Consider the following 72,089-nt stretch of genomic DNA (forward strand, 5'->3'; position numbering starts at 1 on the left):
AACTTGAATTCCCTGTCTATCTTTTGTGGCTCTTGTTCTTTTTCTCCCTTCACTTTCTCTCCCTAACTCCAAAGCTACACTCACTGGCCCCCTTATTGTGTACCTCCTCTACCTAATAGAGTGGCCATTGAGTGTATGCTTGTGGGCTTCTGCTGCTGTAGTCCATGCAATTCGAGGTTTGATGCGCTGTACATTCAGAGATGCTCTTCTGCACATCGCTGATGGAAACATGTGGTTACTTAGATCACTGGCACCTTGAATCAGTCTGGCCATTCTCCTCTGACCTCTAATTAACAAGACATTTTTGCCCACAGAACTGCCACTCACTGGATTTTTTTTTTGTTTTTGCACCATTCTCTGTAAACTCTAGAGAGTGTTGAGAGTTTAAAAACCAAAAGAGATCAACAGTTTCTGAGACACTCAAGGCAACCCAACTGGCATCAACAATCATTCCACAACCAGTCACTTAGATCACATTTATTCCCCATTCTGATGTTTGGTCTGAACAACAACTGAACCTCTTGACTATGACTGCATGCTTTTATGTGTTGAATTGCTGCCACAGGATTGGCTGATTAGATATTTGCATAAATGAGATGTATTTAATGAAGTGGCCACAGTGTATATTCTGCACAGTTGTAGCTTTATAATCATGATGTAATTATGTCTGGATATGGTACAGTAATTAGACTATGGAGGAACACAAGCTACTAAGTGGTGGTCTCCATCCAATTCATTATGAGCATATGTGTCCCCAGAATCAGTCATAACTACAGCAGGCACTGCCTCAAGAAGGCAGCCTCCATCAAAGATTCCCCACCAGCGATGCCATCTTATTGCTATCATTGAGCAAGAGCAACAGAAGACTGAAGTCCCACACCGCCAGGTTCCAGAACAGCTACTTTCCTTCAAACCATTTGGTTCTTGAACCAACCTGCTCTGCCTTACTCCCTGCCTCAGAATACCACTAAGACCACTTTTACACCACTAAGGACTTTGTAATTGTGTCAACCATAGAACCATAGAAACTACAGCACCCGAAACAGGCTCTTTGGCCCTCCATGACTGTGCCGAACCATTTTCTGCCTAGTCCCACTGACCTGCACACGGACCATATCCCTCCATACACCTCCCATCCATGTATCTGTCCAATTTATTCTTAAATGTTAAAAAAGAACCCGCATTTACCACCTCATCTGGCAGCTCATTCCATACTCCCACCACTCTCTGTGTGAAGAAGCCCCCCCTAATGTTCCCTTTAAACTTTTCCCCCCTCACCCTTAACCCATGTCCTCTGGTTTTTTTTCTCCCCTTGCCTCAGTGGAAAAAGCCTGCTTGCATTCACTCTATCTATACCCATCATAATTTTATATACCTCTATCAAATCTCCCCTCATTCTTCTACGCTCCGGGGAATAAAGTCCTAATCTATTCAACCTTTCTCTGTAACTGAGTCTCTCAAGTCCCGGCAACATCCTTGTAAACCTTCTCTGCACTCTTTCAACCTTATTTATATCCTTCCTGTAATTTGGTGACCAAAACTGAACACAATACTCCAGATTCGGCCTCACCAATGCCTTATACAACCTCATCATAACATTCCAGCTCTTATACTCAATACTTCGATTAATAAAGGCCAATGTACCAAAGGCTCTCTTTACGACCCTATCTACCTGTGACGACACTTTTACGGAATTTTGTATCTGTATTCCCAGATCCCTCTGTTCCACTGCACTCCTCAGCGCCTTACCATTAACCCTGTATGTTCTACGTTGGTTTGTCCTTCCAACGTGCAATACCTCACACTTGTCTGTATTAAACACCATCTGCCATTTTTCAGCCCATTTTTCCAGCTGATCCAAGTCCCTCTGCAGGCTCTGAAACCTTCCTCACTGTCTACTACACCTCCAATCTTTGTATCATCAGCAAACTTGCTGATCCAATTTACCATATTATCATCCAGATCATTGATATAGATGACAAATAACAATGGACCCAGCACTGATCCCTGTGGCACACCACTAGTCACAGACCTCCACTCAGGGAAGCAATTCTCTACCACCACTCTCTGGCTTCTTCCATCGAGCCAATGTCTAATCCAATTTACCACCTCTCCATGTATACCTAGCGACTGAATTTTCCTAACTAACCTCCCATGTGGGACCTTGTCAAAGGCCTTACTGAAGTCCATGTGACAATATCCACTGCCTTCCCTTCATCCACTTTCCTGGTAACCTCCTCGAAAAACTCCAACAGATTGGTCAAACATGACCTACCATGCACAAAGCCACGTTGACTCTCCCTAATAAGCCCCTGCCTATCCAAATGTTTGTAGATTCTGTCTCTTAGTACTCCCTCCAATAACTTACCTACTACTGACGTTAAACTCACCGGCCTATAATTTCCCGGATAACTTTTCGATCCTTTTTTAAACAACGGAACAACATGAGCCACTCTCCAATCCTCCGGCACTTCACCTGTAGACAGCGACATTTTAAATATTTCTGCCAGGGCCCCTGCAATTTCAACACTAGTCTCCTTCAAGGTCCGAGGGAACACTCTGTCAGGTCCCGGGGATTTATCCACTTTAATTTTCCTCAAGACAGCAAGCACCTCCTCCTTTTCAATCTGTACAGTTTCCATGGTCTCACTACTTGATTCCCTCAATTCCATAGATTTCATGCCAGCTTCCTTAGTAAATACAGACGCAAAAAACCTATTTAAGATCTCCCCCATTTCCTTTGGTTCCGCACAAAGCCGACCACTCTGATCTTCAAGAGGACCAATTTTATCCCTTACAATCCTTTTGCTCTTAATATACTTGTAAAAGCTCTTTGGATTATCCTTCACTTTGACTGCCAAGGCAACCTCATGTCTTCTTTTAGCCCTCTTGCTTTCTTTCTTAAGTATTTTCTTGCACTTCTTATACTCCTCAAGCACCCTGTTTCCTATACATTTCATACAAGTCCCTCTTCTTCTTTATCAGAGTTGCAATATCCCTTGAGAACCAAGGTTCCTTATTCCTATTCAATTTGCCTTTAATCCTGACAGGAACATACAAACTCTGCACTCTCAAAATTTCCCCTTTGAAGGCTTCCCACCTACCAATCACATCTTTGCCAGAGAACAACCTGTCCCAATCCACGCTTTTTAGATCCTTTCTCATTTCTTCAAATTTGGCCTTCTTCCAGTTCAGAACCTCAACCCTAGGACCAGATCTATCCTTGTCCATGATCAAATTGAAACTAATGGTGTTATGATCACTGGAACCAAAGTGCTCCCCTACACAGACTTCTGTCACTTGTCCTAATTCGTTTCCTAACAGGAGATCCAATATTGCATCCCCTCTAGTTGGTCCCTCTATATATTGATTTAGAAAACTTTCCTGAACACATTTTACAAACTCTAAACCATCTAGACCCCTAACAGTATGGGAGTCCCAATCAATGTATGGAAAATTAAAATCCCCTACCACCACAACTTTGTTTCCTGCAGTTGCCTGCTATCTCTCTGCAGATTTGCTCTTCCAAGTCTCGTTGACTATTGGGTGGTCTGTAATACAATCCCACTAATGTGGCCATACCTTTCCTGTTTCTCAGCTCCACTCATAAGGACTCAGTAGACAAGCCCTCTAATCTGTCCTGCCTGAGCACTGCTGTAATATTTTCCCTAACAAGCAATGCTACTCCCCCACCTTTCATTCCTCTGCCTCGATCACATCTGAAACATCGGAAGCCTGGAATATTAAGCTGCCAGTCCTGCCCCTCCTGTAGCCAAGTTTCACTAATTGCTACAACATCATAATTCCACGTGTCAATCCACGCCCTCAACTCATCCGCCTTCCCCGCAATACTCCTAGCATTGAAATATATACACCTCAGAAGATTTTTACCACCACTCACAACCTTTCTATCAGCGGATTTGCTTAAACTTTCAACATCATTTATTTTCACCCCAGCCACACTGTCAGCTCTGGCACTCTGGTTCCCATCCCCCTGCAAATCTTGTTTAAAGCCTCCCCAGTAGCACTACAAACCTCCCTGAAAGGATATTGGTCCCCCTGTGGTTTAAGTGTAATCCGTCTCTCTTGTACAGGTCTCACCTGCCCCGGAAGAGGTCCCAATGATCCCGAAATCTGAAACCCTGCCCCCTACATCAGTTCCTCAGCCACTTGTTCATCCTCCAGAGCAACCTATTCCTACCCTCACTGGCACCTAGCACAGGTAGCAATCCTGAGATTACCACCCTCGAGGTCCTGCTTTTCAACTTCCTACCAAGCTCTCTATACTCACTGTCCAGGACCTCCTCACCCTTCCTTGCTATGTCATTGGTACCGATGTGCACCACGACATCTGGCTGATCACCCTCCCACTTCAGAATGTCATGCAATCGATCAGAGACATCCTTGACCCTGGCACCCGGGAGACAACAACCCATCCTGGGTTCTCTGTCACGACCACAGAACCCCCTATCTGCACCTCTAACTATCGAGTCCCCTATCACTACCGCTCTCCTCTTTCTCCCCCCTCCCTTCTGCACTGCAAAGCCAGACTCAGTGCCAGAGATCTGGCTACTGCAGCTAGTCCCAGGTAAGTCATCCCCCCCCAACAGTATCCAATGCGGTATACTTGTTGTTGAGGGGAATGGCCACAGGGGAACCCTGCTCTGCCTGCCCTTTCCCCTTCCCTCACCTGACAGTGACCCAATTTCCTGTGCTCTGCTCCTTTGGCATAACTACCTCCCTGTAGCTACGATCTATAATCTCCTCATTCTCCCGAATGATCCGCAGGTCATCCAGCTCCTGCTCCAGTTCCCTAACGCAGTTTGTCAGGAGCTGCAGCTGGATGCACTTCTTGCAGGTGTCGTTGGCAGGGACACCGGAGGGCTCCCTGACTTCCCCCATCCTGCAAGAGGAGCATTCCAACATCCTGCCTGCATTCTCTCTACGCTAGACAATCTGAACAAAAAAAACTTACCAGAACCTACCCTGGCCTCTGCCTGTTCTCGCCGAAGCCTGTTTGAGCCAAAGCTGCCCCACTCTGACTCAGTCCACTCCGACGATGGCCGCTGTATATAGTGGTCTGCTTTTTAAACCTTGGTGCACTACGTCTCGCGCCTGCGCAGTGCAGACCCTTCTCCCCGAGCAGTTTAAAAAAAAAATGACTTTTTCGACCCGAATTCTTCCGCTCACTTCTTCAGCTACTTGCTTCGACTGAGATAAGAACCGTTGCAATTTTCCCTTTTTAAACCTTGGCGCGCTACGTCACGCACCTGCGCAGTGCAGACCCTTCTCCCTGAGCAGTTTTAAAAAAAAAATGACTTTCGACCTGAATTCTTCCGCTCTCTTCTTCAGCTACTTGCTTCATTTGTTTTTGTGAGTATTTGTGTTTCTGATGGCATGTGCCAATGATGCTGAAGTAAGTTTTACATTGCACTTGTGCATATGACAATAAAGTTGATTTTGGATGGCATATATTTCACTCTCAGTACATGTGCCAAAAAAACTGAGAAATTGTCCCTGTCACTTTCCCTCCCCCCACCCACTCAGTCACAGACAAGCACAGCACCAACCCCTTCAGCCCATCTAGTCTATGCTGAAACCTTCACCAGGATCCTAGCCCTCCATAACCCTACTATCAATGTACTTAAACATTGAAGTTGAGCTTGCATGCATCACTTCTGCTGGCAGCTCATTCCACACTCAACCCTGAGTGAAGACGTCTCAACCAGTCTGCTTCACCTTCCATCTTGTATTACTCCTCTCAACCCCATTCGCTTGCCTTCTCCCTGTAACCTTTGATGCCCTGACTAATCAAAAACAAACTCTGCTTGAAATACACCCAATAACTTGGTCTCCACAAGCATCTCTGGCAATGAATTCCACAGATTCACTACCTTCTGGCTTAAAAAAAAAAGAGAAAAAAAATGAAATTCCTCCTCCAGTTCTAAAAGGTTCTAAAGAGGCTGCACCCTCATTCTAGACTCCAGGACAAAAAAAAAAAAATTCTCTCCATGTCCACTCTTTCAATATTCAAAGGGTTTCAGTGAGATTCCCTCTAATTCTTCTCCCACTCTCAAACCTCCCCCCTCATGAGTCTGGGAGATCCTCTCTCATGCCCTTCCCCATGAATTAACATCCATCCCTCCCCGCTCAAGTCTGATCCCTATTTGTCCCTATGAATCAGTCCCTCCTCCCATCCTGTGCTCCACCTTCCTCTCCCAGCAGATATCACCATCTTCATCCCTTTCTCACCTCATCCTATCACCTACCAGCTTCTGATGCTATTCCAGCCTCTCACCTGGCTCTCCCTCCTAATATTCAGCTCTTGGTCTGCCTGCTCTTCACCTCACTCATCATTTCCCCATCTTTTACTCCCTATGAAGGGTCTTAACCCAAAAAGTCAGCTGTTCACTTCCTTCTACTAATTCTGGCCAAACCACTGAGCTCCTCCAACTTTGTGTTGCAACATTAAGAAACTTTCAAGATATCCATATAATTGTTTATTCTCTTGCAATCATTTTGTCAATAGTCTCCATGGCAGTAATGTGATAAAAACAAGAATTGACATTTCTCAAATTGCAGTAATTTAAGGTCAATTATGAGACAGAATGCGGATATTAGAATAGTTGATCAAAAGCCCTTTTTCTTCAGCCACTGGGCACGTGCAATCACATCATTAGAGTAGTCTTGGCCTGTTGTAGAAGCATCCACATTTTGGTAGTCACGGACAATATGTGGACCCATGTTGTAAGCAGCAAGTGCACCTGTTGTAAAGAGACAAGTGTTATAACACCCATTAACAAGCACCTTTTGTATAGCATTGTTAGCCTAGACACTATCAAGACATATTTACAGAATATTATTAGCCAAATAAGCTGATATTAGGGAAGATGACAAAAAGTAGCGAAGTTCAGAATACATTAAAGTATACAATAGCCAGTCTTGTGATTTAGCTCTTGCAGGCAGCCACAAAACAAAGAAACCCTACAGCAACCATGAAAAAGACGGTCAAATATCCAATGTTCAGGAAAAATAGAAGTGCAAACAATAAAAATACGTAACTTTCATCAGTGAAGTTCACAAAAGTAGGCCCACAGCCACAAAGCCAGTCACAGCTAATCCAGGAGCCTGTTAGTTACAGGCCACTGCCTCAGTTCAGTGCAGAGGCGAATAAGGCTCATGCAGTGAGCTTAACACCAGCCCTGACACACAACCTTTGCAATCTAGCCTGGTTCTTAAACTGGTTATTCCATGCTCTTAGATCTGGGCCCCGCAGCCTTCATATACTCTCACCCATACCTGACTTTTCCAATTCTGCCCAACACTGAAATCGATCAAACAGTACGAGAAAAGGTGCAATTAATGTAGTTAATATTTCTTTTTGTTGACAAAAAGTTGTTGTGCTTCACCAGTGCCATCTAAAACCATAAGACTTTGATCCAGGTACACCAAACATCCAGGCTATGCTTGCTTCTCACTGCTACAATTGGGCAGAGGTACAGCAGAACTAGTATGTCAAAGATGCCGCAAATTTCTGTAGATATTGCGGAGAGCATTCTAACTGGTTGCATCACCATCTGGAAGGGAGGGGCCATTGCACAAGGTCAGAGGAAGCTACAGGAAGTTGTAAACTTTGTCAGCTCCATCATGTATACAAGCCTACCCAGGATCTAGGACACCTTCAAAAGGCAATTCCAAGCCAAAGTAGCCAGCCGTGGCAATCAATTCCACTAAGTTCAAAGTAAAATTTATCAAAGTACATACATGCCACCACATACAACTCAGATTTTTTCCCACTGCAGGCATACTTAGCAAATCTACAGAACAACAACTGTAATTGCTAATACAAGTAAATGGCAATGAATAATGAGCATGAAATAACAAGATAAGAGTCCTTAAATGAGCGTAACTATCCCCTTTTGTTCAAGACTTTGATGGTTGAGGGTTGGTAACTACTCTTGAACAAGGAATTGCAAGTCCGGAGGCTCTTGTACCTCCTACCTGATGGCAGCAGCAAGAACATGGCCTTGGTGGTGAAAATCTGATTAGTACTGCTTTTCTGGCAATGTTTTACGTAGATGTGCTCAATGGTTTGGAGGTTCCCCCCCCACAATGTACTGGACAAATCTACTACCTTTTGTAGGATTTTTCACTCAAAGGCATTGGTGTTCCCATATCAGGCTGTAATGCAGCCAGTCAGCACACTTTCCACAACACATCTATAGAAGTTTGCCAATGATTTTGTGGCAACAATCACGTGGATTCAGTTCCACAGACAAGTTCTTTAACATGAACTAGTTCATTGACTCACAGCAAATCTGTAGCCAATCCTCTGCCTCCCACAACCACTTTGTCCTAATCTCTGAAGCTCCCCCCCACCCCATCCCACCAAGTCTCTGCCTTAATGCAGATAGAAAGACAGCCAAGTGATCTGATTTACTACAATGCATTCTGTGTGGAATGGTAGACATTCCTCAGCTTGGTACAGCAGTGGTCTATTAGGTTAGCACCTGTGGTGCTACAGGTTATGGTGTATGCTGATGGTAATTGGGCAGGGTTTTCTTCAAACAATTGAAGTCCCTGACTGATTTAAAATGCGTTGGGATGGATTGTTTGGAGACTGCATCATGTGGTATCTCAAGTGCTTGATTATAGTTAGTCACTGACGGTACGTATATTGCTGTCAGGATTATGGAGAATTCTCTGGGTGAATAGAAAAGATTGCATTTGACCTTTAGGTGTTCAAGGTTTTAGGAAGCACCACCAAGAGTTTATCATGAAACACACAGCTCCACCTTTTGCCTTTTCTGAATCAGCAGTTTGCTCAATTCTGTGAATCATGTAGTGTTCAGGTCTGATTGCTGTATCGAGTATCCTGGGAGAAAGCCAAGTCTCAAACATAGAACACAACAATCTCTTATTTCCCTTCAATGCAGCATTCTTGTTCTCAGGTCCTCAATTTTGAGGATGGCACCAGCAAATACAACCAACAGTGACATTCTTCAGGCAGTTCATCAAAATACTTTGTGCTTCTTTTATATGATTCTCGTACTAACCTGAATCTTAGTATTAAGATTCTAGTGCAGGTGCATTTGCAACCCGTGCTTTACATTTTGATCGTGTAGTTCTGGTGCTTTGCTGAGGGAGTTTGAGATTTGGAACAAGTGCGTGGCCTGGAGGCCAAGATATGCAAGCCTGTGATTGACTCCATTTCTCACCGATTAAAGTGCCAAGCAAGATTGAAATTGAGACGAGAGAAGCAGCTCACCACTCCCCACCTGCATTTGACCAATCTCGTCTCCACTGCTGCCAGAGGAAGGTGCTGGAATCTTGGGTCTTAGGCAAGGTTTGAATAGCACAGTTTGGGGATTGGGCTCATTTTAAGAGGACTCTGCACTTCAGTTTATATACAATTCTGGTCATTCTTTTTTTGCTATTTTGCACAATTTTGAGTAAGGCGGACTGGCTCTGAAGCCTATAGTCAATGAACAGCTGAAATGAACTAAACTGTTCTTAGACTGTTTCAAGGTTGCTGTAGTTTGATGTTTAATATTCTGTGTTCCTCCCCCCCACCTTTATTTTCCCTGTTTGCACAATTTGTATATTTGAATGGTTTCATGGCTGTCTGCGGGAAGACGAGTCTCAGGGTTTTATACAGCATAGATAACTGTGAATTTGTTATCAAAGTGTACAATACTTTGAATCTTTGTTCTATAGCAACTGCATGTTTACTAGCAGCTGGTGGGTAGATGAGGCCTCATTCCTGTGCGTTTCAGCCTGGCTTGGGGTCCTCCACTTCACTTCCAGCCATGGCAATGAACCTTCACCTGCTTAAAGATGCCCCACCTGTTTGCTCTGCAGAACAGCACCGTGGTTCATTGGTATCATCTTGGCAATAAATTAATTAGTCAGCATTGGCAAGTGGTTTGTGCACACAACAGGTTTAATGGCCAGTGACAATGCCAAGGGGATGATGAGGCTTTAAAGAATTGGTCAGACTGCACTTGGAGTATTGAGCAGCTTCAGTTCCTTACCTACAAAATGGAGTGGCATTGGAGAGAGTCCAGAGGCGGCTCCTGGGAATGATTTCAGGAATGAAAGGGTTAATGTATGAGGTGATTTTGATGGTTCTGAGCCTGTACTCACTGAACGGTGGGGGTGGGGGAGAGATCTCATTGAAACCTATCAACTAGTGAAAGGCTCAGATAGAAAGGCTGTGGAGAGGATGTTTCCTGTAGCAGGGGAGTCCAAGACCAGAGGGAACAGCCTCAGACTAGAGGAATGTCCATATAGAACAGATATTGGGGGGGGCAGGGAAGATTCTTTAGTCAATTCTTGGCTGTGGAGGCAAAGGTCACTGGATAGCTTTAAAGCAGAATTTGATTGATTCCCTGACTAATCAAACTAAGGTTAAAGGGAGGAGGCAAGAAAATGGGGTTGTGATTGATGATAAATCAGCCATGATGGGACAGTGGAGCACACTCAAAAGGGCTGAATGGTTTAATACTGCTCCTGTCTTAGGTTACAAAGGTATTCTGATGGGCAACACTGCAGTTTCTCTGGCATTCAACATACTAAACAGTGAAAGGTTAAAGAGGGCACCATGGCAGTGTAGCAGATAGTCTAACACTGTTACTGCTTGGCGCATTCTGAAGTTTGGATTTCAATTCCAGGCTCATCTGCAAGTACATTTTGAGTCACGTGGGTTTCCTCTGGGTGCTCTGGTTTCCTCCCAGGGTTCAGAGATGTGGTCAACATAAATTGCCTTGAGATTAGGCTAGTGTTAGATAGGTTGGTTGCTGGACAGCATGTCCTGTTGGAATGGAAAGACCTGTTTTGCACTGCATCTAGAAACAGAAAACCTACAGCACAATACAGGCCCTTTGGCCCACAAGGCTGTGCTGAACATCTCCTTACCTTAGAAATTACCTAGGGTTACCCTTAGCCCTCTATTTTTCTAAGCTCCAAGTACCTATCCAGGAGTTTCTTAAAAGATCCAATCTTTTCTTCGTCCACCACCATCACCGGCAGACCATTTCATGCACTCACCACTCTCTGCATGAAAAAAAAAACTTACCCCTGACATCTCCTCTGTATCTGCTTACAAGCACTTTAAAACAGTGCCCTCTCATGCTAGCCATTTCAGCCCTGGGAAAAAGCCTCTGACTATCCACACAATAAATGCCTCTCATCTTGTACACCTCTATCAGGTCACCTCTCATGCTCTGTCACTCCAAGGAGAAGAGGACAAGTTCACTCAGCCTATTCTCATAAGGCATGCTCCCCAATCCAAGCAACATCCTTGTAAACAACACATATCAAAGTTGCTGGTGAACGCAGCAGTCTAGGCAGCATCTCTAGGAAGAGGTACAGTCAATGTTTCAGGCCGAGACCAGTCGTCAGGACTAACTGAAGGAAGAGCTAGTAATAGATTTGAAAGTGGGAGGGGGAGGGATGGAGCCAAGAGCTGGACAGTTGAATGGCAAAAGGGATATGAGAGGGTCATGGGAGAGGAGGCCCAGGGAGAAGGAAAAAGGGGAGGGTGGGAAACCCAGAGGATAATACACACATTCTTTCTCTCTTCTCTTGCTCCCTCTGACTATACCCCCTGCCCATCCTCTGGGTTTCTCCCCCCCCCCCCCCCACCTTCTCCCTGGGCATCCTGTCCGATGATCCTCTCATATCCCTTTTGCCAATCACCAGTCCAGCTCTTGGCTCCATCCCTCCCCCTCCTGTCTTCTCCTATCCTTTCTGATCTCCCCCTCCCCCTTTCAAATCTCTTACTAACTCTTCTTTCAGTTAGTCCTGACGAAGGGTCTCAGCCCGAAACGTCGACTGTACCTCTTCCTAGAGATGCTGCCTGGCCTGCAGCGTTCACCAGCAACTTTGATGTGTGTTGCTTGAATTTCCAGCATCTGCAGAATTCCTGTTGTTAACATCCTTGTAAATCTCCTCTGCAAGCTCTATGGCTTCCACATCTTTCCTGTAGTGAGGCAACCAGAACTGAGTGCCGTACTCCAAGTGGGGTCTGACCAGGGTCCTATATAGCTGCAACATTACCTCTCAGCTCTTAAACTCAATCCCATGGTTGATGAAGGCCAGTGCACTGCATGCCTTCTTAACCACAGAGTCAACCTGCATCGCAGCTTTCAGCGTCCTATGGACTCGGACCCCAAGATCATTCTGATCCTCCACACTGCCAAGAGTCTTACCATTAATACCATATTCTGTCATGATATTTGACCTAATAGTATATTCTGCCATCATCTCCCTAAATAAAAATTAATAAGAAAAAGAAAAGAGCCAAACCTTTAAGCTGCTGCTCTTTAGTCCAGCTTGGAAACTTTCGTTTTATGTCTCCAATCATATCTACCAGTATACCTGTTCCTTGCTTAAGATGTTCTACGCTGTCGAAAGAGCCACGAGGTGAATGCCAGCGTTTGTCAACCTGGAATAGAAATGACATTTGTTTACCAGCGATTGGGAGGCCCTTCATTGCCATGACTTACATTAAAATAAGATAAAAGTATAGGGAATTTTAATGTTGATTGTAATGATGCCATTATCGACAACCTTTTCTCAACTTTCCATGTGGTATCAGGTCTTATCCAGTAGAGCACACTAAAGGAAAATCTGTATTTATCCACACCCTTCAGTAAAACAACAAAACACCCAGTGGCCAGTTTATTAGCTACCTCTTATATCTAATAAATTGGCCACTGACTGTATGCACGCGGGCTGCTGCTGCAGACCATCCACCTCAAGGTTTGATGTGTTGTGCTTTCAGAGATGCTCTTCTGTTGTTACATGTGGGTATTTGAGTTACACTTGCCTTCCTGTCAGCCTGAACAAGTATGGCCATTCTGTTCTTACTGCTCACTGAGTAGGTGTTTTCTCCTACAGAACTACCACTCACTGGATTTTTTGATCCTTGCACATTCTCTGTAAACTCTAGGTACTGTTGTGCATGGAAACCCCAGGAGGTCGGCAGTTTCTGAAATATACAAATCTCCTCATCTGGCAACAATGATTATCCCAGTCACTTAAAATCACATTTCTTCCCCCATTCTGATATTTGGTCTGAACAAAGACTGAACCTTTTGACCATATCTGCTTGCTTTTATGTATAAAGTTGCTGCTGCGTGACAGACTGATTAGGTATTTGCATTAACGAGCAGGTTTACTAAATGAAGTGGCCACTGAGTGCATGCTGGTAACCTACACTAAGCTCCCACAAATATTTTGAAGGTGCTTGGATAAAATGCTTTTGTGTTGATTGGGGTTTAAAAGTTAGCATCTTGAAGGCTTGGGTTTATTTAAATGGTGGAATGGGAACTCTTTCAGGTTGTATAGCTAATTATTACACATCTGAAATTGCCCATGAACTGAATGTTTTATTGGAACAGAAGAGGAAAAGGCCTTTCAGCCCATTATGTTGGTGCCAAACTGACCAAATCACTCCCAGCTGTGTCAAAAGAACCTCTTAACATCACTATCATATCTGCTCCACTAACCCCAGCAGCCCTTTCCACACCTAACAAAAAAAAAAAAAAAAAAAAAAACTTTGTCCTCAGACTTTAAAATGCACATTCTCCAGTGTTTGACATTTCAGCCCTGGGAGAAAGATTAATTGTCCACCCCTATCAATACCTCAGTTTTATGGACTTCAGATCTTTCGCCAGCCTCCACCACTTCAGAGGACAAGCTACGTTTGCCCAACATCTCTCATAGCTCAACATTAATCCAGGCAGCATCCTGGTAAAAATCTACTGCACCTTTAAAGCCTCTACATCCTACCTGGCTATTAGACAATTACAGAGAACATTTAAAGAGATAGCTATATTGACAGAGAGCAGCCTCACAGACCAGACAAGGAGGCAAGGTTATTAGTGATCAGTTAATTTTTCCTCCAGTAAAAGTGAGGTTTCTGGCCTTTAAGGTTTCCCCAAACTAAAGCTACTCAAATATAATAATTATAGGAAATTGAAACAGGAAAGTGAAAAAACTTCAAAATGAAGCTAAATAATAGTATTTCCTCATCTTCCATCTTGTGAGCTAGCTGTTTAAAGATTGCATATCAACACACAAAATGCTGGAGGAATTCAGCAAGTCAGCCAGCATCTGTGGAAATGGATAGACAGTAAATGTTTCAGGCTGAGACCCTTCATCAGGACTAAGAAAGGGGGAAAGATGCCAGAATAAAAAGGAGGGGAAGGAGGCTAGCTGGAAGGTGATCGGTGAAGACTGGTAGGTGGGAAAAGGTCAAGGGCTGGAGAAGGAGGAATCTTATAGGAGAGGATTGTTGACCACAGGGGAAAGGGAAGGAGGGAACCCAGAGGAATTAATAAGCAGAAGAGACATGTCAGAGTGGGGAACAGAGAAAAAGGTGAGGGGGAGGGGGAAGGGATATTCATTATCCAGAAGGAGAAATAGATATTTATGCCATCAGGTTGGAGGCTACCCTGACAGAATACAAGGTGTTGGTCCTTTACCCTGTGGGTGACCTCATCTTGACACAAGAGGCGGCCATGGACCAACATGTTGGATTGGGAACCAAAATTAAAATGTGAGACTTCCTGGTAGCCAAACTTGTAGCTGATGGTGTGGAGTTGCTCGAAGCAGTCCCCCAATTTACGATGGGTCTCATCAATGCAGAAGCCGCATTGGGCCTACCGGACACAATAGATGACCCCAGCAGATTTGCAGTTGAAGTTTTGCCTCACTTGGAAAGTGGTAAGGGAGGAGGTATATGGGTAGCTATTAATTTGGACTACATTATTAATGGATTTATGGCTAAATTTGCTGATAGAAAAAATAGGTGGAGGAGTAGATAGTGTTGAGGAAACAGAGCCTACAGGGAGACTTAGATAGTTTAGGGGAATGGGCAAAGAAGTGGCAAATGAAATACAATGTTGGAAAGTGTATGGTCATGCACTTTGGTGGAAGAAATAAATGGGCAACCTATTATTTAGATGGGGAGAGAATTCAAAATGCAGAGATGCAAAGGGACTTGGGAGTCCTTGTGCAAGATACACTAAAGGTTAACCGCCAGGTTGAGTCACTTGTGAAGAAGGTGAATGCAATGCTGGCCTTCATTTCTAGAGGTAAAGAATACAAGAGCAGGGATGTGATGTTGAGGCTCTGTAAGGCACTCGTGAGACCACACTTGGAGTATTGTGAGCAGTTTTGGGCTCCTTATTTTAGAAAGGAAATACTGATATTGGAGAGGGTTCAGAGAAGATTCACGAGAATGATTCCAGGAATGAAAGGATTACCATATGAGGAATGTTTGGCAGCTCTTGGGCTGTATTCCTTGGAGTTCAGGAGAATGGCCGGGGGGGGGGGGGGGGGGGTGGATCTCAGAAACATTCCGAATGTTAAAAGCCTGAACATATTAAATATGACAGTTATTTCCCATGGTAGGGGAGTCTGGGATAAGAGGGTGCAACTTCAGGATTGTAGGACGTCCATTTAGAACTGAGATGCGGAGAAGTCAGAGGGTGGTAAATCTGTGGAATTTGTTGCCATGAGTGGCTGTGGAGGCCAAGTCATTGGGTGTATTTAAGGCAGAGATAGATAGGTTCTTGATTAGCCAGGGCATCAAAGGGTATGGGGAGAAGGTAGGGGAGTGGGGATGACTGGAAGAATTGGATCAGCCCATGATTGAATGGCACAGCAGACTCAATGGGCCAAATGGCCTACTTCTGCTCCTACATCTTATGGTCTTAAGTGCAGCACTTAGGCTGCTTACAGTGACAAGTGCTAGGAGGGAGGATAGAGGAGAGAGATGGTCAAGGAAATCACAGAGGGAGCAATCCCTGTGGAAAATGTAGAGGGGTGATAGGATCCCTTTGGAGATGGCAAAGGTTGCAGAGGATAACGTGGAGGCTGATGAGGTGGTAGGCAAGGACAAGAGGAATTCTATCACTGTTAAAGAGTTGAATATCAGCTTCAGATTTATCACATACATATTGAAGCTATGAAATAGGTCACTTGCTTTAACTACTAACAGAAACTTGGATGTGCTGAGGGGCAGCCCACAAGAAAACATAACATGCCCACCATGTTCAGCAGGACAGGAACAATGTTTCAACAAGATCCCCCTTCATTCAGCAAGTACAGGCCCAGAGCCATCAAATGCTCCTCATACATTAACCCTTTCGTTCCCAGAATCATTCCCATGAACCTCCTCTGGAAGCTGTCTAATGCCAGCACATGCTTTCTTTGGAAAGGGGACCAAAACTGCTCATAACGCGAGATCTGACCTTTGCCTTATAAAGCCTCAGCATCACATCCTTGCTTTTATATTCTAGTCCTCTTGAATGCTAAGATTGCATTTGCCTTCCTCACCACTGACTCAACCTGTGGGTTACCCTTCAGTTGCAGTACTGATTTTTGGCAATAGATGACAATGTTGATCCACATGTATGCATTTCTGTGACTGGAAGTCTGGAGGATGAAGTTGAATGCAATACATAGCGGTTGTGCTTCTGAAACTTACAGCAGAAACCTCAACTTACTGGATACAATTCTGCTGTGAGATGAGGTGAAAGACGAAAAATATCAGGTAAAGTTGAGAGTCCAGGTGAGGAGAAGCACAAGGATCAACCTTGAGGAAGGCTTTTAGGGATTTGGATATACAGATCTAAAATTCTTTGAAAGTATCATTGTAGGTAGGTGAGGTCATAGATTTTGGTACATGGGCCTTCATAAATCAGTATATTGAGTACAATAGTAGGGATCTTATGTTGAAGTAGTACAAGACATTGAGGATAAATTTGGAGTATTGTGTGCAGTTCTGGTCACCCAGCCACAGGAAAGATATCAATAAGGGTAGAGAGAAAATTTACAAGTATGTTACTAGGACTTCAGGGACCGAGTTATATGGAATGGTTGAATAGGTTAGGAATTTATTCCCAGGGCATCGGAAAGTGAAGAGTCATCTTAGAGGTATTCAAAATTATGATGGGTATAGATACGATAAAGTCAAATGTTTCACCTTTCACCCTTAACCTATTGACCTCTAGTTGCAATCAATCTCAGTGGAAGGAGGCTGCTTAAGGTGAGCATGACGGGGAGTTTCTTCACTCAGAGGGTGGTGAAGATGAAAATGAGCTGCCAGTGGAAGTGGTACATGTGGTTTCAATTGCACCATTTAAGAGAAGTTTGGATAAGTTTGTGGATGGGAGGTATTCGAGCTGCAAAATTGCAGTTGATGGGACTAAGAACAACAATGTAGTATGAACTAGGTGGGCTGAAGGGCCTGTGCTGTAGCATTCTATGACAATTTTAAAGGAACAGAAAGAAGGGACACGAGCACAATTATAGAAAACAGAGTAGTCTACCCAAAGGAGAATTCAGTATTCATTTTTGGTTGCCAAGTGCCAGACATAAGTCGAGATGTTGTCCCTCTGCTTATGTTGGGTCTTGCTAATGGTAGTAGAGACCACAGACAGACAGTTTGGATCAGGAGCAACATTCAGAATTAAAGTGTCATGCAATGAGAAGCTGAGATTCACCCCTGTGAACAGAGTGCAAGCATGCCACAAAACAGTCACCTAATGTGTTTGGTTTCTCCAATATGAATACCACCTTGAACACCAAATTCTATAGACCATATTAACATGGGAAATGAATTGCTGCTTTATCAGGAATGATTGGTTGGGCACAGGATGTTGGGAAAGGATGCGAGAACAGAATGGAGTTTCTTCTCTTGTTGGATGAAGATGCTATGGAGGACAGTGATGGACAGTAGCTTTCTGCTACTGAGGACAAGGTATCTCAGGAAAGTGGCTTTCATCCATCAGTTACACCACCATCCAGGTCATGTCATGAAACAGAGTTACAAGAGCTGTCTGGATGCATAGCAACTTGGCAAGGTAACTGCTCTGCACTGAACTGCTAGAAACTGCAAAGAATTGTGGAACCAGCCTCCTCTTAATGGACTCTGCTGCCTCACTAAAGTAACTGGCATAATCAAAGATACCACCCACCTATTGGGCAGAAGAAAAAGCCCAAAAGGCTCGAGAACAGCTTCTACCCCATTGTTACCAGACTCTGAATGGGGCTCTTAGCAATAAAGTGGACTTAACCACATAAAATAGGGGCAATAGTAATATAGCATTTAGCATAATCCCATTATAGTGCCAGCAACCTGAGCTTAATTCCACCACTGTAAAGAATTTGTACATTCCCCCTGTGATCGCATGGCTTTCCTTTGGGTGTTCCTGTTTCCATCCACATTCCAAAGATATACAGGTTAATAGGTAACATGGGTATAACTGGGTAGCCTGGACTTGTTGGGCCAGAAGGATCAGTTACCATACTGTGTCTCCAATAAAATCTACCTCATCATAATCTTGCATTTTACCTGTACTGTACTTTGTAGCTTTTACACTTTATTCTGCATTGTTATTCTTCTACCTCAATACGCTAATGATTTGATGGTATGAACAGTATGAAAGACAAGCTGTCCATTGTATCTGGTAACACAAGTCAATCATCTAATATTTTTCTCATCCCACACTGCTGATTTTGCACACATGCAAATTATGTACAATTTGTTAATATGTCAGAATCAGTTTATTATCAATGGCATGCTGTGAAATTTGTTTTGTGGCAGTACAGTCCAGAAAAATTACTACTTTATAATAAGGAATATACAAATTAGCGTGATTTATATCAGCTTGTCGGTCTTGCAATGTGTTGTGCTGCTGCTGCAAAGTCAATTCTCATGGCTCATCTACCCTGTGACATAAATTACACATACCTATAAGTAAGCTTGAATTTGCCTGCCTGTTCTATTCCTAATTACAACATTAGACTTTGTTTTCCTTTTAGATCACAAGATATAGGAGCACAAGTGGCCCATCTAGTCTGCTCCACCATTTCATCATGGTTGATCCATTTTTCCTCTGCCTCAGTCTCCTGCCTTCTCCCCAGATCCCTTCATACCCTGACTCATCAAGAATCTATCAACCTTTGCCTTAAATGTATCCAATGACTTGGCCTCCACGGCCACCTGTGACAACAAATTCCACAGATTCACCACTCACTGGCAGAAGAAATTCATCTGTTCAGAATGGACATCCCTCCATTCTGAGGCTGTCCTCTGATCTTAGACACTCCCACCATAGGAAACATCCTCTCCAAATCTACTCTATCAAGGTCTTTCACCATTCAATAAGTTTCAAATCAGGTCACCTCTCATTCTTCTGAATTCCAGTGAGTACATCTTCAGGTCCAAACATTCCCCATATGATAAGCCTTTCCACCCTAGAATCACTTTTGTGAGCCTCCTTTGAACCCCCTCCAATTTCAGCACATTTTGTTAGACAAGGGGCCCTAAAACTGCTCACAGTATGCTGTGAGAACTCACCAGTACCTGATAAAAAGCCTCAGCATTACATCCTTGCTTTAGAGTTTAGTTGAAATGCAAAGAATCAGGCCCTAGTCTGTGTCAAGTACCCCTACCCCCCAACATCTTCACAAGTCCTATACTAAACACTTTAAAAATTCCCCTCATTCCCATTAATCACCAGAATTGATCAATTATGTATTTCTCAGCCCATCACCCCTACTGCAGCACAGACTACTGAGAGCAACTCACCAGAATCCAGTCCTGGATACAAATTGTCCCCCAGCGTAGCCCATCTTCAAACATCCTTCCTCTCCCAGGGATGGCACCTGGAGTGTCTGTAGCTCTAGGTTTTTAAAACCAGGATAGGGTTGCTAGCCTCATGCCCAACCCTCCTTTCACAGCCAGCTAGGGGACCATCCATGGTGAAGCTATATTATGTACAAACCAGGGCAATTTACAGCTGCCTATTAACCCACTGACCTGGATGACTATGGGACATGGGAGGAAAAACCTGGGCAGCACAGATGCACATATCAGGACTACAGCTTGGCATTCAATACCATCATCCCCCCCCAGAATGAATCATTAAGCTTCAGGACTTTGGCCTCAATACCCCTTGTGCAATTGGATCCTCAATTTCTTCACTTGCAGATCCCAGAGAGTTTGGGTTGGCAACAACATCTCTACAATCTTCATCAGCTCAGTGCACCACTAGGCTGTGTGCTTAGCCCCTTGCTCTATACCTATGACTGTGTGACTAATTACAGCTATGAAGCCATACTTAAGTTTTCTGATGACACCACTGTTGTAGGCAAAGTCAAGGTGTTGACAAATCAGCATATAGGAGGGAGATTGAAAATCTGGCTGAGTGGTGCCAGGACAACAACCTCTCACTCAATGTCAGCTGATTATTGACTCCAGGAGGACAAAAACAGATCCATGAAGCAACTCTCAGGATCAGGTGTGGAGAGGGTCAGCAACTTTAAATTTCTCGGTTATTATTTTGGAGGACCTGTCCTGGGAGCAGCACACAAGTACAACAATGAAGAAAGTATGGCAGCAGCTCTACTTCCTTTGGTATTTGCAAAGATTCAGCACGACATCCAACATTTTGACAAACCTGCAGAAGTGCTGACTGTCTGCATCACAGCCTGGTATGGCAATACTGTACTAGTGCCCTTGAATAAAACAATAAAAAAATCCTATAAATAGTGGATACGGTCCAGTCATCCTGGGAGAAGCCCTCCCCACCATTGAGCACACCTGCATGAAGAGTTGTCACAGGAAAGCAGCATCCATCATCAGGGACCCCCACCACCTAGGACATGTTTTTCCTCACTGCTGCCATCAGGAAGGTGATACAGAAGCAGTTATTACCTCTCAAACTCAGACTCTTGGACTAAGGGGATAACTTCACTTGCCCTATCATCAAAATGCTCCCACAACCTATGGACTCGTTTTCAAGGACTCCATCTTGCTCTCAACATTTATTGCTTTTTTTATTTGTTACTTTTCTTTTGGTATTTGCACAGTTTGTCATCATTTGTGCACAGGTTGAATGCCCAAGTTGATGTGATCTTACACTGATTTTATTACGGTTGTTCTGTTACGAAATTATGGTGTATGCTTGCAAGAAAATGAACCTCAGGCTTGTACTTGGTGGTGGACATGTACCTTGGTAATAAATTTACTTTGAACTGAAACTGCACTACACAGGGGTAACCCACATTGTAATATGGCCAGAACTGCAGGATGCACACCCTGATGGACTGTTTACAGTTGCCCAAGATTTTAACCACGTGAACCTTAAGTCAGTGCACCCCAAATTCCATCAGTATTGTGGACTTTGCAATGAGAGGGGAGAACATGTCGGACCTTGTTTACACAAATATTCCCGACGCGTACCAGGCGGAGCCCCACCCCCCCACCTCAGTTACTCAGACTACATCTCTGTTATGCTAATCCCAGCATACAGACCGCTCGTCAGGCACTCCAGACCAGTTCAGTAGCAGGTGAAAACCTGGCCAGCAGGAGCCATCTCTGCTCTTCAAGACTGCTTTGAGCACACTGACTGGCACATGTTCAGGGAGATTGCAACCGATGGTGACTCTACCAACTTAGAGGAATACACAGCATCGGTGACTAGCTACATCAGCAAGTGCATCGATGACATTGCTGTGTCCAAGACCAACACTACGCGCGCTAACCAGAAGTCGTGGATGACTGTGGATGTGTGTGCGCTGCTGAGGACCCGTGACTCCACCTTCAGAGCAGGCGACAAGGCAGCCCTAACAACAGCAAGGGCCAAACTGTCCCGGGCCATCAGAGGGGCAAAGCGTGTACACGCCCGGTGAATCCACAGCCACTTCCAGGACAGCAGCAACACACGGCGCATGTGGAAGGGCATTCAGGACATCAACTACAAGACAACACCACCTGCCTGTGCTGGTGATACCTCCCTCCCAGATGCATTGAACAACTTCTACACTCGTTTTGAGGTGGAAAATGATGTGGTGGTGAGGAAGACCACCCCTCCTCCAAATGACGAGGTGCTATGTCTTACCCAGGCCAATGCGAGGAGAACCCTGTGCAGGGTCAACCCACAGAAGGCTGCTGGACCAGACAATATTCCTGGCAGAGTGCTCAGGATGTGCAGACCAGCTAGCAGAGATTCTCACTGACATCTTCAACATCTCCCTGAGCAGTGCCGTCATTCCTATGTGCTTCAAGGCTGCCACCATCGTCCCTGTGCCAAAGTCTTCAATGTCCTGACTCAATAACTACCGTCCCATCGCACTCAAATCCATCATCATGAAGTGTTTCAAGAGGCTCATCATGAGGCACATCAAGACCCTGCTGCCCCCCTCACTGGACCCCCTGCAGCTCACATATCATCACAACTGTTCAACAGACGACACCATTGCCATCACCCTCCACCTGGCCCTAACCCACCTGGACCAAAAAAAAAAAAAAAAAAAATGACACATACGTTCGAATGCTGTTCAGAGACTTCAGTTCAGCATTCAACACAATCATTCCTCAGAAACTGATTGGAAAGCTGAGCCTACGGGGCCTGGACACCTCCCTCTGCAACTGGATCCTAGACTTCCTGACTGGGAGACCTCAGTCAGTCCGGATTGGAAGCAGCATCTCCAACACCATCACACCAAGCACGGGTCTCCCCAGGGCTGTGTGCTCAGTCCACTGATATTCACTCTGCTGACCCACGACTGTGCTGCAATACACAGCTTGAACCACATCATCAAGTTCACTGATACACAATCGTGGTGGGTCTCATCAGCAAGAACGATGAGTCAGCATACAGAGGAGATGCAGCGGCTAACAGACTGGTGCAGAGCCAACAACCTGTCTCTGAATGTGAACGAACCAAAAGGGACCAGATGGGACCAGCAACAACCCATGACCATACAGCACAATTTTGTTGTAATTTATAGTTTATGTAATGCATTATACTGTTGCTGAAAAACAGCCTTTTACCTTTCCCACCCACCAGACTTCACCCATCACCTTTGAGCTATCCTTCATCCCTTCACTACCTCCCACCTTTTTATTCTGGCATCCTCCCCTGTCCTGAAGGGGGTCTCAGACCAAAATGTTGACTGCTTGTAATCTTTCATAGACAATGACCCACCGAGTTTCTCCAGGATTTTGTAGGTGTTGCCCTAGATTTCCAGCATCTGCAGGACTTCTTTTTAAGACTTTTGCACAGTACCATAATGTGAAATTTTAGGCACACATATATAGCTATGGTGCCCAAGGCTTTTGCACAGTACTGTATTAATTTTGTGTATTGCATTGTACTGCTTCCACTAAATAAAACATATTTCATGACATACATGAGTAATGATAAACCTGATTCTGTTATGGGTCTCTATTGTGGACTGGCAATGGGAAGGGGACAGGGAGAGTAATCATGGTTGGGAAAAGGGGAAAAAGAGTGAAGTGAGTGGGAAGCACCAGAGAGACATACTGTAATGATCAATAAACCAATTGTTTGGAATCAAATGACTTTTCCTGGTGTCTCAGGGCTGGGTGTATCTGTATCTGCACCTGCACTGTTTCCCTCCCCAGCCCTCCGTTGCCACCTATCCCACACCCCTCCTGTGGTGCTCCAGCACCACCATTCCCAGCATTCTTTGCTCCCACCAGATTTACAAATTTGCTCAACTCCATGTTGGCAAATACAGTTTTGTACAAAAGTCTTAGGCACCCAAGCCACATACAGAATGTGGCCAAGACTCTAGTACAGTACTGCATGTCAGTGATATTAAACCCAGTCATGATTCTGTGTCAACGGCTCTACTAGCTGTACCACTGCTGCCCTGTTACCATCCTAGTCTGCACCAAGGGGAAAGATTTCTGGAAACTAGGAAACTTGATCCTACCTGCATGAGACCAAATGCATTCCCCTGGTCACCCCTGCCATTTACCAAGGCTGCGCCTACTCGAGATTCACGGGATGCGATAGCACCAATGAGGGCTGGATCGATTTGGTATTCATTGGCAGCTTGGTATATCGAAGACTTGTAATCATTTGCCCGCTGAAAATCAGTCTCCATCAGCTTGTGAGAAGCTGCAACACCTGTAGACAGAAGCAAACCAAGTTATTTTATTTTACTTGATGTCTCCAAGACGTAGCAATGGAATAAAGCAGAAGAAATTAGCAGGCAAGAAAGTGTCTGTAGAAAGTGCAAACAAATTCTGCCCATCATGGACTACAAGGCACAGGAGCAGAATTAGGCCATTCGGCCCACTGAGTCTGTTCCACATGTCCAACTTTTATATCAGGACTTCAGCATTAGCAATTTAGCAATTTTGAGAACCTTCTATTACTCAAATGCATCTTTCCATTCTGTAATTTCATGTTTGGAAGTCCCCGGTATTTCACTATAAATAGTCTATGTGGACGTTGCTTGAAATTGGTGGATTCTGGTTTAGTTTGATCTTGCCTGGTCCAGCTACCACTTCAATTCCATCCCTTTCAATATCCAAACTTTGCCCAGAGATCTTCCTCTTTTTTTTGTCCACATTTGGAGAATAGGAGTGGAGGAGCCCCTGTTCCCTCACACAGAATGGGAAGTGGGTTACTGTCACACCACAAGTACAGTGTGGCTACATCTTACCATGTTGAGAAATCAAAAGAGACACGTTTGAAGCTCTGCCATTGATAGACATATAGAAGTTGAAGGACACAAATGAACCGGTTTACTTTGTGTTGCCATTACTGATTCTGACTTTTTCCTGTTACATTTTAATTGTTTGATTTCACTTGCCCAAATTGTGCTCAATTCTGGTTGCCTCACTACAGGAAAGATGTGGAAACCATAGAAAGGATATAGAGGAGATTTACAAGCATATTGCCTGGTTTGGGGAGCATACCTTATGAGAATAGGTTGAATGAACTCGGCCTTTTCTCCTTGGAGCAATGCAGGATGAGAGGTGACCTGATAGTGGTGTACGAGATAATGAGGGGCATTGATAGTGTGGATAGTCAGAGGCTTTTTCCTAGGGCTGAAATGGCTAGCATGAGAGGGCATAGTTTTAAGGTGCTTGGAAGTAGGTACAGAGATGTCAGGGGTAGTTTTTTTAAAAATATATAAATGCAGAGAGCATTGAGTGCATGGAATGGGCTGCCAGCAGCGGTGGTGGTGGAGGTGGAAATGTTACAGTCTTTTAAGAGACTCTTGGATGGCTACATGGAGCTTAGAAAAATAGAGGACTATGGGTAAAGCCTAGGTAGTTCTAAGGTAGGGACATGTTCGGCACAGCTTTGTGGGCTGAAGGGCCTGTATTGTGCTGTAGGTTTTCTATGTTTCTAAATTCTGTCCTGCCTGGAGTTTGAACTCAGGGCTAGATTTGCCAGGGATATGGACAAATAGTCCAAATAGTCTGTCAATTTAATGTCATTGCCTGTGTTGCCACACAGGTGCAAGGGGATTGTAAACATAGATAACATCTAATAGTGACCTGAAGCTTTAAGAGATTGCTGTAGAACATTCTCACATATATACCACAAGAGTTTGCAGATAAACAAACAGCATGGAAATTTATCAAGGCTTACTCTCATCACTTACCACTGTACCCCAGTCTGTCCTGGTTTGCAGTTGTCTGGGAAGCTCCTGATGTGTCAACCCTTGTAATATCACCATACTTAGAAAATCCTGGTAAAACACAGCAAGTCACTCAAGTAAAAAATACAATGTAGAAAGAGTTTGACCTCATCTGGGGTCAGTTGGCACAAACCAGATTGTATTCGATATTATGGAGCCATTTTCTGGTTAGGTTTAGGTTTTAGAGATGGTGCAAGTGAACCTCATGATTCATAGGAAATTAAAAAGCACTGTTTTGCCAACAATTGGAAAGGGAAATGCAAAAGGAATTAATCAGCATCACTGGGTTACTTCATGACAGTCTGTGTAGAATTGTCACTATTCATCACGGTTTTGAGCCCCTCATCTTAGAAATGATGTGCTCAAACTGGAAAGAGGTCAAACTAGGTTCACAAAAATGATTCCAGAATTGAATAGTTTGCCATAAAGAAAAGCCTTAGGACGTGTATTCTCCTGAATTCAGAAGAGGGGGTGACCTCATTGAACTCTATCAAATGGTGAAAGGTCTTGATAGAGTGGATATGGAAAGGAAATTTACTGTGGTGGGAGAGTCTAAGACCAGAGGACAGTCTCAGAATAGTTACATCAAGACCACAAGCAACATGACCAGCATGGGTTTTCTTCCTAGGTTTTACCTTTTCTATTCTTTGACTATTCATTGAGGGTCAGAGAAACCTAGCGAGTCTGCACACAGGCATTCAGTTGTGTAAATTCATATGCTTGTGAACTGAGTGAATGAAGGTACTTGTCAGTAAATATAGATTCTCTGTGCCTAACTGATCATTGAGGGTTAATACTTCAGGGTTAAGCCTTGTTTAAAAAAAATAATTTTAGTTATTCATCGAAATACAGCACAGAATAGGCTCTTCCAGCCCTTCAAGCTAGACTGCCCACCATCCCCCTACTTAATCCTAAACTATTCACGGGATAATTTACAATGACCAATTCACCTGTCAACTGGTACACTCTTCAACTGTGGGAGGAAACAGGAACACCCAGAAGAAACTCACATTCACAGGAAGAACATACAAACTCCTGATAGGCAGTGGCAGGAATTGAACTCGAGTTGCCTGTACTGGCTCTGTAATAACATTACGCTAACCACGACACTACTGTACCAAATTCCACAGCCCTTTCTCAACTTGAGAACCGGATGGATTACAGTTCTTTAGCTCAGAGGGGGAGCATCAGGATTGGCAGAAGACCGAGGTGCTGTGGAGCTGAGGAAGAAACAGTGCTGGTGTTGGGTTACCAATTGATTGTACAGGGTTGCCAAAAAAAAGGGACATCCACTAATCTGTCAGATTTAGAACACAAGCACTATAACAATGTTACAAAATTAAATTCATGAAATTATGAAGTGTACAGCAGAACCAGGTTTAAACAGAAGGGATTCTGCAGTTGCTGGAAATCCAGAGGAATACAAAGTGGGGTACCACTGTATCATAGCGGTCCATGCAAAACTATTACAGCACCAGCAACCAAGGTTCAATCCCACCACTGTCTGTAAGCAGTTCGCATGTTCTCCCCATGACCATGTGGGTTTCTTCACAGTGCAAAGACGTACTAGTTAGTAGGTTAATTGGTCATTGCAAGTCACTCTGTGACTAGGCTAGGGTTAATCGATGGGTTGCTGGGCATGTGGCTCAATGGGCCAGAAGGACTTATTTGCATTGTACAAGGCCATAGGTATAGGAGCAGAATTAGGCCATTTGGCCCATCAAGTCTGCTCCACCATTTCATCATGTCTGATCCATTTCCCCCTCAGCCCCAAACTCCTACCTTCTCCCCATATCACTTCACACCCCAACTTGTCAAGAACCTGCCAACCTCTGCTTTAAATATACCCAATGACTTGGCCCCCCCCCCCCCCCCACAGCTGCCTGCGTCAAAACTACGCATTTACTCTGGCTGAAGAAATTCCTTCTCATCACCATTCCATATGTACAAATAAAATAAAAATAAACTGCTGGAGGAACTGAGCAGATCAAATGGCATCTAGAGGAATAAACTGTCAATGTTTCAGGCAGAGACTCTTTCAGGTTTACTTCTGTCCATAGCTGCTGCCTACTGGCCATGTTTCTCCAGCATTTTTGTGTGCGTTGCACAAATATCAAGCTCAAGTGCTTTGCACGCCATCCTCCTATTTCCCTGCATCTAACAAACTAGTTCTGTACGCCTGTTTCAATTTACCGTACCAAGATAGAAAATGGGAGCACCAGGGTAGCACAACAATGCTATTAGGGTTTGGGGCATCGGAGTTCCGAGTTCAATTCCAGTGCCATCTGCAAGAAGTTTGTATGTTCTTTCCATAAGCACGTGTGTTTCCTCTGGGTGCCTGTTTCCTCCTGCAATCCAAGATGTACCTGTTAGTAGGTTAATTAGTCATTGTAAGTTGTCCTGTGATTAGACTAGGGTTAAGTAGATGGGCTATTGTGCAGTTCAGCTGAATAGGCCCGTTTATGCTGCAACTCAAAATACAAATCATAGAAATAGAAGCTTACCTGACATGGTGCTGTTGCTGGTAGCTACAAAAGGTCGAATGAAGTTCTGATAAAGTGTTGATGGGAACTTTACGAGCTCACACAGAAACGTGGGGTAATTATATCTAATGTAAATGACAGGATCATGGTGACAAGTTATATACATGATAATAAAATTATTTCTGCTGCCAAATGTCAAACTTTGCCAAGCCTGTTTTGTCAAATGTTGGTAATCATCCTCCTTAGTATTTTCAAAAGTTTGCAATGAACAGCTTCTGATCCAGTGACCTTGCAGTTACTACATTTTAATTTGTTTTATTAGTTTAAAAACTAACTACTCCAGAGAAAATTTCAGTTCCATAATATACAAATATAGAAGATGGAAAGAGTACAGAGAAAATTTACAAGGGTGTTGTCAGCTCGAGGGCCTAAGCTATAGGGAAGGATGAATGGGCTAGGACTTTATTCCTTAGAACATGGAAGATTGAGGGGAGATTTGATAAGAGGTATTAAAAAAAATTATCAGGGATATTTTGATAGTGTAAATGCAAGCAGACTTTTCCACTGAGGTTGAGCAAGACTAGAATTAAAGGCCATGGCTTAAGGGTGAAAGGTGAAATATTTAGGGGAACATGAGGAAACATCTTTACTCAGAGGGTGATGAGAGTGTGGAACAAACTGCCAGCAGAAGTGTTGGATGTGGGTTTGATTTTAATGTTTAAGAGAAGTTTAGATAAGTACATAAATGGGACTAGTATGGAGAGCTACGGTCCAGGTGCCAGGTAATAGGACTAGGCAGATAACAGTACAGCCCAGACTAGATGGGCTGAAGAATCTGATTGTGCTGTAGTAGTCCATGACTCTTTGTGATAGCCCTCATTCTGACTGATGATAGAGTTGTTTCTTATTCTCTTCTAAAAGAGGAATAGAGTTCAAAGAAATCTGGGTGTTCTAGAGCACAAACCCCAGCCTAGCAGCCTGGTCGATCATGGAGCCAGGAGAAAGAACCTTCAGCCCAACTTATCCATGCAAAACAAGATGCCCAACAATAGTTACAGAGAGACACGACAGCCTCTAGCTATTCACCCTTGGCTCTGAGATGATTTACAAACACTCAGACACCCTGTCAGAGTTGCAGCAGCAGGAAATGCCTCCTCACAGATTAACTCAGGCCTCCTGCCAATATGATCCCACCCCTCCTTGCTGAACCTCAAACTGGTCACAGTGCTACAAACCATAGACACTGGGAGTTTCCCTGGTCTTCCACATCCTGCAGGAACAGCACACCATTGTTTTTACTGCCATTTCCTGTCATGGTCCGGTCCGTGATGTCCGCATTCCGGTTCATGGTCCGGTCCATTGACCCTTGCTCCAGGTTTTCCTGCCTACCCTGTTTCTGTTCAGCCCTAATTGAGCCAGCTGATTCTCATTGGGGCTGGCTGCAGAAATACCTCCAGAGACCAGGGTGTGGCTGCTGGATTGTTCTTGTCCTTACTCCTTGTATCCCTTCCCCTGTTTTCTGTTTCCTCACCTGAAGCCCAGCCCAGCCCTGTCTTGCCGGTAACTCTCACCTTGCCCGAAATCTTGTCTTGGAGCCATCCTGTACCTAGCTCCCTTCCTGTCCCTTACCTCTGCCGGGTAAGCCAGGCCGTATTGCCATTACCCTGCGGTTGGTTCTGTCCCTTCCTGTCCCTTGCCTCCATCAGGTAAGCCAGGCTGTATTGCCGTTACCCTGTGTTTGGTTCTGTCCCTTCCTGTCCCTTGCCTCAGTCAGGTGGAGATCCATGCCATGCCCAGGAGGAGCTTCAAGACCCCAAGCCTCGAACCTCGCTCCAAGCCAATCTTTAAGACCCCAAGTCTCAAGCCTCTAGTCTCCAGCCTCACCTCAAGCCTGCCAGCTAAGTCACATCCTTGCCTAGTTCTGGGGTCCTTGTCCAGTCTCTAGCTCAGAATCCAAGCTCAGGCTCTTAGCTCTCTTGTCCTGTCCTATTCTGGGTTCCCAGTTTTCATGTCCATGTCCTAGCCCTTACTCTGTATCCTAGTCCTGTCCCTATTTCTACAGTGTCTGTGTCTTGCACTTGGGTCTGTTCCCAGCCACCTCCTTATGACATTTCCACTACACTAAAGATCTCTTAAAGGCTAGCTTTGTTTGTCATATGTACATTAAAATATCAAAACATACAGCAAAGTGTATTATTTGCATTTCATCTGAGGATAGTGCTAGGAACAGCCTCACCATGTCTCCAGGACCAACATAGCATACCCAATTTAGTCAATCTAACACATACACCTTTGGAAGCTAGAGTACCTGGTGGAAGGCCAATCACAGAGAATGTACAAACTCCCTACAAACAGCTAGAATCACATTCCAATTGGTGATCACAGGCACTCCAAACACTACACCACCCAATGAGTAAAGTTCACAATATCTGCTCTGAACAATACTAAATTAAACCAGTTGTCTTCTGCCTATATACGTCCCATTCCATGCAGACTCATGCATCTGACAGCCTCTTAAACAACATTATCATATTTGCTTCCACTGTTTCCCTCAGCAGCCCATTCTAAAGTTAAAAAAGACCAAACAATCTTACCTGTACCTCTGCCTCTGGAGTGAAGCCTCACAAGCCAAACTCTAAACTCTTACCAGTCACACTCAAACACAATAAGAAACAAGCTGCCCTGCTTTCCTTTTATTGGCTGATGTACCCTGCAATTAGCCAATCAGAAATACACCCTCAGCTGTTAACATTTTGAAACTCTTGGTTTAAAGTTTAAGGGGTGGGATGTCTGTAAAGCAGTAAAGTGAAACTGAAAGTGGATTTCCAGTAAGTTGAATCTTAACTGCTGCTCTTAAGAGAGATGTGGCTTGTATTAGCTTCTGTTTCAAAATTCTAGTAGGACAGTGCTTACTATGGACTTGTATTGTCAAGAAAAATTAACCCTTTGTTATATGCAGTCCTTAAAGCACACTGATCTCCGCTTCCATAATTCAGATCAGAAGCAGAATTTAATGTTAGCAAATTTTACACAGGAACAGCACAGGATCAGGCATTTCAGCCTACAAAGACTATGCTAAACTTGATGTCAAATCAATGGATGTCTTCTGTCTGCACATGATCCATGGCCCTCAATTTTCTGTATTCAAACCCACTGTTATAAGGCTATTGAATATTCTCTATTGAGATAAGGTGGACTTGTATTAAGATGGACTTAGCTCATTATGATCTTGCACTATCTGGTCTACCTACGCTACACTTTCAAGATTCAAGATTGTTTAATGTAATTTCCAGTACACAAGTTGGGGTGGCAGAGTGGAGATACATCTCCACCAAAGGAGGTGTAAGGTGCTCCTTGGCCCCTCCCTCCAATCAAGGACACGTGAAGCCATGTGAGCAAGTGGTGAATGGTTGTATCAGCAGCTGGTGCTTATCACGTCCTGGTTATCCCAGTGACACCAGGCAGACAATCTCTGAAGAGTATTGATAATGGCTGGGGTCACCCATCTTGTAAAGACACTGCCCAGAAGAAGGCAATGGGTTCTTCTGTCTGTCTGTCTGTATCTTGTTTTACGGCGGTTGGCATCCAGCTTAATGGTGCATTACCGCCACCGTCTGCTCCAGAATGTGCACTAGACATGCATTCTAAATCCCTTCACCCAATCACACACACACACACACACACACACACACACCTACACTTCACCCTCCCATCTTTGACCATCCTAGTATCCTATTCCTGTTTATTCGTCATATTCTATAAAAAACCCCTGTACCCCTTAAAAATACTAAAAATACCCGGACTTGTGCTCTCTCACCCATGCCCAGCAACCCTTTTAATGTGAATTCCTGCATCCCCAACTCCCTTAATTTATTTCTCATCATCTCTCTCTGTATCCCATACTTCCTGCAACTCAGAACTACATGTTCTACTGACTCCTCTTCCTGACATTCCTCACACAATCCTGTCTGGTGCTTCCCTATCATTTTCAATGTTTTGTTTAATGCACAATGCCCCAGCCTTAACCTAGTCCACACAATTTCCTCTCTTCTGTTTCCATTACCTACCCTATTAACTGCAACACTCTTTTGTATTTGATATAAATGCCTCCCTTTCCCCTCCCTGTCCCATCTTTCTTGCCACATTCGGTTGACTTTTTCCCAGATTACACACTTAACCTCTGCTTTACTGATACTAATGTGCATTTCCACATTTTCTTTCTTTAACGCCCTCTTTGCCAACTCATCCACCCTCTCATTCCCCTTCACCCCTACATGTGCTGGAACCCATAGAAATTTTACCTGACCTCCCTGATTTGCAATCCTTGTAACTAACTGAAGGACTTCATAAAGTACATCTTGCCGACTGTTTGTGTGAAAAAACCTTAAACTTGCTAGAACGGAGGATGAATCGGAACATATCAATGCTTTGACTTGTCTGGCTTTCTGCACCCATTGCAACGCAACCAACACCACCAGCATCTCCACTGTAAACACCCCTAACTTATTAGATGTTCTTCTGCTGATTCCAATTTCTTTTGCTGGTATGACCACCCCAAACCCTGTCACTCCTGTTGCAGGTTCCTTCGCACCATCCGTATAAATGTGAATATAATCTCTATACTTTTCCATCACATGACAGTTAAATGCATTTACCAAATCTGTTTTATATCTTTCTTTCCTTTTTACCTCTAACAAATGCCAGTCTATGTCAGGCCATACAAGCTTCCATGGAGCTACAACCGGATAAACTACTGAAGGACTTATCCTCAGATCAAATACTCCACATTCTTTCGCGATATCATTCCCTACCCGACTAAAGGTATCCCTCTGAAACCTCCCATTTTCCCAGCACTCCTGCAACACTCCTTTAGTAGGGTGAGAATCATTGTGCCCCTGCAAGTTAGCCCAGTAGTTTGCCATCAGTTGCATCCTTCTTAGTTCCAAAGGCATTATTCCCATTTCTACCTGTAGGGCTGACACTGGTGACGTTTTAAAAGCCCCACTGCACACTCTCAAGGCCTGAGCCTGAATCACATCCAGTTTCCTTATAAGAGACCTAGCTGCTGATCCATATACTATATTTCCATAATCCAATACAGATCTTACTAAAGCCACATACATTCTCTTCAAAGCTGAACAACTTGCTCCCCATTCCCTACCAGTCAAACATCTCATCACATTTATTACTTTTTTACATTTCTCCTCAACTTTCCTGATATGGTCTGCCCATGTTAATCGTGAATCAAATATAACTCCCAGAAATTTAAATGATGCAACCCTTTCTAATTCAACCCCATACATCCTTAACTTCTTCCCTACCTCAACCCTTTTCCTGGTAAAAAATACAGATTGAGTTTTGTCTACTGAAAATCTACATCCCCAATCATAACCCCACTCCACCACTTCATCAATTGCTTCTTGTAGTTTCCTAATTATATGGTCCATGTTCCTGCCTCTTTTCCACAAGGCCCCATCATCCGCAAACAGTGACCTACCTATATCCACTGGTACCTTTGTGAAGACATCATTGATCATAATGATGAAAAGTAACGGGCTAATCACACTACCTTGAGGTGGGCCATTTTCCACTATGTACTGTTTTGATAATTCTGATCCAATCCGAACTTGAATTTTTCTACCAAACAAAAAATCTTTAATCCAATTAAAAACTCTCCCAGCAACCCCCATCTTGTGCAGTTTAATTAATAATCCTTCCTTCCACATCATATCATAGGCTTTTTCAATGTCAAAGAACACTGCCACTACTGACTCTCTATTTGCCTGGGCCTTCCTTATTTCAGTCTCTAACATAATCACTGAGTCCATGGAATTCCTTCCCTTTCTAAAACCACTCTGATAACTTGCCAGCATTCCCCTTTTCTCAAGCTCATATGATAACCTTTCTGTTATCATCCTTTCCATTATCTTACATATACTTGATGTTAATGCAATTGGTCTGTAGCTAGTGGGTTTTGACAGATCCTTGCCAGGCTTCCTTATTGGAATTACTACTGCTTCTTTCCATGCACTTGGTAATCTTCCCTCCTCCCACACTCTGTTATAAAAATGCAGCAACTTCAAGAGCGCTCCTTCTCCTAGATTTTTTAGCATCACAGAGCATATCAGATCTTTACCTGGGGAGGTTGGTCTCGATCTCTTTATTGCTCTCACCATTTCTGCTAATGTAAATGGATCATCAATTATATCATCTGTTCCTTCCCTCCTGCTTAACACACCTGGGTATTGGCTCATTATTCTTTCCCTTCTTCTTCTCCCTGCTTCAGACAAATTTTCTGAACTGTGTATCAGTACAAATGACTTGGCCATGACCTCAGCCTTATCCCTACTGGAGACTGCAGTTTCCTCCTCAGATATCATTACTGGATATTCCCATTCCCTTCTATCTCCTCCCATCCTCTTAATCATTCCCCATATCTCTCCCACAGGTGTTGTTCTTCCTAGCTTGTCACAAAAACTCCTCCAACTTGCCCTTTTAGCTTGACGTATAGTTCTCCTCACCACTGCCTGTGCTTTCTTATATTGAACCAAATGCTGCATATTATGGGTTCTTTTAACTAGCCTGAATGCTCTATTTCTGTTTTTTACAGCCTGACAACATTCCTCTGTCCACCATGGTACCAGTTTTCAATTCATCCGATTTTTACTCCTAGGTATAGATCCTTCTGCTGCCATGATAATTGCTGAAGTCACCTGACTGTTTAATTCATCTACATTTCCAGAAATATCAATCTTTGTCAACCCTTCTTCACTCAACTTCTGGAACTTACCCCAATCAGCTTTTTCAAACACCCACTTTGGGGTTCCGCCACCTGGTCTTACTTCAACTCTTTCACCCACTGAACACAAAACTGGGTAGTGATCACTGCCTACTGTTGAAGCAGTCCAAACTCCCCAGTTACTAATGCCAGCCAAGGTATTAGACACTAACGTAATATCTAACACTGACTCAGTTCCTGTTGTTATATCTATCCTTGTGCCGCTACCATCATTCATACACACCAAATCCCTTTCTTCCATCAAATCTTCAATTACCTTTCCATTTGGATCTGTAATCTGATCCCCCCATATTGTGCTATGAGCATTGAAATCTGCACACCACACTACTTTATGTCTGTTTTGTCCTTGTATCTTTAATAGGCTGTCCAAATCCAACCTTTTACATGGATTGTAGTAGTTAATTATAACCACTCCCTCCCCTCTCTCCCACACTTCCACCACTATGTATTCCTGATCATCTCCTTTTTCCAGTACCCTATATGGTATACCTTGCTTGATTAACATAGCACAACCCCCTCCTCCCCCTAGATTTCTATCTTTCCTTATTATTGTATACCCATATACCACAAAGTCTAAAGTTGTTTCAACCAAGTTTCCTGAATACACACTACATCCGGTTTTACAACCATTTCTTTAATAAAGTGCTTGAATTCCTGGCTATTGGCCAGTAAGCTCCTTGCATTCCATTGTAAAAGAATCACCATAATTAGTATTAACCAACACATGACACTTCCTGGCTTGACTGATTACTGAGGTTCTCCGTCACTTCCTCCCATGTCAGTCCTACTAACCCTAAATGGTTTACTGCTGCTTTTACCACCAGCTGAATTTTGTCAGTTTTTGACTTTACCTCAGCAGTACTATTAATCACTCCTGCAATGAATGTTACTAGAGCCTTTTTGTCTACATAAATCCTGTCATCTGTTCTTTGTTGCATCTCTCGTATCCCTATTGCTCCCTGTTCATTAGGAATATTATTCTGTTCTCTTGACATTCTTACAGCTTCTGCATAAGTGATCTTTCTTTTCACTCTTATTTCTTGAATTTTAGTCTCCCATCTCACAACCACACACCCACTATATGCAACATTATGAGCTCCTCCACAATTGCAGCATTTTGGTTGAACTCCTGTTCCGCACTTTCCCTATTCATGATCACCCCCACATCTAGCACATCTCCTCTGCCTTTTACAGTTTTTAGCCACGTGTCCAAACCTTTGACAATTATAGCACCTCAGTGGCTTTGGCACATACACCCTTACTGGGTAACTCATGAAACACAGGAACACCTTCCTTGGCACTCTTTCTTCTTCAAATTCAATCAATACAGATTCACTTTCCTTTTTCACTCCCTCCTTTGTTGTTTTCAGTCTTTGAACATTCATTACTTTCCCTCCTTTGATATTCCTCTTTATCTCCTCCATATTTATACTCATTGGTATCCCCGTGATCACTCCTTTACAACCACTGTTTTGTGCTCCCACCCTCCCAGTGTATTCAACCTTGCATTTTCCTATCTCTTTTAGCTTGAGTGCTTTCTCAAGTTGTTCCTCATTCGCACATCTTACCGATAAGTTGCCATCATTAAGGACTTTTGCAAATATTATTTCCCCTACCTTATTTGTCAGAGCTGTTGTTAGCACAAACGGGTTAATTTTCTTCATATGTCCCTGAGCCTTCTCATTAAACCTAATTATGACAGCACCTCCTCTCTGAGCTTGTTCATCTTCCTCACTTTCAGAACTTTCTCCACTATCATTTCTTATTCTTTTATTCCCTTTGTCTTGGTTTTTATTCACCCGACCCCTCACTACCTCCTCATTCCCTTTACTTCTCCCTTCACAATAATCCACCTCTCCCCAGCTGCCTACCTCTGGTCCCAAGACTCTATCCCTCTCCTTCTCCACTTTCTTTCCCTCAACCCTGCCTCTTATCTTGTCCGCCATTACCGGACCCACATGACCCCCTCCCAGCAATTTCCGTTCCTTCCCCACTCTCTTTCCCTCAACAGGTTCCAAAACACACTCACGCATCAAGCAAAACACAGCCAGCTTCCTGTCCAACCACTCCTAGCCCAGCCCTCTTAGTCGTCTGGTTGAACTGTCGCAATGGGTTCTTAGGTTAATTAAACCTAATTAAACCCAGGTTAATTAAATCCAAAAGATGTAATGTTAGAAAGCTCCACCTGTGGAGGGATGAAAACGAGGTTTACTGCATTTTTAAAAAAAAAGAGAACTTGGGGAAAAAAGCTATGCAAGAGTGAGGTATTGCTGTTGCAGGAACAGCAAAGCAAGAGAAACACGGCAATCTATGAGAAACTAAAGATATAAACTGTTAAAAGTGGAATTAGTAGTGAATATCCCTATCCTACTTACCTGAAAACCTCAGGATGAAACCTCTCGAGGAAAAAATGATAGCAATAAAAGATCTGTTGAAGCTATGGCTATAACAAGCAGCCACTGTAACAAGACAATATCGGCAGAGACGAGTGTCCAAGATCTCTACCGTGTAACCAGGAATTAGTTCTGTTAAATCATACCAAGAGTCAGGTTTTCTTTTCTATAAGTTTGTGAATTGACTTTCCATGGATGATCAACTATTTCATCCAATGAAACAAGGAACAAAATGGCGAGCCACCCAAGATCAAAGAACCTATGCGGGAACGAAATGCTTAATGACATGGGGGATTTAATACGGTTGGATGTATAAGTTTATTTTGATTCAAAGGATCTGAATCTGATTTTCTGCAAGAACTGATTATTTTTGCAAAGACTTTGATAAGTTACTGAATGAGATTTACTTCGTTTAAAAGTTGTCATGTTGGAGAATTGTTCTGAAAAGAATTAAGCTGTATAATTTTGGGGGTTGAATTTGAACTTGTAGACATACTGACTGAAACTGAAGTTAACCATAATACTTAAGAATAGGATTTCAATTAGCTTTCTAACTATCTAGGGATAAATAAACAGGAAAGGTTAGTCTATGAACCTTTAAATAGGGAATTACACTTGATCTAATTAGTTAGAGAAATTGGAGTCATAAAGGTTATTCTAATTAATCTCACAGATTCTAACTAAAAGGAATTTGGTTTTTGTTCAATATCTGATATTGGAACCTAAACAGAATTTTGGAGTTTTGAATTTTTCTTAATCATATAAATATTTCGAATATATTGCTTTTTTTTAATAAACAAACTTACCTCCAGAAGTGTGTGTTTTTTATTCACTGTCTCCAACTGCTAAATAGAGCTTCTGATGGCCTACTAGCACCTAGTGTAGTATAATGTAATTTGATTTTCTCTTAAAGAGTGGGGCGACCAGTAACACGAGATCTGGATGATGGGGTGGTAAATTGGATGAGTAAGTATGCAGATGATACTAAGATAGATGGTGCTGTGGATAATGAAGTAGGTTTTCAAAGCTTGCAGAGAGATTTAGGCCAGTTAGAAGAGTGGGCTGAAAGATGGCTGATGGAGTTTAATGCTGATAAATGTGAGGTGCTACACTTTGGTAGGACTAATCAAAATAGGACATACATGGTAAATGGTAGGGTATTGCAGTAGGACAGAGGGATCTAGGAATAATGGTGCATAGTTCCCTGAAGGTGGAATCTCATGTGGATAGGCTGGTGAAGAAAACTTTTGGTATGCTGGCCTTTGTAAATCAGAGCATTGAGTATAGGAGTTGGAATGTAATGTTGAAATTGTACAAGGCATTGGTGAGGCCAATTTTGGAGTATTGTGTACAGTTTTGGTCACCGAATTATAAGAAAGATGGCAACAAAATAGAGAGAGTACAGAGAAGGTTTACTAGAATGTTACCAGGGTTTCATCACCTAAGTTACAGAGAACGGTTGAACAAGTTGGGTCTTTATTCTTTGGAACATAGAAGGTTGAGGGGGGATTTGATAGAGGTATTTAAAATTATGAGAGGGATAGATAGAGTTGACATGGATAGGTTTTTTCCATTGAGAGTGGAGAACATGAGTTGAGAGATAAAGGGCAAAAGTTTAGGGGTAACATGAGGGGGAAGTTCTTTACTCAGAGAGTGGTAGCTGTGTGGAACGAGCTTCCAGCAGAAGCGTTGAGGCAGGTTCGATGTTGTTGTTTAAAGTTAAACTGGACAGCTATATGGACAGGAAAGGAATGGAGGGTTATGGGCTGAGTGTAGGTCAGTGGGACTAGGTGAGAGTAAGAGTTCGGCATGGACTAGAAGGGCCGAGATGGCCTGTTTCCGTGCTGTAATTGTTATATGGTTATATGGTTATATAAGACAAGCATTGCACAGGTGTGAAGTAAAACTTGGTGAGCCAGCCAGGAGGCAGTGTATTAGACAACCAGTAGCACACTGTTTAGTACACAAAGCACTAAAAAATTCCTTTTGTTCAAACTGATTTGTTCAATTAAGACATACAGTGAAAGAAAATGGAAGCCATAGAGAAAAAGGGTGTCAAAATCCCAAATGCTGTTTTAGTTAGTGGCATAACAAGAACAGAAAAAGATGAAGAAATACTAGACTTTCTAAAATAATATGGTTCAGTTGCCAGTTATTCCTCTAACTGACCCCAGTGCAGAATCTTCATAGTAGAGTACAATTTTGGCTCTGCAGTACAAGCTCTCCAGCCCTCGCTACTGTACGTTCAACAGAGCAAAAAGTTTCCTACCATGTAGTTACTTTAGCTGGTGTTTACACTCAGAAAGTTGGAAAAGTCACCACTCAGGCTTACCTCTGAGTTTTTTCTGGTAGACCCCCTCATCTACCTAATGAAACGGATTATGAGACTTGACGTGCCGGTGTCGAACTACTCTTGCAAGACCCAAGTGTGTCTGATCTTCATAGAACACAGAAAATATGTGAAGTATTCTTCTACCAGCTTCTGACATCGTCAAGTCACTAAACCCTGGAGCTTCACCTGCTGTTTACGTACAACTCCTAGATTCAGCTATTGCCACCACGGAAGATGGTGATGAACTATTTGCCAAATTCATGAACACAATACAGAACATGGGTGAAAAACCATCTGCCTACCTACAGCAGCTACAAGTAGCGTTGACACTGACTGTAAAGCGAGGCAGAGTTGCCAAAACTGAGGCTAACAAGCATCTCTTAAGGCAGTTTTGTATGGGATGTTGGGACCACTCCCCAGTGTTAGAGCTGTGACTGGAACAGAAAAAACTAAACCCACCATTGTTTATCAAACTATTGACATTCCTACGCACCGAGGAAGACAAGCATGTTTCCAGAACTGCACACATGAAGAATTGAATTGAATTGACTTCATTTCTTACATCCTTCACATACGTGAGGAGTAAAAATCTTTACATTACGTCTCCATCTAAATGTGCAATGTGCAATCATAGTAATTTATAATCATTTATAAAAAATAGAACAGTCGATGTAATATAGAGTACACTCAAATCAGCGTGAGTTCATCAGTCTGATGGCCTGGTGGAAGAAACTGTCCTGGAGCCTGTTGGTCCTGGCTTTTATGCTGCGGTACCACTTCCCAGATGGTAGCAGCTGGAATAGATTGTGGTTGGGATGGTTTGAGTCCCAATGATCCTATGGGCCCTTTTTACACACCTATCCTTGTAGAAGTCCTGAATCATGGGAAGTTCACAACCACAGATGCGCTGGTCTGTCCACACCACTCTCTGCAGAGTCCTGCAGTTAAGGGAGGTACAGCTCTCATACCAGGCAGTGATGCAGCCAGTCACGGTGCTCTCAGTTGTGCCCCTGTAGAAAGTTCTTAGGATTTGGGGGCCCATACCAAACTTCCTCAACTGTCTGAGGTGAAAGAGGTGCTGTTGTGCCTTTTTCATCACACAACTGGTATGCACAGACCATGTGAGATCCTCAGTGATATGGATGCCGAGGAACTTAAAGCTGTTTACCCTCTCAACCCCAGATCCATTGATGTCAATAGGGGTTAGCTGTCTCCATTCCTCCTGTAATCCACAACCAGCTCCTTTGTTTTTGTGATATTGAGGGAGAGGTTGTTTTCTTGACACCACTGTGTCAGGGTGATGACTTCTTTCCTATAGGCCACCTCATTATTGTTTGAGATAAGGCCAATTAATGTAGTGTCGTTGGCAAATTTAATTAGCAGATTAAAGCTGTGGGTGGCGATACAGTCATGGGTATACAGGGTGTAAAGGAGGGGACTCAGTACACAGCTCAGAGGGGCTCCTGTGTTGAGAGTCAGAAGGTTGGAGGTGAGGCAGCCCACTCTTACAACCTGCTGGTGATCTGACAGGAGGTCCAGGATCCACCTGCACAAGGCATGGTCAAGGCCAAGGTTTCTGAGCTTCTTGTTGAGCCTGGATGGAATTATGGTGTTGAATGCTGAACTGTAGTCCAAGAACACATTCTCACATAAGCATCCTTCTTCTTTAGATGTGTAAGGATGGTATGTAGAGCAATGGCTATTGTGTCATCTATCGATTAGTTGTGTCAGTAGGCGAATTGTAGGGGGTTCAGTTTGGGTGGTAGCAAGCTGCAGATGTAATCCTTGACCAGCCTCTCAAAGCATTTGCTTATTATTGAGGTGAGTGCGACAAGACGCCAGTCATTCAGGCATGTTACCTTGGTCTTTTTAGGTATAGGGACAATGGTGGACGTTTTGAAGCAGGAGGGCACTCTACACTGGGAAAGGGAGAGATTAAAAATGTCTGTAAACATACCTGCCAATTATGCCACACCCATCCCGAGTACTCGCCCTAGGATGTTGTCCGGTCCTGCAGCCTTGTGACTGTCCACTCATTGGAAACATCTGCGTACCTCAGCCTCGGAGATGACCAGGTTTGCAGGTTGCAGCGGTGGCTTTCCTCAGAGGCTATGAGTTAGCGACATCGAACCGAGCATAAAAGCGATTGAGCTCATTGAAGCAGCATGTAGGAGCAGTCAAACAACATACTGTTATACAATCTCAGACCTCAGGTGCCTGGAAAGAAGATAATGTAGCACAGTTAATTTCAGTTACTTCTCAACTGACTAAGTGGATCGCAGAACTTTAAAGTCAACTACAAGCTATGAAACAACAGAAAGTAAAAGTGAGCTCTAAGGTAGCAAGTGATATGCCACCAAAAGGAAAGGCTGACACAAAGGATAAACAAGAATCCACAACCACTAACAAACAGCCAGGTGTAAAAACTAAACCTTGGTGCTGTTTTAAATGTAGAGAAGATGGGCACACAGCCGGCTCTTCCTGTTATGAACTCAGTCCGACATTTGTAGCAGAAAAAAGAAGACAGCTTGTAAAGAGACGGAGTGAGTGTGAGTCACGTCATTTTAAACCAGATGCGGTTCCTGTTGTGGGACAAACGGGGTCTGATGTTGGCAAAGCATGTCTCAAAGGCTCCAAGATTTGCTCGGTGAAATGAAGTCCCAGGAAGAGCAGGAATGCATCTTGAAGTTTATTGAAAGTCATCTGGAGAACTCAGGTTATGTGGGTGAAGTTAGCACTAATGTTGTGCAAGCTGTATGTGAGAGTCATCTTATCCAACAAACAGAACCTGCTACAGATGTTGCCTTTGCATATGTTCAATCCTTCATGATGTATTCAGGTGCTATACCCGACAGTTATGCACAAGAAGATCAGTGTGGGGGATTACCAGTCATTTCTCAGCACTCTGATGCTGTGATTACAGACTCCTAGTTAGCAGATCCTTGTATAAGTTAGGTCATCAAGCAGATGGAAACTGAAGAACAACCATTTCCTTCAGTGAGAAATACAATGCCCAGACTACCCTACCTTCTCAGAGAATGGGACTGTCTAGAGCTAAAAGACAGAATTCTCTACAAGAAAAGATTAACCACAAATAAAACAACATACCAGCTTGTTTTACCTGAAATGTTTCAATCTGAATTACTAAAGAATCTTCAAAATGACTTTGGTCACAAGGGTATTGATCGTACCCTGGATTTAGTCAGAAGTTGATTCTATTGGCCCAACATGGCTGCTGAAGTGGAACACAAGATTAAAACATATGGTCGATGTGCAAGAAGAAAGGCCTTGCCTGAGAAAGCTGCTCCATTAGTGAACATTGTGACTACTGGACCTTTGCAACTGGTCTGCATGGATTTTGATCGGGTTCTAATGTGAGAAAGTCCATGCAAACCAGACTTTCTTACATTAGAACCTGAACAAATGATGATCATGTCACTAAATATGCTTTGGCTATTCTTACACCTAACCAAAAAGCCAACACGGTTGTGAGGAGCCTATGGGAGCATTTTATCTCAGGTTATTGTTATCCCGAGTGCATACACAATGATAGAAGGCCTGACTTTGAATCCCACTTGATTGAAGAATTGTGTGAGATGGCTGGAATTCAGAAAGTCAGAACTACACCATATCCCAGAGGAAACCCTGTCAAGAGGTTTAACAGGACCCTCTTAAATATGTTAGGAACCATGGAGATGAAAGATAAAAGTCGCTACCCTTAGCCTGCTGCCCCAGCACACAACAGCAAACATGATAGCACTGGCCACCACAGACTCGTAGAACATCCTCAGCATCGTCCTTTATTCCCTCTATAGATGTCACCTGACTTGTTGACTTCCTCCAGCGTTTCGAGTGTGTTGTGTACAACAAATATGAGCCCTGTTGCATTCCTCATTGCACCCCATTCCTTCTAGCGTCGAAGTCCACAGCTCACTAACGTGGTCATGCAGGTGGATAAGGTGGTAAAGTAAGCTCAATACTCCAAGTGTAGTCTGACCAATGGCTTACTCAGCATCACATCCTTACTTCCTTGCCTTTATATTCTGGTCCTCTCAAAATGGATGCTAATATTGCATTTGCCTTCCTTCCACTGACTCAATGTACATCAGGATGCTGATTAGCAGGCTGAGGGTAGCAGACACCAACAGAATCAACAAACTCATCCGTAAGGCCAGTGATGTTGTGGGGATGGAACTGGACTCTCTCACGGTGGTGTCGGAAAAGAGGGTGCTGTCCAAGTTGCATGCCATCTTGGACAATGTCTCCCATCCACTACATAATGTACTGCTTGGACACAGGAATACATTCAGCCAGAGACTCATTCCACCAAGATGCAGCACTGAGCGTCATAGGAGGTCATTCCTGCCTGTGGCCATCAAACTTTACAACCCCTCCCTTGGAGGGTCAGACACCCTGAGCCAATAGGCTGGTCCTGGACTTATTCCTGGCATAAATTACATATTTCTATTTAACTATTTATGGTTTTATTACTAATTAATTATTTATGGTGCAGCTGTAATGAAAACCAATTTCCCCTGGAATCAATAAAGTATGACTATGACTATTATCGACTACAGTTCTGTATTCAATACTATCATCATCTCAAAACTAATGAATAAGCTTCAAGACTTTGGCTTCAATACTTTTTTGTGCAATTGGATCTTTGATTTCGTCACTTGCAGACCCCAGCCAGTTGGGATTGGCAACAGCATCTCCTTCACAGTCTTCATCAGCACAGGAACAGCACAAGGCTGTGTGCTAGACCCACCCCTCCCACTCTACCAGATTTACCCTCCCTCTCTGCCAGATTTACCCCCCACTCTACCAGATTTACCCCTCCCACTCTACCAGATTTGCCCCCCCCTCCACTCTACCAGATTTACAGTAATGACTGTGTGGCTAAACACAGCTCCAATGCAATATTCAAGCTTGCTGATGACACCACTGTCATAGGCTGAAAGAAAGGCGATGATGAATCAGCATGTAGGAGGGAGACTGGAAATCAGACTGAGTGGTGCCATATCAACAAAGTTCAAAAATTCAAAGTTGAAAGTGTATGTACTATATGCAGCCTTGAGATTTGTCTACTTAGTTAGCCACAAAACAAAGAAACCCAACAGAATCCATTCAAACACCGAATGTACAGGAAAAAAAAACAAATCATGCAGACAATAAAAGATAGTAAATAACATCCTGAAGTGAAGTTCATGAAAGTGAATCCATAGCCACAAAGCCAGTCATCACTGCAGCTGGTCCAGGAACCTGTCATTTCATTGCAGAGATGAGTAAACCTCACAGAGCAGAGAGCTGAACATGGGCCTGTTCCCTGCCTCCACCCCAGCACCTTGACCTTTTCAACCTGGCTGGGTGCTTAAATCGACCAAGCAGCAGTTCATTTTTCACTCTCAGACCCGAGTTCTGTCGCTCCGATATGTTAGCAGGTCCAGAACCCACTGCCTGGTCGGATCTGGCGGTTAAATCGGTCAAACATCGGCTTGTCCCCTATCTCAAGACTGGGCCCCATCATGTCGACACATGCCATGATTCAACTGTCCTATGTCTTCAAGTCTTCCGTTCGCACCACAAAAATGCCAGGTTGTACAGTTGGTTTAAAAGCTCAACTCCAAAAGGGAAGTTACCAGGTGCTGATTAAAGCGAACAACCTTGAGGAAAAGTATGATTAACTCATTTTGTATTTGCTACCAGCAAGTCATCACTGTGCTTTACTCAATGTCAGCAGATGATTGACATCAGGAAGTGGAACCCAGAGGTCCATGAGCCAGACCTCAGTGGGGTATCAGAGGTGGAGAAGATCAGTAACTTTAAATTCCTTGGTGTTATCTTTGCAGTGGTCCTGTCCTGGGCCCAGCACATAAGTGCAATTACGGAGAAAGCATGGGAGTATCTCTATTTCCTTAAGTGTTTGCAAGACATCTAAAACTCTGACAAACTTTTATAGATGTGTGGTGGGGAGTACATTGACTGGCTGCATCAAAGCCTGGTTGGAAACATCAATGTCCTGGAATGGAAAATCCCACAAAAAGTAATGATAACGGCACAGTCCATTATGGATAAAGCCCTCTCCACCATTGAGCACATCTACACGGAGCATTGTTGCAGGAAAACAGAGAACCCCACCAGCCAAGTCATACTTTCTTCTCATTGCTGTCATCAGAAAGAAGGTACAGGTGCCTCAGGACTCACTACACCAGGTTCAGGAGCAGTTACAACCTCTTAACCATCAGGCTCTTGAACCGAAGGGGATAACTTCACTTGCCCTATTCCACAGGGAGTTCGTACAGAGACTCCTTACAGAATGGTGTCGGAATTAAACTCTAAAGTCCAGTACTCCCTGAGCTGTAATTGCTGTGTCTGTGCACAACTACATATTGATTAAATAAAGGCACGCATGTGGGAGATGGCTTTAACTGGTGTATTCACATTGCAGTGAGTGAGAGATTAGTACGCATGCAAAGGCAACAGATCAATATGTAGTGCTAATGGGAAGTCATTGCTCTAAAAGAAATAGATCCATAGGAAATTCCTTTTTACCAGGTGTCTATAGAAACACAGTTTGCTAGCCTCTCCCTAACAGTCATTGGACTCAGTGTTGAGAAAACCACCTTTCTCAAACTACATGCATCTAGAGTTGCTATGACTTGGATATCATCAAAACAGGAAGTTGGGATGTTTCAACCACCCACAACCGCGATCTGAGTGAATATTGTGTAAGTACTGCCCACATGCTTTGGCAAGAGATAATGGATCGTATGCTGCATACAATTATAAAGAAGATGTATTTATGAATGCCAACTTAATCAAGTAGTATTAAAGAAGAAAGAAAACGTAAGGAAATAACAGTTAAAGGGCCCATTATAATTAAAACAGTCAAATATGCACTAGGTTGGAGCTCAGATCTCCCAAAAACTGGATACGTCCTTTTACTCAAGGCACCAACTCCTATTCATCAATCACCAGTAGAATTTCCCATCTTGGACTCCACTGGATCGAGCTTTCCAGTTGGATCAAATCTTAGGTCCAGTTCTCTTGATCTTCTTCCCTCTCCATCTCCCGCTGAAAAGACCTTGGCCCACCACAGTTTCCATCACAAAACCTCTCCGCCCAGCTTTCTCTAGAACCTTCTCCCAGTTCCACCATTCTAATTGGCTGACTTGATGTTCCTAAGCTGAACATCACAACCCCTTATCTTTAATGCTAACCCAAACACTACCAGCAGCACACACTTCTTCTACAGAAAGCCATTAAATGAATTACCCTACAACATTAGCAGTAAGATCTTAACCAGGGCATTACACCTACAGTACACTTCCTCCCCCTTTAGATTAATGCAACATAAAACTGTATATGTACAAAATATTCAATTTCCCCTTCATAAATGATATTCCAAATAAACATGCTTTCAGAATAACAGTCCATAACTAATTTCACTATACTCAAGATTCAGTCTTTAGCGTGATGCTCTGTTTCTTTCAGGGTAGTGCCTCTAGACCTGTGGAGTGACTTCATGTTTGGTATGTGTCTTGTCTAAGACAATGTTCTTGGTTTCTGGTGTGACATTTCTGTCAGTGACATGACCATCACTGAGAGGTAAGTTTGGTGACTGTAACGTGTCCATCTTGATGGATGCAATCAACTCAGGTGCGTTCTTCGGTTGAGCATCCAGTATCTGGTCCACATGACATCTCCATGTCTGACCTCGAACATCCACTGTGTCCACCAGTGGTCCAGTTCTTGAAGCTATCTTACCAGGTGTCCACTTGTTTTCTCGGTATTCACACGTTAGGACTTCCTGTCTTATCTCAAAGCGTCTTGCTGATTCAATGGCAACTGGCTGAACTGTTTATTCTGCACCTCCCTCCATAGATCTGCTTTCAAGAGGTCGATGCGAGATCTCAGATTCCTGTTCATGAACAGCATTGCATGTGTTAGATTTGTCATGGCATGAACACCGTTTCAATGCATAAAAAGGAATTTTTTTCTCCTGGAAATCAGTCTCCTTCTCAAACACCTTCTAATTAGCATTAAGCAGCTGTGAAAGTCTGTGGTTAGTGCTTCCATTTGGCTGCCATTGCCTGTTGATGTCACACTGAGAGCTTTGATTGAGTGCCAGTCTAGTTGGATTTTTCTCAACCATTCATGTCTGAAAAGTGCTGGCCCTCCACTTTTCAACACATAAAGCTCTGACTGTTGTGTTTGGTCTCCATACATCACATCCACTTTCAGTTTGCCTTTGGGAGACACATCTTCACCTGTGTAGGTTTTCATCATCACTGAGGTCTTCTGTAATGGTAGCTTTGAAAACAACCTGTTGTAGTCAGCCTCTGAAATTAGGAACAAAACTGGCCCTGTATCCATAGTCATAGTCATAGTCATAGTCATACTTTATTAATCCCGGGGGAAATTGGTTTTCGTTACAGTTGAACCATAAATAATTCAATATTAATAAAACCATAAATAGTTAGATAGTAGTATATAAATTATGCCAGGAAACAAGTCCAGCTCCATTTTCAGTTTTACACGAGAAACATCTATTGTGATCCATGTGATTTTTTTGACACTATGCAGTTCTAGGCATGACAGCCCACCTTTGTCAGACTTTGTGTTATCTGTTTCACATTCAGTCACTTTATGCATTTGCTTAATTTTGTGTGCGGAACTTTTCACTCGGTGTGGTTTTTCTCTTCGGTTGTACTTCGTGGCTGACTTGCACACTCGCTCTATGTGACCTTCTCTGTGACACTTTCTGCTAACTTTTTCTTTGAGCCAACAGTCATTTGCATCATGGGAGGATTTGCCACATTGATAACATTTTTGGCTTTTTGCACAATTCAGGGGTATTTTGTATATTTCATATTCTGACCCCCTTTTCTGTAGTTCTGCTGCATCCGTTGCTGAGTCTCTAGTGATATTGCAATGGTCAATGCTTGTTCTAAGGTTAGGTCTCTTTCTGACAGTAGGCTCTTTTGAGTGTTTTGATCAAGCACGCTAGATACAAGTCTGTTCCTTAATGCATCAGAATGTATCTTTAAAGTCACAGTACTGGGAAAGTTTGCACAATTCTGCAATGCAATGTATTCAAATATGCTTTCATCTTTTGACTGGTAGCTTTTGTAAAATCCAAATCTCTCAGCTATTACCAAAGGTTTAGGGCTCAAGTGATTTTGTCAAATTGTAACAAATTCGTTGAACATTTTGCTTACTGGCACTTCAGGGGTTACTAGGTTGTGAAAGAGACTATATGTCCTAGGACCTATTAAGCTAAGAAGTGCAAGGATTGTCTTTTGCTCCTCCACATTGTTCACGTTACAATATTCCTTTGATATATGACTGTCAGCCTTCATTAGCACCATGAAATTCATCAACTTTCCCTATTAAAGCCATTGCCACATTATTTTCACTTTAAAGCTGCTAGTTGCATCTTTCACTGTGTCCTATGCACTGTTTCTCACCTGTCCCTTTGTTAGCCCTATACTGTTTAACCCTTTCCTCTTGCTGAAAATATCATGAACTACATTGCTGTCGATGTAGTTCATGATATTTTCTGACATTCAGGTTCATACTCGTCACCAATTTGTTGTGTCCGTGCACAACTACATATCAATTAAATAAAAGTATGCATGCAGGTGATGACTTTAACTGGTATATACACATTACAGTGCGAGAGCAATGCGCATGCATAGACAGCAAATCAACGTGCATGCATAAACTTCAGATCAATACACATACATAGACAGCAGATCAATACGTAGTGCTAACAGGGAGTCATTGCTCTAAAAGGAATGGATCCATACATAACAGTAATGATATCGTGCAGTCACACTAACCACTACACTACCATGGCAGTCTGCATTGATAAAAATTGATGACGGTTAAAGGGGCTATGTCGAATATTTTAGCCTCTTGAGGAAATAGAGGTGCTGTTGAACCTTCTTGATTCTGAGGCCATAATTATTTTGCTTTAATGCACCCCTTGCAGAAAACCTCTGACTACATCATTTCCTTCCACTCCATTCTATCCTGCTGAGTCTAGCTCAGTTTGATTTCTGATTCAAGGTCTCCAGTCCAAACTCTGTTTCTCTTTCCAGAGTCGTTATCTGAATTGCTGCGTGGTTCCCATATCTTGTTTTCATTTCAGACTTGCAGCATCTGCTGTATTTTTTAAATTTCTATTTTCGCTTTCTCCTCTTCTGCTCGCTTCAGAGAGCTGACGCAGTGTGTGTGTGCTAATAATCCCCCGTTACACAGACTAACAATTTGCCTGGTATTTATGGTCCAAAGGCAATCAACATCAGAGTTGACTTGTTATCATTGCAGCTGTCAGGAATTTCAGTGTCTCTTTTAATGTTATGTAGTTTAGAAGCTTAGTATTCAAAATTAACTTAAGTGCTCAACGTCTTTTAATAGGAAATTAAAGTGAAACAGCTTGAAATGTGACATCCAATCAGCAGTACATTTTCATCGCGCTCATTTAAGGTTTGACATCGCTTTCCTTTCCTCTGTACTCAAGGGGGTTGCTGTGGAATTGAAGTTTAAAGAGTATTTCTAAAACAGCTTGGAGACTTACAGAGAGTGCAGGGGGTGGAAACCAAAGCAAACCTGAACTGTTGTGGGAAGTCTTCAGGTTGAGCAGCATCTATGGGGGTGGAGGGGGTGGGAAGAAATGGTTGACGTTTCATATGGTAACACTGTCAAAGTTCAAAGTTCAAAGTTCAAACCTGCTATCATCCAGTAACACTTACATCCACTGATCATATGACACGTAGGAGCAGAATTAGACCATTTTTTCTATCAAATCTGTGCTGACATTCCATCATGGATGATTATTTATCCTTCTCAAGCCCATTCTCCTGCCTTCTCCCCATAACCTTTGATGCCCCGACTAATCAAGAACCCATCAACCTCCACCTTAAGTATACCCAGTTGTAGCAATAAATGCAAACAGATTCACTACCCCCTGGCTAAAGATATTGCTTCTCATCTCTGTTCCAAAGGGATGTCCTACTCTGAGGCTGTGCCATCTAGTGTTAGACGCCCCCACCAAAGAAAACATCCTCTCCATGTCCACACTATCTAGGCCTTTCAATATTTGATAGCTTTCGATAAGATCCCTCCTTGTTCTTTGAAACTCCTGCGAGCACAGGCCCCAAAGCAACCCAACACTCCTCATATATTAACCCTTTCATTCCCAGAATCATTCTTGTGAACCTTCTCTGAACTCTCTTCAATGCCAGCACATCCTTCATGAGATAAGGGGCCCAAAGCTGCTTATAATAGAATCCTGCATGAGGTATGCACTTCTGATTTCTGAATTTTTTCCCCAATTAGAAAATAATCTACACCTTTATGCCTTCTCCCAAAGTGATTGACCATACTCTTCTCTGTACTGTATTCTATCTGCCACTTCTTTGTCCATTCTCCTAATCTGTCTCAGTCCTTCTGCAGACACTGTGATAAAGTGCTTTGGGAGGTTGGTCATAAAGTATATCAACTCCTGCCTAAAGAATGACATGGATCCATTCCAATTTTCCTGTCACAACAGTTCAACAGCAGATGCAATTTCATTGGCTCTTGACTTAGCTCTAAAACATCTTAACAACAAGGATGATTACATTAAGACACTCTTCATTAACTACAGCTTAGCGTTCAATGCTATCACCCCCCTGAAACTAATCATAAAGCACCAAGACTTAGGTCTCCATAGCTCCCTGTTGCAGACCAGTTTCCTCCATTGCAGACCAATCAGTATGGGTTGGCAACAACATCTCCACAATCACCATCTCCAATACAGGACTATTCCTGAAAAAGGTGACCATTACTCTGTCTCCATGGATGATACTTAACCCACAAAGTTTCTCCAGCAATTTCTGACCCTGAAGACACAAGAGACTGCAGATGCAGGAATCTGAAGAAACAAGCAATCTCTTGGACCTTAGTGAGTTAAGCACCATCTGCGGAGGAAAGAAACTGAACATTTTGGTTTGAAATGCTGCACCAGAACCTGAATTCCTCCTGTAGATTTAATCAATAGAATCAGATTTAATATCACTGGCATATGTCATGAAACTTGTTGCTTTGCGGCAGCAGTACATTACAATACATAATAATAAAAACTATAAATTGGTTAGGTACATGGAGCTTAGAAAAATAGAGGGCTATGGGGTAAGCCTATTATTTTCTAAGGTAGGGACAACTTTGTGGGACAAAGGGCCTGTATTGTGCTGTAGGTTTTCTATGTTTCTATATTTCTATAAACAATAAAAGCAAGCACCAGCTTAATTTTTGGTTTAAGTTGGTGCTACTGAAGATGTGCGACAGCTTACTGCTGGTTCAAAAGCAAAGGAATGCGATTAAAAACATTAATATTAATGCTTCTTTTGAAGTAGGTTGTGCAAACTATCACTACAAACAATGAAGAGGTGAGGGAGGGAAAAGCAAACTCAAGGGACTTGCCCTGCTGATGTGTTGCAAAATCAATGCACTTAGAGTTGGAGCCGTGATGGTTGTAGTGGATGATTTGGAGGGGAGAAGATAAGACAGAAGAGTTCCAATGCCAGTCAACTCACCTGGATGTGAGGCTGGATCGCTGTAAGCGCCATGCCGAGATGGGAAGGTTGAGAACGGCTTCTTCAGCAGCGAAATCCAGGTTCGAAGCTGGGTGACATGTTCTAGGCCCAGTGTGATTCGCTGCAGCGAGGCCTGGGTCCTAATGTGAGGTACAATATGCCATTTGAGCAGTCTAAACACCGGCCAAGATAGACTAGAAAGGCAGGGTGTCAAGAGTCGGGCGAGGTTGGATCACTCTAAGTGCCAAGCCAACTTGGAGAGGTTGAGAGTGTCTTCTCCGAGAACATAAATATAGGTCCAAAGGGAATCGTTGGAAGGCGCATCCTAGGCCTAGAGCAATTCGCCGCAATGAAATCCTGGTGCTAGTGCGAGGTTCGGACAACTTAAAATCCAGCCCAGAACCTGGGTCTCCTCTCTCCACAATGCTAAGGCTGTGAGACTGCCCCTGGCTGTTGTGCTTCGTGTCTGAGAACTTTGCAGTGACTTGCCCTACTAATAGGATGAACTGAATACCAAGGGTTTGGGCCTACTTGGAGCTGCTCAGGGATTTGGGCCTAAGGACTCAGTTTGGTTTGGAATGCTGTTGTTGTTGCTCACTTCTGTTCTTTGCTTGATTTGTTTTAAATTTTTTCTCTTTCTATCTCTGTAGGCACTGGGAGCTGGTTTTACTTTTTTTCTAATTCAGTTCTTTTGGGTTCTTTGCCTTGTGACTGCCTGTTAAGCAAATAAATCTCAAAGTTGTATAATGATATATTTTTTGATAATAAATGCATTTTGAATCTTAAACAGCATTTAGAACAGCAGTCTCTCCACAGACACGAAGCCTGGAGCAGCCCAGAGCAGGCCACAGCCTCAGCCACAGTGCAGTGAAGAGCCGAGCAAACAGAACTGGCCCAACTCTCTCCTCCAGTCCTGACACTTGGCCTTTTCAATCCATTCAGCCCTGCATTTAGATTGTTCAAACACCGGATCGTCCCTTACTCGAGGACCCAGGTCCTTTTGCATTGATACACTCTGGGCCTGGACGCCACCGCCATATTCATGCCCATACTCGACCTTTCGAAATCAGCCCGCTGTTTGGATCGATCAGAACTCATTCATGGTTTAGGCAGATGGGCTTCAATCTCCTCCACTCTGACTTTTATCCGCTTCACACTCCCAGACTCTGTCTCGACCATGCCTTGACCCTGCTCCGACCACTTCTCCTCAAACATGCGTCTACCTTGCTCTGGCTTTGCATCGCACCTGCACGTCTCGACCCTGAAGTCAGTCTCACTTTCACTCACCTCTTCATTGTTTGTAGTGGTCATTTACCACAATTTTCCATAGAAAAAGTGTTTTTTTAATGAAGTATTTAGTTGTATTTCTTGCTTTATAAACCTCGTTCCAGAGATCAAAATCAAAAATGAAAGTGAAAAGATTTGCACACGCTGTAATCATGAGCGTGTGGCGAGTTGTAGATTAGATTAGATTATTAGTTTATGAGGACACGCAGTACACTTTTATTGTCATTTAGTAATGCATGCATTAAGAAATGATACAATATTCCTCCAGTGTGATATCACAGAAACACAGGACAGACCAAGACTGAAAAGACTAACAAAACCACGTAATTATAACATATAGTTACAACAGTGCAACAATACCGTAACTTGATGAAGAACAGACCATGGCACAGTAAAACAGTTCAAAGTCTCTCGAAAATCCCACATCTCACGCAGACAGGAGAAGGAAGAAAACTCTCCCTGCCATGCCCGACCACAGTCCGACTTTGAGTCGTCTGAAAACTTCGTGCTCCGATCAGCCCTCCGACACCGAGAACTGAGCACCATCCCTGCCGAATGCTTCGACCTCAGCCTCGGTCGCCAGCAGCAGGCAAAGCCGGGGATTTTGGGGCCTAACCTCCGGAGTTTCTCGATCGCACAGTAGCAGCGGCAGCGAACTCGGCATTTCAGAAATTTCTCCAGATGTTCCTCTGTGCTTCTCACGTCTGTCTCCATCAAATCAGAACTGTGCACGGCATCCTACTTACAAATACAATATCATTTCACCGGAGTGCTGCGCGCGCTGTGTCACACCGCTATCTTCTCCTCCCGCCTCTATCTGGTAGAGGTACATCTCTATCAAAGCAGACGTAAGGCGCTCCCTCTCTCTGCGAGCCTACCGGTCACCCTTGGGCAAGGTGTAGCACTTGCTTAGCCCCCCAGACAGGGTCACCTGAAGTCATGGGAGCAAGTGGTTTTATGGTCGTCTGAGCAGCCGGTGCATTTCACAAGTCCTGCTTATGCGACCAATGATGCCAGGCATAAATCTCCGGACTGTTGGTAATGGCTGGGGTCATCCATGTTGTAAAGAAACTGCCCAGAAGAAGGCGATGACAAACCACTTCTGTAGAAGAATTTGCCAAGAACAATCATGGTCGTGAAAAGACTGTGATCGCCCACGTCATGTGACACGGCACATGATGATGATGATGTAATAAGATTATCAGATATAGGAGCAGAATTAGGCCTTTAGGACTATTGTGCCTGCTCCACCATTTCATTGTGGTTGATCCATTTTCTCTCTCAGCCCAAACTTCTGTCTTATCCTTGTATCCCCTTATGCCCTGACCAATCAAGAATCTATTGATCTCTGCTTTAAATATATCTAAGGACTTGGACTCAACAACCGCCTGTGGCAAGGAATTTCAGATTCACCTCACTGACTAAAGAAATTCCTCCTTATCTCCTATGTAAAACAATGCTCCTGTATTCTGTGGCTGTGTCCCCTGGTCTGAAACTCCCCCACCATAGGAAACATCCTCTCCACATCCACTCTGTTGCGGCCTTTCAACATTTGATAGTTTTCTGTGAGATCCTCCCCTCATTCTTCTGAATTCCAGTGAGCGGAGGCCCAGAACCATCAAACACTCCTCATATCATAAGCCTTTCAATCCTAGAATCATTTTCGTGATCATGAAATAAAACTGAGACGGGTGGGAAATATTCAGCAGACCAGACAGCATCTTTGAAGAGAAAAGCCGAGTTAACATTTATGGTAAATTTTAAACCCAAAATGTTAACAATTTGTTTCCCCACACAGATGCAGAGTTCTTCCAGCAGATTGTTTGTTGTTCCAGATTCCAGCATCTGCAGTATCCTGGGTTCAGAAATGTTGTGTCTAACATGCAGAAGTTATAATTCAGATTCAGATTCATAGAACATAGAACACTACAGCACAGTACAGGCTCGTCAACCCTACGATGTTGGACTGACCTTTTAACCTACTCTTAAATTCAGTCTAACCCCTCACTCACATTAGTTTTACTATCATTCATGTTGTTGTGTAGTTAATATTTCAATATTATTTGAGTAATCTTGTTAATCTCGTGTCAGTACATCAGTGAAACCAAAAAGCTGCTGATTGAGGATTTCAGAAAGGGTAAAATGAGGGAACACAAACCAATCCTCATAGAGGGATCAGAAGTGGAGAATCTGAGCAATTTCATGTTCCTATGTGTCAAGATCTCTGAGGATCTAACCTAGTCCCAACATATCAATGCAGCTATAAAGAACAAAAGACTATGGCTATATTTCACTAGAAGTTTGAGGAGATCTGGTTTGTTAGCTAAAACACTGGAAAACTTCTACAGATGTACTATGGAGAGCATTCTGAATGGCTACATCACCATCTGGTAGGGAGTGGTGGGGTGGTGGGGGGCTTTGCTGTACACGATCGAAGTATGCTGCATACAGTTATAAACTTAAGTCAGCTCCTTCATGGGCACTAACCTCCATAGTATCCAAGACATCTTCAAGGGCATCCTCAGAAAAGTGGCATCCATTATCAAGGGCCCCCATCACTGAGGACATGCCCTCTTCTCATTGTTACCATCAGGAAAGAGATACAGATGCCTGAAGGTACAAACTCAACAACCTCTTCCTCTCTGCCATATGATTCTTAAATGGATATTCAACCCATGAGCACTACCTCACTACTTTTTTTTAAGTTTCTGCTTTTGCCTCTTAATTTAACTATTTAATACACATAGGGGTCTCCCTACCCTCTGTCCAAAACCTCTTTCAGAGTCGATGCCTCCAAAAGACACGGTACATCATTAAACACCCTTCACACCCTCTCCATGAACTGTTTGTTCTTCTGCCATCAGGCAAACGTTACAGGAACATCAAAACTAAAACCACAAGGCTACTAAACAGCTTCCTCCCACAGGCAGTCAGACTGCTAAATAGCTGCTCTACCTGACTCTGCTTTGGACACTTTTAACTTGCACTGGACACTTATAACTGATTTTAACTGACATGTGGCTGTTGTGTTTTACTATTTATTGTTATGTTTATTATTTAGTGTTGCGTTTGTTATGTTATGATTGCACTGCCCCTGAGAAACGCTGTCTCATTCTGCCCTGCAGAGCTGATGTACGGTTAGAATGACAATAAAGTTTCTTGAATCTTGAATCTTGAATCTAAATATGCTTACTGTAATTCAGTTCTTTTCTATATTTATCATGTATTGCAATGTACTGCTGCTGCAAAGTTAACATGTTTCACGACATATACCAGTGATATTAAACCTGATTTTGATTCCAGTTCATTTAAGTAATTCATTACGGGTGGTATGTTGTAATGGAGAGCACTCGGTCAATGCACTCCTTACACACGCACGTTTACCCGCACACAAGCATTCCCTTGTCATTTGCTGTCATTGCATTGAGTGTGCGCACCTCAATGTCTTAATGTCTTCCCTGATATATCATATAATGGGTTGGCTTTATTGTGACTTTCCTGCCATACACAGAAGAACGTTCCATTTCTGTAGTAATGCGGATGTGTAAATGTGTATATATTGTTTGTATATTGTATTTAAGGTAGATGCTTCTATTTATTTGTAATATGATTGTAACTACATTGTAGGGTGCATCATATCCTGATTCATGTGTAGCCTTAAGTTACCTTTGTGGGTAATTAAAGATGGCATGTCCTGGTGTCCAATAAAGGTGGCAGATCACTCTCAGTGGGAGAGAGAGATTGGGGCCCAGAGTTCACACTGGAAAGAATAACTAAGGAGCTATTTTTGTGTTTTCTGGTAGATATCTTTTCGCAAATATTGGCCATTTACTTTTCACTATTTTCACTAATTTTTGTAAGTTTGATGTTTGGCACCTCTAATAAACACCCTTGCACTCAAGTGCTAAGTGACTCCAGTCATTTTCTCCTTTGGTCATAACCCCATCTATGTAACATAGGTATAAATACGTGAATTGCATACATCATCACGCTACCACGTAATACGTGCGTACTTCGCTTAAAGTAGCCATGAAGTTAGACCCGCATTTCAGACACCCGTGTCTTCCTTTGAATTAGTTTTAATGTTTGGAAGTTACAAAACATAAGACAAGTGCTTGAAATAAGTGAATTCAGATTCACTTCTTTATCACGAGTGCACCGAAATGTACAGTGAAATGTATCGTTTGCATTAACAATCGACCCAGCCAAAGGATGTACTGGAGGCAGCCCGCACGTGTTGCCACACATTCATACCCACAACGCTCAGCAGTACGGCACTCCTGCAGTAAGGTAAGTTCTATGCCATTTATACACTTGTGTATATTTGCCTATAACAACAATAATCTTGAATTTGAACTATCTCATGCTGAAGATTAATAAAACAGGGACACCTGTTCAGCATTGCAAAAAGTAGCATCATTATCACTGTAATCTTCCTCCTGGTGTAATATTGCTGATCAGGATAAATTTAAAGACAATTATTAGCTAATTGTCTCATTACAGGGATCTGGCTGTGTTCAAATTAGCTGTGTTTTTCATTTCCCAGCAATGGTTCTATATCAAAGAACTGGTCATGAGGTGTGAAGTGGTTTGGGACTGAATTGAGAACAGCTTTATAAATGCTGATTTAAAATTAAAACAAATAGAAAATACCGGAAACATTCTATTGGTATGGCAGCAGCGATGGAAAGCAAACCATAAGCAGCAGGAAATCCAGGGTGCTGTCTGGATTGGAGAGCATGATTGGAGAGGAAAAGCTGAGTAAGCTAGGCCTTTTATCTTGGTGTGAAGGAGGATGAGAAGTGACTTGAGAGAGGTGTGGAAAGCGATAAGAGGCATAGCTCGAGTGGATAGCCAACAGACTTTTTCCCAGGGTGCAAATGGCTAATATACGGTGGCATAATTTTATGGCAACACACATAAAATGCTGAAGGAACTCAGCAGGCCAGGCAGCATCTATGGAAAAGAGCAAACAGTCGACGTTTTAGGCCGAGACCCTTCGTCAGGACCGGTGAAGGTTCTCCAGCCAGTATGTCAACTGTTTACTCCTTTCCATAGATGCTGCCCAGCCTGCTCAGCTCCTATCACATTTTGTGCCTGTTGATTTGGATTTCCAGCATCTCCAGATTTTCTCGTGTTTGTAATTTTAAGATGATTTTTGGAAAGTATTGGGGGGAATGTCAGAGTTACATTTTTTACACAGAGGGTGGTGGGTGTATGGAATCCACTGACAGGGGTAGTGGTAAAGGCAGATACAGTTAAGAAATGCTTAGATAGGGACATGGATGAATGAGAAGTGGAGGGCTAAGTAGGAGGGAAGGATTAGATTGACCTTAGAGTAGGGTGAAAGCTCGGCATAACATCATGGGCCAAAGGGCCTGCACTGTGCTGTAATGTTCTTGTTCTATGTTCTGAAAACAGTATCAAGCTTTTGGTTGAAGGTCTTATATAAATGTAGGCCTTTGAGACAGGAGTCAGAGACAAGAAGAGCTGACTGCTTTCCTTTCTCACTGTGCAACTAGTTAATTCTATAAAAGTTGGCAATTAGGCTGGTTCATCAACTTTAATTGGTATCACAACATGAAACCAGTGATAGCACACAAATAAAATGAGAAACTGTTAAACATATGTCTTCAAATGATCTGCAGGAGCCTAAAACCACCATCAGCAAATCAAGCAACGACTACAACTAATCTCTGTGAAGAAATTCACCTGTTGATGTCTTCTGCTAAGTAGACAAAATAATGCAAATTTTTTTAAAGCACATTCAGAAAATCTATTAGACGTTTTGTTTTTAATTGAAGTCATACATTTGATTCCCACAAAATTCCATGCCTTTGTAACTGCCCTTGGAATTCCGCCGACAGAAACATCTGGCTGCGTTTTAAACGTCACATGAAGCAAAGTATTATTCCATCAATTTATAAAGGATGTATGAAAGTTAATGGTGAGAAAATTAAGAGAGCAAAGTTAATGCATGTTGTTGATGTTGCCGAAATCATTTCTCAAGGTGCCAGCATTAACTGTTAACTATTTACTAAGCATGTGGGCTTTAGATTCTGCATTTATAATTCAGCAGAGAATACAACTAAACAATTCTATTTACCATTCTGGTCCCTTACCTCTTCTCAGATGCTTATCACCTCCCCCTGGGTCCCCTCCTCCTTCCCTTTCTCCCACTGTCCTCTCCTATCAGATTCCTTCATCACTTTATCTTTGTGTTGGGCATGTGGCCAAGTGGTTAAGGCATTCGTCTAGTGATCTGAAGGCCGCTAGTTCGAGCCATAGCTGTGGCAGCGTGTTTGTGTCCTTCAGCAAGGCACTTAACCACACATTGCTCTAGTGTCTGTGCGAGGAGTGGCGCCCCACACAGACTTCCAATCTGGGCCTTGTAAAGCATGAAAATGCCCAACGCAGGCCTCATGGTCTGAGTCGACGCTTCCTCCCCTCCCCTCCCCTCCCTCCCCTTTATCGTTCCTACTCACCTGGCTTCACCTATCACCATCTAGCTATCCTCCTTTCCCTTTCCCCAACTTTTTATTCTGGTGTCTTCCCCCTTCCTTTGAAGTCCTGCTGAAGGGTCTCGGACAGAAACCTTGACTGTCTATTAATTTTCATAGGTGGTGCTTGGCCTGGCCTCCTTATCTTTGTTCTAATCCCAACCATGTCACAACCCTCCACCAACAACACATGCAGCTTATGGCAAGGTCTGCACACCACTGCAGACTTCAAAGCTAAAAGCAGTGGTGTTTCCAACATCACTGCCTCTTTCTCAGAGGAGCTAAGTCTTTTTTATGCTGGATTTGATGTTGCTATCACTGAGCGCCTGAGGAGAGCCGACGAAGCGACCTGCACCTTGGGCATCTCTGAGTCTGAATTACGCAGGTGATTCCAAAGAGTGGACAGTCGCAAGGCCAAACGGCATCCTAGCACAGGTACTCGGGAACGTGTACGGCATAACCGGCAGGTGTGTTTACAGACATTTTTAATCTCTCCCTCTCCCAGTGTAGAGTGTCCTCCTGCTTCAAATTATCCACCTGTACCTAAAAAGGCCAAGGTAACATGTCTGAACGACTGGCGTCCTGTCACGCTCACCACAATAATAAGCAAGTGCTTTGAGAGTCTGGTCAAGAGCTACATCTACAGCATGCTTCCACCCAAACTGGACCTTTTATAATTCATCTACTGACACAACCAGTTGACAGATGACGCAATTGCCACTGCTCTACACACCATCCTTACACATCTGGAGAAGAAGGATGCTTATGTGAGAATGCTGTTCTTGGATTACAGTTCAGCATTCAACACCATAATTCCCTTGAGGCTCGACAAGAAGCTCAGAGACCTCAGCCTTCACCCTGCCTCGTGCAGCTGGATCCTGGACTTCCTGTCTGATTGCTGGTAGGTGGTAAGATTAGGCTCCCTCACCTCTGCCCCTCTGACCCCCAGCACAGGAGCCCCTCAAGGCTGTATACTAAGCCCCCTCCTTTACTCTCTGTATACCTATAATTGTGCTGCCACCTACAGCTCAAATCTGCAAATTAAATCTTCTGATGACACTACACAGACTGGCCTAATCTCAAATAATAACGAGGCAGCCTACGGAGAGGAAGTCATCACCCTGACACCGTGGTGCCAAGAGAACAACCTCTCTCTCAATGTCACAGAAACAAAGGAGCTGGTTGTGGACTACAGGAGGAATGGAGACAGCCTAACCCCTATTGACATCAATGGATCTGGGGTTGAGAGGGTGAACAGTTTTAAGTTTCTCTGCATACACATCACTGAGTAACCCATGTGGTCTGTACATATTTCACTGTGTAGTGAAGAAAGCACAACAGCGTCTCTTTCATCTCAGATGGTTGGAATAGTTTGGTATGGGCCCCAAATCCTAAGAACTTTCCACAGGGGCACAACTGAGAGCATCCTGACTGGCTGCATCACTGCCTGGTATGGGAACTGTACTTCCCTCAATCGCAGGACTCTGCAGAGAGTGGTGCGGACAGCCCAGCGTACCTGTAGATGTGAACTTCCCACTATTCAGGACACTTATGAAGACAGGTGTGTAAAAAGGGCTCGAAGGATCATTGGGGACCCAAATCACCCCAACCACAAACTGTAGCATAAAAACCAGGACCAGCAAGCTTCAGGACAGCTTCTTCCACCAGGCCATCAGACTGATTAATTCATGCTGATACAATTATATTTTTATGTTATATTGATTGTCCTGTTGTACATACTATTTATTATAAATTACTATAAATTGCATATTGCACATTTAGACCGAGACGTAACATTAAAGGTTTTTACCCCTCATATATATAAAGGATGTAATAATAAAGTCAATTCAATTGAAATCAATGTACTTATCTAAACTTCTCTTAAATGTTGAACTTCCCCATTCTGATGTTTGGTTTGAACAACAACTGAACCTTTTGACCATATCTGAATGCTCTTATCAATGAGTTGCTGCCACATGATTGGCTGATTAGATTTTTGCATTAACAAGCAGGTGTACAGGTGTACCTACTAAAATGGCCACTGAGTGTAATTTTATAAACTTCTATCAAACCTTCTCTCAGCCTCCACTGCTCTAGGGAAAACAGCTCTGGCTTGTCTAACCTCTCCTCACCGCACGTGTCCTCCAAACAAGGCTACATTGTTGAGGGGCTCCACATCCTTCCTGTAATGAGGTGACCAGACTGAGTGCAATACCTGGCCTAACCAGAGTTTTCTATACACAAGAGATACTGCAGGTGCTGTAAATCTTGAGGAATGCACCAAGTCAGGTAGCATCTATGGAGTTGAATAAACAGGATTTCAGATACGAACCTTCTGTAATGTAACTTCTTGGCTCAACACAATTCCTTTTTGAACAAACAGATAAACCCCCAGCAAATGAATCTCTGGGATTCATTGCCACGGATGGCTGTGAAGGCCAAGTTATTCGTCTTATTTAAAGTGGAGCTTGATAGGTTTGTGATTAGTCAAGGTGTCAAAGGTTACAGGAGAAGGCAGGGGAATGGAAATGAGAGGGATAATAAATTAGACATGATGGAATGGTGGCGCAGATTCTATATGCCAAATGGCCAAATTCTGCTCCTATGTCTTATGGTCTTATGTTCTAGTTCTTCACAGTCTGCACTGCAAAATTATCCTTGCAATCCCCAAATGGTTGAACAGATAAGAAATACTTTCTAAGAAGAATGCACAATCAAAAAGACTTCTTAACCTACTTCAAGGACTGCCTACAACGGACAAGCCAACAATAGATTTGTTCATGTTGCTATCATCGAGGTCCTACATAAGATAGCAACAAGGGGAAAGCAATGAGCCAGATGGCAAGTCAGTCAGGAGATCATGGTCTGGGTGGCTAATCAGGAATTAATCATACAGCCATTCACATACCTCCCAGGTCAAACAACAAAGATATTCGGATTCAGATTCATTTATTTATCACATGTACGTTGAACCATACAAAGAAATATGATGCTTGTGATTGCAACCAACACACCTGAGGGTGTGCAGGGGTAGACTGCCAGTGTCACCACACATTTGGCATTAGCATAGTATACCCACAGAACCACCAAGCAACAAAGCAATAGCAGAAAAACATGCCCCAATCCTTCCTCCCACCTTCACATATATACACAGTCCTCTAACCCCAAGACAGGCTGTCTTCTTCGGCTTCCACCCTCCAGCGAACTCCGATTCAGACTCGGACACTGCAGGCATTGAGCCTACAGCTACCACTCAATGCAGAGTGACAATCAGCAATGGTATAGCAATGTGAAGGGTGAGTCTAGTCAGTTGACTCGAGAAAGAGCTCGTGGTACAGAGTGACTATCAGAGACACATTAAGTGCAGCAACTGTTAGCTGGAGTGCTTTGTAATAATGATTAATGCACTGATCATACTTGGGAAACCTGTAGGGTTGCGAGTGGCCCAAAAGAAATGTTCCAGGCCCATTCCTGGAATGAAATGCTTGTACTTTCAAGAAAGGCTAAACTTAAGAGTGAGGTGTGACCTTATGGAGACATCTGAGATCCTAAGAAGTCATAACAGAGCAGATGTTTTAATTACTGAGAGGATCTTAAATGAAGGGACCTATTACAAGGCAAGAGGCAGGTCTGATACAATCGAGATATATAAAAATGCATTTTCTGCAGAGGGTTGTGAATTTCTGGATTTCCTTGGCCCCCCAGAGCATAGTAGAGGTTAAATCATTAGAAATATTTAAGGTGGACATAAATTGATGTTTGAAAGTTTCTGGAATTAGGGGTGATGAGGAATTGGAACACAAGAGAAAATGAGGCTTGGTGCACACCCTCTAGAATCTTATTGAATGGTGGTACAGTACGAGAGGCTGAATAACCTACTGCTGATCCTATTTTCTTGTGTTGTTGTATGGTCATTATGTAACATGCAACCTGACTCAGAGAATGTGGTCACCAGAAAGGTTGTCCCATTATAAATCGCAAATCAAGCTTGTCTGTTGGACCCACGGTTGGGGAAAAAAATACTCATAGTGCAATCCTTTGTTTTACGTATGTATTTACTTAGAGATACAACACTGTAAGGGGCCTTTTCGACCCAACAAGCCCACACCACCAATTACACCTATGTGACCAATTAAACTACAGATCTATGTGGGAGGAAACCCACGCAGTCACGTAGAGAACGTACAAACTCTTTACAGACAGCAGAGAGAAAACCTGGGTCACTATCTCTGTAATTGAATTGAATGATCTTTATTGTCATTACACATAGAAACATAGAAACATCGAAAATAGGTGCAGGAGTAGGCCATTCGGCCCTTTGAGCCTGCACCGCCATGTATTATGATCATGGCTGATCATCCAACTCAGAACCCCGCCCCAGCCTTCCCTCCATACCCCCTGATCCCTGTAGCCACAAAGGCCATATCTAACTCCCTCTTAAGTATAACCAATGTACTGGCCTCAACTGCTTCCTGTGGCAGAGAATTCCACAGATTCACCACTCTCTGAGTGAAGAAGTTTTTCCTAATCTCGGTCCTAAAAGGCTTCCCCTTTATCCTCAAACTGTGACCCCTCGTTCTGGACTTCCCCAACATCGGGAACAATCTTCCTGCATCTAGCCTGTCCAATCCCTTTAGGATTCTATACGTTTCAATCAGATCCCCCCTCAATCTTCTAAATTCCAACGAGTACAAGCCCAGTACAACATAGGTTGGCGCGTGGCCAAGTGGTTAAGGCGTTCGTCTAGTGATTTGAGGATCACTAGTTCGAGCCTGAGCTGAGGCAACTTGTGTCCTTGAGCAAAGCACTTAACCACACACCGCTCTGCGACGACACCGGTGCCAAGCTGTATCGGCCCTAGTGCCCTTCCCTTAGACAACATCGGTGGCGTGGAGAGGAGAGACTCACAGCATGGGCAACTGCCGGTCTTCCATACAACCTTGCCCAGGCCTGCATCCTGGAAACCTTCCAAGGCGCAAATCCATGGTCTCACGAGACTAACGGATGCCTATATGTACATAGGTACAATGAAACTCTGTTTGGATTTCTCTCAGGCAATTAAATAAAGCGGTGGATAAAAACAAGACAGTAATAGAAAAACAGTATTAAATAGATAAGTAGGAGAAAATAAGTTGCAGCAACACCAGAACATCACAGTAATGCACAAAGTGCTGTTAGTGCAAGTATTTGAGTCCTTGTGTGTGCATGTGTGTGCTCACAGTTTCAGTCATTGTTCTGTGGGAGTGGTGTGATGGAGGCCACAGCTCTGGGATAGAAGCTGTTCCTCAGTCTATTTGTCCTGGCTTTTAGTGTCCTGAACCTTTTGCTGGACAGCAGCGGGTCAAACAGGAAGTGGCCGGGGTGTGTGGTGTCTCTGGTTATGCTGATTGCTTTCCTTCTGAGTCTGCTGGAATAGATGGTGTCCAGTCCTGGGAGCTCCATCCTGACATAATGTTCCCATAATCACTATGCTATGCTATCAGTGCTATCATGTTTGCTGTTGTGTGCTGGGGCAGAAGACACCAACAGAATCAACAAACTCATTCGTAAGGCCAGTGATGTTGTGGGGATGGAACTGGACTCTCTGACGGTGGTGTCTGAAAAGAGGGTGCTGTCCAAGTTGCATACCACCTTGGTCAATGTCTCCCATCCACTACATAATGTACTGGGTGGGCACAGGAATACATTCAGCCAGAGACTCATTCCACTGAGATGCAGCACAGAGTGTCATAGGAAGTCATTCCTGTCTGTGGCCATCAAACTTTACAACTCCTCCCTTGGAGGGTCAGACACCCTGAGCCAATAAGCTGGTCCTGGACTTATTTCCTGGCATAATTTACATATTACTATTTAATTATTTATGGTTTTATTGCTATTTAATTATTTATGGTGCAACCGTAACGAAAACCAATTTCCCCCGGGATCAATTCAGTATGACTATGACTATGACCATGACTATGACTATGACTATGACTATGCTAATTTGCTGCTCCCAAACATCTACATCTCCTTTGCTTTTTTAAAGGAAGTCAAACATGTTGTGATCACCACCGTTCATAACTAGAAGATATTCTTACCCATCACTGCACTCTGCCTTCTACCAAGTAGATGAAAAGTAGTGTCAGCTGCATGATGCTTGATAGCAGTGTCAGTATGTGCACTGAACCCCAAGGAGGTGGCTAAACCAGCTCAAAAGGACCATCACATGAGAAGCTGGAAGAACTCCGCAGGTCAGGTAGCATCTATGGAGGGAAATGGACAGATGAAGTTTTGGGCAGAGACCTTTTATCACTTTTCTCCACTGTTATTTTGTCCTCATGGCCTCCAATATCCATTACCCCTCATCGATGCTGTCTGACTGACTAAATTCCTCCAATATAGAACATAAAATATAGAATGGTACAGTGTAGTTCAGGCCCTTTGGCCCACAATGTTGTGCTGAATTTTTATCTACTCCAAAACCAATCTAAGCTTTCCCTCCCACATATCCCTGCACTTTTCTTTGCTCCACGTGCCTGTGCCTATCTAAGAATCTCTTCAATGTCTCTCAAAAATCTGCCTCTACTACCACCCCTGTGTTCCACGCACCCATCACTCTCTGTTTTCATTCGTTTGAGTGTTATGTGCTGTGTCATATGATGTAGGTGATCATGATTTTCCATGACCATGATTGTCCTTGGCAAATTTTCTACAGATATCATTTGCCATTACCTTCTACTGGGTAGTATCTTTACAAGACGGGTGACCCTCAGCTATTATCAATACTCTTCAGAGGTTGTCTGCCTGATGTCAATGGTTGTATAACCAGGACTTGTGATATACACCAGTTGCTCATACAACTATCACCACCCACTCCCAAGGCTTTGTGTGACCCTGATTGGTGGGGAATGGGGAGCTAAGCAGGGGCTACTCCTTGCCCAAGGGTGACCTGCAGGCTAGTGGAGGAAAGGAGCACCTTACACCTCTTTTGGTAAAGACGTATCTCCAACCCAGCACTCAAACTCTCTGTTTAAAAAAAACCTACATCTGACATCCTCCCCTATATTTCCCTCCAATCTCATGAAAATTCTGCCCTCTTGCATTAGCCATTTCTGCCCTGGGAAAAAGTTGCTGGTAGTTCACTCTATCAATGCCTCTTTTCATCTTATACACCTCTATCAATTCACCTCTCATCCTTTATTGCCTGAAAGAGAAAAGCTCCCGCTCGCTCAACCTTTCATCTTATTTGCTGCTCCAGATTCCAGCATCTGCAGACTCTCGCGTATGCATCTCCAAAGACATTCTACACTTGCAAACAAATTTATTTCTTTAATATGAAAACCTGAATTCAAAAAGTGGTCTAAGTTTGAGAATATTTGTTACTAATTTTGTTAAAACAAAACATTAGATTCTCAGTGTCATATTCAAAATGATAGGACTCATCAGGTCAGGCAGCATCTATGGAAACGAATAAACAGTCGGTGCTTCGGGCTGAGGCCCTTCTTCAGGACAGAAAAGGAAGGGGGAGGATGCCAGAATGAGAGGGTGGGGACGGGAAGGATGATAGCTGGAAGGTGATAGGGGAAACCAGGTAAAAGGCTGGAGAAGAGTATTGAATCTGATAGGAGAGGAGAGTGGACAATAGAAGAAAAGGAAGGAGGAGGTGACCCAGGGGGAGGTGATAGACAGGTGAGAAGAGGTGAGTGGTCAGAGTAGGAAATAAAAGAAGGGAGAGGGAAAGAAAGAAAATTAGGTTAGATTATTTAGATTATGAGGACACGTGGTCCTCTTTTATTGTCATTTAGTAATGCATGCATTAAGAAATGATACAATTTGTTCCTCCAGAATGATATCACAGAAACATAAGACAAACCAAGACTAAAAAAAACTGACGAAAATTACATAATTATAACATATAGTTACAACAGTGCAAACAATACCGTAATTTGATAGAAGAACAGACCATGGGCATGGTAAAAAAAAGTCTTAAAGTCTCTTGAAAATCCCATCATCTCAAGCAGACGGTTGAAGGAAGAAAACTCTTCCTGCCATGAGCTTCCAGCGCCGCAAACTTGCTGATGCAGCATCCTGGAAGCACCCGACCACAGTCTGACTCCGAGTCCATCCGAAAACTTCAAGCCTCCGACCAGCTCTCCGACACCAAGCACCGAGCACCACCTCTGCCGAGCGCTTTGACCCCGGCCCTGGCAACAGGCAATAGGCAAAGCCAAGGATTTGGGGCCTTCTCCTCCGGAGATTCTCGATCGCACAGTAGCAGCAGCAGCGAAGCAGGCATTTCAGAAGTTTCTCCAGATGTTCCCCCGTGCTTCTCATGTCCGTCTCCATCAAATCAGGATTGTGCACGGCCCCTATCTAACAATACAATATCAATTCGGAGCAGCTGTGCGCGCTGCGTCGTGCCACCATCTTCTCCTCCCCTCCCCAAGTCACTGAATTTTACCAGAAGGAGAAATCGATATTCATGTCATCAGGTTGGAGGCTACTCAGGCAGAATATAAGGTGTTGGTCCTCCATCCTGAGGGTGGCCTCATTGTGGCACAAGAGGAAGTCTTGGACTCCGACTTGTCGGGATGGGAATGGGAATTGGCATTAAAATGTTTGCCACCGAGAAGTTCTCAGTTTTGTTATTGGAGGAACAAAGCACAAAACAAACAACTTACATGGAAATTATAGGACTAACAATTAGAATGGAACTGAAACACAGCAGCTATGTTTCAAACTTGAAGTGGATGTTGAAGAGATTTATTGGAATGATGTGAAAGGATGAGGAGAGATTGAAAAGGTTGAAGTTAACCTCCCAGTGAATTGAATTTGGTGGGTCAGTGAACAAAGATGCAAACTGAAAAGTGACTGCCAATAAGAACAAAGGTAATTGTAATCTGGAGTGAGCTATCCTAAAGAGTGATAGAAGCAGGCTCATGAATAAGTTTCAACAGAGCAGTGGATGAATACATGGAAGGAAATTATCAACAAGTCTCTAGGGAGAAAGGAGCCGTGTAGCATTAATTGGATCATTCCACCAAAAAGCTGACACAGGAGTGGCTCTACTTCATGTTTTCCTGAATTATGGAGAGCACTTCTAATCACTTAACCATTCTTAACAGTTTCAAAGTATTTTTATTTTATTGGTTTTTGTTGCTTTAGACTGTTTCTGGGAAGATTCAAAGCACTCAACGTCCCTGACAGTTTGCTAAGCTTTTTTTTGCAAAAATATACTTATTATTATTATTTCAAAGCACAACATGACTATTATACAATCACATTTAAAAAAAAACTCAAACGATTCGTGGCTAGAAGCGTCATCCTTTACAGAAGCTGAAGCTATCCAGCTTCTCAACAAAGCTCACTCAGGTGCACTATCCTAACAGTCCCTGCACAACATCTGTTAAATGGTCTTTCCTGTTTTCCTTGTTCTGTTGAAAATTCTTTAACTTGTTCATAAATTACGTTCATTTTTATTTATTGATTATTGATGTTTGCACAAATTCTTGATTGCTCAAGGCTGTTTACACAATTGGCTTGTAAGTTCTTGGTTGCGTTTGTGTATTCTGGTATGGTATTGTAGTATGCTTTATATTCAGTACTGAACTATAATCAATACTGGTATGTTTCACATACTGGCAATAGAGTGATTCTGATACTTCAGATGTTGGAATTCCACAGCAACACACACAAAATGCTGGAGGAACTCAGCCCGTCAGCAACATCAAAGGAAATTAATAAACTGTCGATGTTTTGGGCTGAGGCCCTTTGTCAGGACTGGAACAGAAGTGAGAAGAAGCCAGAATAAGAAAGTGAACAGGAGGGGTAGAAGTACAAGCTAGAAGGTGACAGGTGGAGGCAGGTGAGTGGGGAGGGGGGAATGAAGTGAGAAGCGGGGAGATGATAGGTGAAAAAGGTAAAGGGCAGAAGAAGAAAAAATCTTGGGTAGCTGTGAGGAAAGAACATGTGGGGTCCTTAGGTAACTTGGAGGAGTTTCAAGACTGTTGGGCACCGCAAGGGATAAATGCAGACCATGAGAGCGGACCGTGGGAGAAAGGAAAAGAGAAGGAACAGCAGGGAAGGTGATAGTCAGGTGAGGAGAAGGGGTTGGAGGGGAGTCAGAGTGGGGAATGGAAGAAGAGGGAAGGGGAGGTGAGCGATTGCCAGATGTTACAGAAGTCGATGCTATCAGGTTGAAAGATACCCAGATGGAATATGAAGTGTTGCTTCTCCAAACGGTGAGTGGCCTCATTGTGGCAAACATATCAGGACTAATACAGACTAAACTAACATATTCCCATTGTCATTGAGGATGGCATTTATCCCTTGTGGTGCCCAACAGTCTTGAAACTCCTCCAGGTTACCCAAGGACCCCTCATGTTCTTTCCTCACAGCTATCCCCTTGAGCATCGCCAGGTAGCCAGCCTGGGCAGAACCCTCCGCCGCCCATCTCCGAGATCAATGGAGACAGGTTGCTAAGTTGGTAGGGGGGCACTTTGCAAAGTGCTTTTATTTCCCCTTTGGATCCATTAGCAAGGCCTGTTATGAAAATGAAGATGAGTTAGACCAGTAACTTGATGCTAGCAATGTACTGATATTGATAGGTATGTCAGCGATGAATGTGAATCACTTGCCTTTGGTAAAGACAGGATCTGCCTCTTCAAAGTTCAAGTATTCCTTAAAGATGATCCTTTTTAAATTAATTCTCAGTCACTGCTGCTTAATAACAAAGTGTTATAAGATGACGATCTTCCACCTACGTTCCTGCTTTCCTATTGGTATGTGTATGGTTTGGGAGTTGTGGGGTGCAATAGAGGATGGGAGGTGATTTGATAGAGGGGTACAAGATGAAAAGAGGCATTGGTAGAGTGGGCAGACAGAAGCTTTTTTTTCTCCCAGGGTGGAAATAGCTTATACAATAGGGCCGAATTTTAATGAGATTGGAGGGAAGATATAGGTTTTTGACACAGAGAGTTTTGGTGGCGGAGTGGAGACACCTACCAAAGAAGGTGTAAGGCACTCCTTCCCTCTGCTAGCCTGCAGATCACCCTTGTACAAGGTGTAGCACCTGCTTAGCATCCCGATCAGGGTCATGTGAAGCCATGGGAGCAGATGGTGATCAGAGCAATTGGTGCACATCACAAGTCCTGGTTGTGTGACCACTGACGTCAGACCAACAATGTTAGAAGAGTATTGATAGTGCCTGGGGTCACCCATCCTATAAAGACATTGTCCAGAAGAAGAAGGCGATGGCAAACCACTTCTGTCAAAAAAATTGCCAAGAGCAATCATAGTCATTGAAAGACCATGATTGCATATGTCATATAACACGGCATATGATGATGATGATGAGCGTAGGGCTCTCAGTAATACTAGATGGACTGTTAACTGTTGATCACTTATTACCAAAATGGCTTCTCTGAAGTGTTATATTAAAATGGCTTCTCATAATGTTTGCTGAGCAAGGGGTTCTCTGTAACAGCAATGTTTGGGTTATACAGTGTGATAATAAAAATTGTATTCATTTGTTAGCCAATGGAAGTCATGTTCTGTTACCTAGTATATGTGTGCTGAGTTGAGGAGCGTGGGCTTTTTTGGGAGGCCAGCAGAGAGGACGGACATGTGCGGAATGGACAGCGGTTCCAGGGCGGCGGACAGCGGTTCCAGGGCGGCGGACACCGGACCTCGGGGGTTCAGAGGGCGGCCGGAGACTCGGAAGGACGTTGTGGATGGAATCGGAGGCACGAGCTCCAACATATTAAAATATTATGTGCGCAAGACTGATAAGTTATTTATCTGGTGCCTTTTTCTTGTAGTTTTTTCTACTAACCCATCACCAAAAATTTGCTATAAAGTATAATTCTTTACTCGCACTTTGTATATAGCTTCATATTTGTGTCGTAGCTGATCTTTGGACGACCCACACCTTATCCGCACCAAAGCATTTGCACTGTTTGGCGGGGTCAATGGCTATTCACTCTAGGCAACAGGGGTCAGTGGGGCAAAGACCCTTACATGAGTATGCTTGGATGTTCCATAAACGAGCAGAGAACATGGAACACTACAGCACAGTACAGGCCCTTTAGCCCACAATGTTGTGCTGACCTTTTAACCTACTTTAAGATCAATTTAACCCTTCTCTCCCAAAGAGCCCTCCATTTTTCTATCATCCTTGTGCCTAAGTATTTCTTCAATGCCCCTAATGTATCTGCCTCTTCCACTATCCCTGGCAGTGCAT

General features: G+C 43.3%; 1 protein-coding gene across 1 annotated transcript; it reads right to left on the reverse strand.

Annotated features, from left to right (window-relative positions):
- Nucleotides 1-6,493: 6,493 nt before the first annotated feature.
- On the reverse strand, nt 6,494-30,656 carry LOC140204600 (lysozyme g-like). Its single transcript, XM_072271325.1, has 6 exons — nt 30,569-30,656; nt 27,996-28,099; nt 25,456-25,542; nt 23,767-23,963; nt 12,310-12,448; nt 6,494-6,764 (listed from the first exon to the last, which is right to left on the reverse strand). Exons 2-6 carry the CDS (start codon nt 28,000-28,002, stop codon nt 6,631-6,633), a joined length of 564 nt encoding a protein of 187 aa, XP_072127426.1. The 5' UTR covers nt 28,003-28,099; nt 30,569-30,656; the 3' UTR covers nt 6,494-6,630.
- Between the last annotated feature and the right edge of the window lie 41,433 nt (nt 30,657-72,089).

This window comes from Mobula birostris, chromosome 10 (assembly GCF_030028105.1).
Source record: "Mobula birostris isolate sMobBir1 chromosome 10, sMobBir1.hap1, whole genome shotgun sequence".
Classification (NCBI taxonomy): Eukaryota; Metazoa; Chordata; class Chondrichthyes; order Myliobatiformes; family Myliobatidae; genus Mobula; species Mobula birostris.

Bases quoted from the DNA above. Each gene is read 5' to 3' on its own strand.
- LOC140204600 (XM_072271325.1), bottom strand. The intron at 23,964-25,455 runs GTAAGTGATGAG...TTCTGTCTACAG, and splicing joins GGACAGACTGGGGTACAGTG to GTGTTGCAGCTTCTCACAAG. The intron at 6,765-12,309 runs GTTTGGCTCTTT...TCTTTACAACAG, and splicing joins TAAAGAGCAGCAGCTTAAAG to GTGCACTTGCTGCTTACAAC.